Consider the following 70,569-nt stretch of genomic DNA (forward strand, 5'->3'; position numbering starts at 1 on the left):
GTGCTAAGAATTGAACAGTTCAGGTGTATTTTTCAAGGGTAATACTCAGCTTTGGCACAGGATTCAGTTATTGCGCAACATTTCTTTTTGCTTCACAGTGACTTGGTTTTTGTACAAAGTGGCATGTACCATGTTTAAGTGACTTCTGCAGTCTTTTTTTTGTACAGGCAGTCCCCGGGTTAGGAACGTCTGACTTACATACAACCCGTACTTACAAACCAACCTCCTGTAAAGCCTACTATATTAAAAATGAGTTATATACAATGAGGGGGCGTGTGGTGGCACAGTGGGTTGGACCAGGTCCTGCTCTCCAGTGGGTCTGGGGTTCGAGTCCTGCTTGGGGTGCCTTGCGACGGACTGGTGTCCCGTCCTGGGTGTGTCACCTCCCTTTCCAGCCTTACGTCCTGTGTTGCTGGGTTGGGCTCCGCAACCCCGTATGGGACAAGCGGGTCAGAAAGTATGTGTGTGTCTGTGTATGCCTATACAATGATTCATAACAACAAATGGGCACTGTTTTGTGAGGCGCATCAGAACATTGCATGTCTACAGCAGTTCGTCAGCTCGTGGGTGTGTGAGCCCGAGGTAGGACAAGGACTTTGTTCTTTTCGGTTGGACTGTCACACCCATGCCCACGACCTCACCCCGAACATCCTCACCTGCTCAAAATCAGAGCAGCGGGGTATAAAGAAGCCACACCTGCACACCCCGGTTGTGGAATCTCATTTGAGAAACTCGTCTCTCCAGCGCTCTCGAGTGAACCCACAGCAACCTACCCGTCCTTCCCAGTCCTTTGTTCTCCTCAATCCCTCCTTCTCGCTCCTGACGTCCACAGCTCCAGACACTTTCACCGCCTCCTTGACTACGACAACAGATTTTCTCCAAGACCTACGTTTGCGTATTGATCAACCTATGCCTGTCCCCGACCATGAATCGCACCTGCTCCCTCGTGTACCGACAATGAAGATCCTGCGATTGGGTCCACACACCGACCTCAGTCTCCTGCCCACTCAGTATGACACGGACCACATTGCTGTTAACAGTGTCCCGTGTGTTACTGTATTTGGCTTAAATTTTTTTGTGTTTACCCTCCTGGCACCAAAGCATAAATGTGATGCAAGTGATGGTGATGCATCAAAGAAAGGGAAAACAATCATGACATAATAAAGCGATCTGAAAAAGGTCATACGCCAACCAACACTGAAAAAGCAAACAAGGTTTCTTTAATATTTTTATACCTACACACACAAACATTCTCACTTTCTGCTCCTCTTCCTCCTCTCTCTCTCTATTATAAAAACTATAACATTTATTATCTCTTTCTGTCTCCATTATAAATACTGTACATTGTTACATGTATTATTATTATTATCATTACACTGTATTAATATTATTGTTATTACTGTATTGTTATATTAAAGAGGAGGACTCAGTGGCGCGGTGGGTTGGACTGGGTCCTGCTCTCCGATGGGTCTGGGGTTCGAGTCCCACTGGAGGTGCTTTGCAACAGACTGGTGTCCTGTCCTGGGTGTGTCCCGTCTCCCTCCAGCCTTATGCCCTGTGTTGCTGGGTTAGGCTCTGGCTCCAGCTCCCCCCCTTTGGGACAAGTGGTTCAGACAGTGTGTGTGTTACATTAAAGATATTGTAGTGTATCCAGAAGTGTTTCTTTAATGTTTTTTATGCATAGAAAGGTACACGATATACTATATACTAAGAAAAACATTTGACTGAACGTGACGTTAGACACGAACCATACTTAACTTCCCAGAAATGGTGGCGAATGCTCAATTGAACATGTTATCCTATAACAGATTTCAAACTATATAATTTTATATTTTCTTGGTGTCCATACAGTAAGTTATGTTTGTCGTCTTTTCACGCTGCACTTTTCCAGGTACTGTGGTATTATTTGTTTTGAGAGGCCCACGGCGTATAACGTGTGGCGACATCAGTTTTCCCAGTACCCCTTCTAAACTGTCATTCACGTTTAACGGGTTTTCTACTTCCTGTATTTATTTCTTGTCTGGAATTGTAAGAAATGCCTGGGGCTTAGTCAACTGGTTCACCTATAACAGTTTTAGTAGGTGTACAGCCTTCTGTGATGTGCTTTATTTTCAGGTTTGGTTACCTACTGATCTTTTTTTCCAGGAACACCTCACTTACAGTATAGTCTATTTACTAAACCTTCTGAAAATTTTACATACAATGCTATCATATTGACAGAAATGTTCATGGAGAACTTTTTTTTTTTCGTTTTGTGTAACACTGGATTTCAGTCAGAATAAAAAACATTTTATTTGGCACTTGTGATCTTAAACTGTTTCCACTGCCTCCGAAGGACCTCTTCTTTGCTATATTTTGGCACTTTAATAGAAATGTATGCATTGTATGTGCAGTTACGGGTGATAGCAGTAACATGTAAAAAATGCAGATTTTCTCTGATAAGTTTCACATGAAGGTTTCAACGTATTTGAGGACTGTTCATCTGTATTCAACTTTCATGCTAGATATGGTGATATTTTTAAGTCAGGCAGGTTTTGCAGGTTTAAACCTTTGTCCTTAAAACCTTGTTTCAGTAAAGTAAACACTGGGCGAAATGTAGGTGTTCTTTGCAGTTGCCCACAGCTGAATAAGATTTCAACTGGGAAGTGTTTCTGTAGTATTTGTTTAGAAAATTGAGGTTTTTCATATTCATGACCTTAAGCAAAGCAATAACTTCGTATGGTAGCCTACTTTTTCCTCCACCAACCATTCTCTAATCGCTATCGTAGAGAACTGTCTGAAAAACTAATGACAAAATATCAAACGTCACTCCTAAATTATTACTGCAGTGGTTTAAGTATTATCAGAATAAGTTATTAATTCATAAAAAGTTCAGCGCTTAGCTGATGCATTTATCCAAAGTGACTAACACAATGGAATGTGACTGTTGTTCAAGGTATGTACATTGATCAAGAGTGGTATAGTAGGACTATACAACCAAGAACCTACACATTATAAGGAAACACCCCTAACTACTGTGCTGCTTAACATCACTGGAGTAATTCAGGGTAAATACCTGTGCTAACAACTTGCTTAGTTACAGCTAATTCAGCAGATTCCCTTATTCTAGCCTTCAGGGAATGTTTGTATCTCAGTGGTTGCAAACATGCCTGAATCTTACATTTCTTCATTTAGCTGATGCTTTTCTGCGAAGCAATTTACGTTGTTGAGGTTACAATTATTTACCCATTTATACAGCTGGGTAATTCCATTTAAGTACCTTGTTCAAAGGTCCTACAGCCAGAGGTGGGGATTGATCCAAAGGCAGTAGTGCTAACCTCTACGTGACAGGCTGTCCCTCAACAACACCCTTGTCCCACATCATCAGACTCTTATTCCATGTGCACTGAGTCCTGAAGTCCTACTCATGAAATCTGTGGTTTCTGCTCAGCCTGTATGTGATAACTCAGGGGACGGTTCTTGCTCTGGCAGGAGTGTATGGACCTTAAGCTGATGTGAAGGTCAGTGAGTGAGGAGATCCATGATCTCGCTCCCACGGTGATAGATCCTCATCCTGCGGGCAATTCAAGTGAGACATTGAAACCGCACCAATCTGAACTGTTTGTACTGTGATTTTTTTAGAACCACCTGAGGACAAGGCGCAGGAACTCGGGACTCCCTCAGCGCAACCTCGAGTGGCTTTTTTTTTTTTTTCCTTTTTCTTTGTTAAGCGAAGTTGTAGTTTCCCTGTGCAGTGCAGAGACACGGAAACCTGCCAGGGCCACCTGCGTATCTCAGGTGGTAGGTAGGTAAGTATGTAGGTTGGTCTCCTCGACCCACCCACTCCACTCCACTCCACTCTACAATACGGAAGTCCTCGAACCGGGGACCGCCGGCTCCCAGCGCCCGCGCGCCCTCTCACGTTAACATTCTGTCGCATTTTGAATTAAGGTTATTAGTTTAAATTCCGTTTTTTGACGGTGCGCGGAGGAAAAGCAGCAGCGAAGCCCTCCGTTCCGTAAGTACCCAGCGCTGTGTGTGTGTGTGTGTTCGTTCGTTCGTTGCGCGTCCGGATCCATCCGCTGTGTGTGGGGGAAATGAGTGAGACTGTCGTGGGCTAAAATGGCACAACATGTGCGATTCCTCCTCAGCGTTTCAGTAAATTAGTAATATCGCCTTTAGCACGAGGTTTCCGTGATATTTGGTGCCAGTGTTGGGTATCGTCAGTCGGGCTGGTAACGGATCCGTGTCGGAGCACGCGCCGCCCGTCATGTTACACCACTCAGGATGTGCGCGTTTACCCTTTCTTTGTCCTTGTTTCTAAATAACCCTCCAAAATTGTCTCCGATCTTTATGAACGCCTAGGGATTTAAAAGGCTGTCGGGAGAAATAAGTATAGTTTTATCGTGCGTAGTAGGGTGTACTATTGCGCCGAACAACAGTGGCTTTTAGGCAGTCCGTGTGACAGTGACGTAAAAAAGTAATGGAATAACGCAGTAAAAAAATGTGCTCATAATTTTGTGGTAATGATTCAAAAATGAGCTGAAATGTCAAATGACAGGAACTACAGTCAACGACACCAGCTTTCGCTTTAAAATTTCATATACGGAACGTTCTCGAACCGAGCGATTAAAATAATCCCAGATCTGTAATCAACAAGCTCGGGTTTTTTTTTTTTTTTCTTCTTTTTTTTTTTTTTTTTTTAAAAACACGCTTTCTTATAGAGTTGAGGATGTACAAGCTCGGTTTATTCAGCTTCCATCTGAATGAGAAGTAAATATCACATCAACGAGGCAGCCAAAATATATGCTGTAAAGTTTATTTTAACTAGTACTGGCCGTGTACAGCTGCTAGTGCAGTGGTTAACGCTCCTTTGGATCCAAAGGTCGCAGGTTCGAATCCCCCCTATAGTACCCTTGAGCAAAGTACTTCCCCTAAATTGCTCCATTAAAATTACCCAGCTCTGTAAATGTAACCTTGTATAATGTAATTATGTATAACCTTTCATAATGATATTTTAATTATAAATGATTTATAATTATTACCTTGTATAATGTAATTAAAATAATGTAAAGCTTCTAATAACTGTAACCTTAACATATTAAGTCGCTTTGGAGAAAAGCATCAGCTAAATGAATAAATGTAAATGTGCCACTCTAACATCTCTGATTATGCTCATTAAAGAAAATTAGATTGATTGTATTACTTGACATAGGTGTAACAAGGCAGGGATCCCCCCCACAGGCATCTGAAATGTTGCCGCCACTATTTCTAGAGGAGGTGGCGTGATGGCGTAGCCCCTTTGCGGTGCCCAGACAGTTCAGGGGTAGTTTTTCCTCAATGAACCGTAGCATTTCCAGCCCCGCAAAGTTACCTTGTGCCAATAGACATGTGGATTGTCAGGTTGGGCGGCAACAAGAATGTTGCTCAATGGGTCCACATTACCCACCTTGTGCTCTTGTTTCAGGTGTTGTGTTAACACGTACCGCATTTCCCACCTGTTGCTAGCAGATCGCTCTCTTCTGTTGTCACCGCTTGATTAGGGTGATCTTTAGACAAACAGAATGTGTTGTTTAGTTCTGTAGTCTCGCTGGAGGCTGTTGCTCCCTTCCACAAGTGAGAGCCATTGTTGTTCATGCATGACTTGGTCTTTCTATCTATAATTGATCACAGGGGACTTTGCTGAACTACTGCTGCCAAAGAGATGTTTTGCTGCTCAGTGAACCAGAGATAATCTGTATGTTATATCAGTTTGTCCTCTTCCTCTTCCCGATAGTTTTCTCTTCTTTTCCTCTTCTTAACTACTTTGCATAATACTCACAGTGGTCCAAGCACACAGTATAACAGTTAAGGAAATGCACTTTTAACTCAAAGGTTTACTTACTCAGTCTGCTTCTCACTATTCCTGTAGATGATGTGAGCTAGGTATTTATCCTGAATTACTCCAATAAAGATAACCTCTGTATAAATGTGTCAAGTTCTATAAGGAGTGTTTTTTTTAGTGTGTGAGCTAAGCAGGGGGCGCGGTGGCGCAGCGGGTTTGACCGGGTCCTGCTCTCTGGTGGTTCTGGGGTTTGAGTCCTGCTTGGGGTGCCTTGCGACGGACTGGCGTCCCGTCCTCGGTGTGTCTCCTCCCCCTCCAGCCTTACGCCCTCTGTTGCTGGGTTAGGCTCTGGCTCTCCGCAACCCCGCTCAGGACAAGCTGCTTCAGCCAATGTGTGTATGTGTGTCAGCTAAGCAATAAATACATAATAAATGATAAAGTGGCTCTTGGGAGAGCAACCTGTTTTCTCAGTCATAATGCATCGCTCTGAAAGTCTCAATGTTCCCTGTTCACTTTGAGTCACACAGGAAGTCACAATAGACCACAGACACCACTGTAAATAGTAGCTGAAGGAAACCCTCAGCAAAATTTGCATTTTTAGCACCTAGTTGCCCCTATTTATGTATGTAGTGTTATGAGCCCACACACCTTATTCACCAAGGTGACTTACACTGCTAGATACACTACTTACAATGGGTCACTCATCCATACATCAGTGGAACACACTCTCTCTGTCGCTCACACGCTATGGGTGAACCTGAACAGCATGTCTTTGGAGTGTGGGAGGAAACCAGAGCTCTTGGAGGAAACCCACGGAGACACGGGGAGAACATGCAAACTCCAAACAGACTGAGCAGGGATCAAATCCATGTCCTCTTGCACCACCCAGGCGCTGTGAGACAGTAACGCTAGCGGCTGTGCCGCCAATTTCAACAATTATATTTAGAACAGGAGCATCTGGCCATTGGTAGCTTTTCAGAGAGGCTTACAGAGCAATGTGGTTTTATGGGCTGTTAAGGCTTGCAAGCTAAGAGTAATGCATCCTTACAGCTGAACTTCTGTTGTGAAAAAATAGTACATAAAAATTACCCAGCTGTATAAATGGGCAAATAGTTGTGAGTAGTTTAACATTGTAAGTCACTTTGGATAAAAAGTGTCAGCTGTTCAATAAATGTAAATGTTAATATAAATGATCGAAAACCAGGTTCAGAGAATCTGCCAGAGACACTATAATTTCAAGGTTTATGTGTTTTTGTGTTTGTTATGGCTCAACTAAACTCTGGTACTTGTTGGTTTTCTGTTTGCCAGACAAGGCTGCGAGTCGCACGGCCTGCATCTACACCGAGTGAGGTGAAACATCAGTCTTTGTCCCTTTCAGTCTGCTGCGTCCCTCTACGAGGTGTATGACTGCGAGAAGGCCTGCTCTCCCATCAGTTTGGAGCGTAAGAACAGGAAGCCCTTATTCCTTCTTAAAATTTGCGTCTTTCCTTGATGCGAGGATGCGGCGTGGCAAGACCTTCATCGCCGTGGCTCTCACCAGCAGCTCCGTCCTTGTGTTTCTGTTTTCCTCTTTGAGTAAAGTGAGCGTACCCACCAGCAAAGCACCGACAGGGGAGACGTTTGACATTCCCACACCCAGAAACCGTGTCAATGTGAGCGCCACCGTGATCCAAGTGCCGCAGTCTGTTTCCACAAAACATCCAGTCAAGCCGGACATCGCTATAATCTCAGAGAACTTCCGTAAGTCTGTTCCACAGAGCAGCGCTTACTGGAACAGGATGCAGAACTTTAACCTCAGGCAACTTGATTCAGGAAATTTCAAAGGAAATTCAGAAAAAGACGAGCAGTTACTCTGGTCCCAGTGCCATGCGCAGACCGTGGAGATGCTGAACACGAATATCCAGGATTTCAACTCATATCCACCCCTGTATCAGGACTTCCTGCAAGGAATGGAGTGCCGCACACCCCCCATCCTAATAGATCAGCCCCAAAAATGCGGTGGAAACGAGCAGACGTTCCTGTTGTTTGGCATAAAGTCTGTGCCTAACAACTTTCAGGAGCGGCAGACGGTGAGAGAGACGTGGGGCCAGGAGAAGCTGTACGAGGGAGGGCTCCAAGTGCGCCTTGTGTTTCTTCTAGGTGCCTGGTCCTTGAACGAACCGCACTTGGACATACTCCTGAAACATGAGGCGGATCAGTTTGGCGACGTTCTGCAGTGGGACTTCCGGGACTCTTTTTTCAACCTAACCTTGAAGGAGAATGTCTTCTTCAATTGGGTCTTAAAGCACTGCTCTCAAGCAAGGTTCATATTCAAGGGGGATGATGATGTGTTTGTCAACACGATGCTCATGGTGCACTTCCTTCAGTCCCTAGAGCCAGAAAAGGCCTCCACGCTTTATACAGGTCATGTTGTCACACAAGCGAGTCCCTTCCGTGATGCCAAGAATAAATATTACGTCCCCATGTCCTTCTTTGAGGGGGCATACCCTGTCTACACTGGTGGTGGAGGCTTCCTGTTTTCGGGCTCCCTGGTGCGGGACCTCTACCGGGTGTCGCAGTACATCCCCTTCTTTCCCATTGATGACGTCTACACCGGAATGTGCTTCCAGGCGCTGGGGATTCAGCCTGAGTCCCATAAAGACTTCCGGACATTTGATATCCGCGAGGAGGACCGGGACAATGCCTGCGTGCATAAGGACCTGGTCCTGGTGCACAAGCGCACCCCACAACAGATAATGCTGCTGTGGAAACGGATAAACAGTCCCCTGCTTACCTGCTGAGCGCTTCCCGGTGGCACGACAGCAATGTAAGAAGTCACCAATGAAAGATGTGGAAAGATCTCTTTTCTGTAATAGGTTGCTGCATCTAGCATCTCGCATCTCCTCGCTGTACATATACAAATTCCTGTAATGTCGAAGGCTATATTTACGGGCCTTATTTCCCATCTCTCTGTAGGATGTGCCTTCAGGTTTTTTAAATAATTCTGTAAAATACTCATTATAGCTGAGTACACACTCCTTTCCAAGGGTCCTTAACTAAACTGTTGAGGAAATTCATATGGAAAGGTCATGCACAGTCATATCTGGTCCTTGATCAGATTAAATTAATTTGGAGCATAAATTGCTGCGTAGCCTGTTTCCAGGCTGGTTTCACTCAAGTTTTGTATGTTTCTCTTCTGAAAAGAATACAGTGCAGTTATTTAAAATAAATCTTTTTTTTGTATTGAACCTGGACTGTAAAGGAAAAATGAGAATATTAACAATATAACAATAGGTTAATCAGTGCACATCGGTATAAGTTATTTTAATACATTATATGATAAACCTGATGTGTTACAATAATGCATAAAGATAAGATTTTGGCTTCTTCACTGACCTTTTGTAGATTGTGTTGATCTGTAGTAATACTGTATTTATGAGCAGCCCTATTTGTTACTTGTCATTTCCACATCAGTCTTCTGGAAGAGGCAGTTGGCTATATCTACATGTTTAGTGTAAAGTATGGTTGTAAAAAAACAAGTAGCATAAGTAAGAGCTTTTAGTAATGAACACATCTGTAGGGAGTAACAAGTTTTGTGTTGCTTTCATAGGTGATTTTTAAAAATGTTATGGACTTTTTATTAAACACTACCTTTGTTACTCTTATTTTGAAGAAACAGATGAGAAAACTCAGTTTTTACTCAGTATTATTAACTTCCCTTCGATAGATGAAAGCATGATAGTGGTTTTGTCAAGACGACCTACACTAGTGGTGGGTGACATTCCTTTAAATTTATTTTTAGTGCAAAATAAATGTATTAATTACATAAAGATTTGGGCTTCTGTAGGTGAAGTAAACATACCACAAAATAGTCCTACTATTTGGATCATGTTTTGCTGCAATGGACCAATTCACTTAGTCACTTAAGTTGCTAAAGTCACGTTAAAATGCCAAAGATCCTACAGGTGAATTTGGCTGTTTTTAGAGATTTTTTTTTCTTTTCAATATTTTCTGACTGTAACACATAACAGAAGTGTTACATTTACTGAAAGTAGTATCTGATATTTAGTACAATAAATCATGGCACCATTCTACTGTAGTTTATTTGGTTGGTGCTACTACTGACTATTTGGCACTTCAGTTATTTCTCCCCAGCCGTGTCAAGCTATGTGTTTTTTCATTATAGGTGTAATAACATATCTGTGGCAAAAAAATAATAGAAATAATAACATACTATATAATCTGTTTGAGCACATATGAAGAAAAAATGAATATTGTTTCTTATTTTCTTTTTCTATCTGTAAATGATTTATTTTTTTAATGTTAAAACCTTTTGTATTGAGGGTTGTCACATACTGTTTCTGGAGTATAGTTGCATCTCAGTTCTGTGTGAGTGTGCTTCCAAAAATGAAGAGCTCCAGGAAAGAAAATTTTTGCTAGCATTGACTATAAATCTGAATTTGACTTGGAGCTTCCAGGAAAGTCTGGTGCCTTATGGCAATATAACAAGCTACAGAGTTGTATGCCATTGTACCAGGCCCCTGCCTTACCTTGTTACCATGACATCTCTGAATTTTCAGATGACCTTGAGTGACAAATCTCTTAATTTCAGGGAAAACAATTTATGTGCAAGATTTTGCTGTGTTTTAATGCCTTATTTAATGTGCTTTTTTGTTTCATTAAAAAGTTACCAAAAGTTGCAAATGGATCAGCATCCTTAAAACTGTTCTGGAATAGTACACATATTTCACTAAATGAAAATTAATTGAAGATTTTTGGGGAAATCACTGTAACACACACACACACACACACACACACACACATTTTCTGAACCGCTTGTCCCATACGGGGTCGCGGGGAACCGGAGCCTAACCCGACAACACAGGGCGTAAAGCTGGAGAGGGAGGGGACACACCCAGGACGGGACACCAGTCCATCGCAAGGCACCCCAAGCGAGATTTGAACCCCAGACCCACCAGAGAGCAGGACCCGGTCCAACCCACTGCACCAGCACACCCCCAAAATCACTGTAACTTTACAATTAATTTAAATTTGTACAGGCTCTGAAGTAGCACTGAAAAATCCTGCTCTTTTAAGTATGTGTCTTTGGGCTGGATTTTGACAAGTGCGACATTATACTGTAGGTGTCTCTCAGCCTAATCTGAACAGGCTGTAACTGGTAACAACTGGTAACAGCTTCGAGAATGACTGAGAAGGATAAATAGATTCCACTGAGACTTTGTCAAATCTAAGGCTTATGTTCACAGATAGCTTATAAAGTTACACCTACACCAGTTGAGCAGAACCATGAATAAAGTAGGCCTGCTGTAGAAAATACATATAGTGAATATTTTTATACCACATTTTCCAGTCCTATCTCTGGCACATCTCTCATGTTCTAAACCTGGTCCCTATTACAACTGTCTTGTGGGTCATTATGAGAATGTTAAAATAGATATATACAGTATATAAATATATATATTTTATGCAAGCAACCCAAGGTAAAGCATTTTAAATTTAGTAGAAGTTTGCATTTGTTTATGTATTCATTTGTCACATTTCTCAAGAAGGAACATATAATGTATGGTGACAAGGATTTACGTGAGCCTACATGTTCATTTCACTATCAGATCCACTGACCAGGATGGGCATGACTCACATGCAAGCACACATGTTCTGTGTACGGTACACATGAATCCCAACAGGGACAACATGCGTTGACATGGGTGTTTTACCATTCCCATTGTGTTCAAGGTAGAAATGTAACAAGAGACAAGGCATCAGAGAGCAGACACTCCTCACTGTGCTTGAATTCAAGTCATTCTTTTTTAATGCTCATGCTGTCACAAAGACCTACTAAGTACACACACACACACACACACACACACACACACACACACACACACACACACACACACACACTGACTGAAACCACTAGTCCCACAGCAAGCCAGAGCCAAACCCAGCAACACAGGGCACAAGGCTGGAGGGGGAGGCGACACACACAGGACGGGATGCCAGTCCATCGCAAGGCACCCCAAGCAGGACTCAAACCTCAGACCCACCAGACAGCAGGCACAGGCCAAACCCACTGCACCACCACGCCCCACTACTAGGTATGTGTGCATAAAAGGGTGGTGATCTGCCTATCAGAGATGGATTACAAACTCGTATAACAGAACTTCATGCATTAAGGTGTGTTTCATTCCTTTCAACCTTACAAATGCACAGCTCTCCTTCATTTAGACATAATGTACACCTGTGCTCCCTTACAGGCAGATGCTGTGGTTACTTGTACAGATCGAGGGGGTTTGTCTTCTATTATTGGAGGTGCTTTCACAGTGCTTCCTGCTGCTTGTTCAGGCTACCTGCTATTTTGTGGTGGAAATATGAGAAACCAGCTCTGGCTGGTACCTTTCAGCTCTCTCCCAGGCCTCCATGACACGCTAGCGTGACTGATTCTGCCAGTCATGCTCCTCTGCGTTAGACCAGCAGCTGCAGGTCACCACGTAGCGGTGTAACTGTAAGATTGCGTGGTCCTGTTTGCTCAGTAGGTCAAGCTGTTGTCGCTGGTGCTATGGTGGCAAACCCTGCAGGAAATGACTCAAAAGTCAACTCTAGGTAGCTCAGACTTCAGCATCTTGGGGATTTATTATCCTTATCAGCTAAAAGAGTGAAATAACAAGGTGAATGTTTCATAACACTGCTTGCCAGTGTCTGCTATATGTGCAGCGAACAGAAAGACAGTACAGACTGCATATTCAACAGCAATGAAAGCTAACAAAATCGAGGCCATGACCTGTAGGGTATAGCCTAGAAGGGAAAAGGCTGGTTCTCGGTAGCGGCTCTTTGCTGAGCCTCCTCGATGGCATTGTAGACTACGAAACTCTTTGCCGTCGACTTGCATTGACATCATGCCATCGCCTGGGGTATGTATAGCTGCCAGCAGAAGGTGGCACAGCAGCCTAAAGCTCACATTACAATCACTTTTACAGTAAAAAGATGGCAAGAGGCAAGTAGAACACAGTTTTAGAGCCATCTTTTACCAACTCCACTGCCACAGTAGTGTTCATTGATCAGGGTATATCCTGCATAGTTGTTGTTGCTGTACAAGAAGGTGGTGCAGATCTCCAGAGTGGCTGAGAAGTTGAGCCCAGTGTGGGTGTCCCCTTTGCCAGCTGCTCCCTCACTAAAGTAGCGGATCATCACACAACAGGAATTCTCTCTTTTCAATGCATAAGCCGCGCCAGTCACTAATGGGAAATGCTCACAATGGGCCTTGTCTAATAAGGCCATCTAAAAGGGGGGTAAATGTGCATATGCATCCTAGATCCATGCTATTGTCCAGTAACACCAAATTAGCTGAGGACCAAAAGCTTATAACTACCTATGTGACAAGGCTTTGTGCAATCTTGCCAAGATTTAAGTGAACAAAGGGTGGAGAAAAATTGAGTACAGGGATACACTCATACACACAGCCTGTGGAATGTGTGTGGCAAGAAGGGAGGAGATTGTCACAAAGCAATGGTCCTTGTGGTCACAGTGGAAAGGCATTTCACAGAAGATGTAATTTTGGGACAGCAGGTAGCACAGTGGTTGTATCTACTGCCTTTTGACTTGGAGGTGGCTGGTTCAAATCCCACCTCCTACTGTAGTACCCTTGAGCAAGGTACTTACCCCCCCTTAACTCCAATAAAAATGACTCAGTTGCACAGCACGTCGTCTCAACCGCTTGTCCCATTCGGGGTCGGCTATGAGTAAATAAAATTTGGTAGTTTAACACTGTCAACGGCACAAATATTGAAAGGTTTGACTATGCATTTTTTGCACTTTTGGTATTCATGTAACATTTTCCAAAAATATTTCTCCTTCAAAAATATGATGGCATTGCAGACATACCTGGTACGGTCAATGAGTTGTAATACTGGCCACTGTGTTTAGCTACTAAGCCCATTTTACTGCAACCACAGCAGTGCCAAACAGCAGCCAGTTTTTCAACAGCCATATTGGCTGTACCATATATACATAACATACATAAAGCCTGGATTCATAAAGGTAAAATAGGACGAAATTTGGTCTTGGAACACAGGAATGTCCATATCTATAAAGAAATGTAGCACAGCTTTGACAGTATCTACTCATTTTGACAAATCGTCAGGGAGAGAATGAAAAGGGAGGAGAGGCTTATGGTCACACGGTGACTCACCTGGATACAGGTGACTTACCAGCCTCTGAGGCTCATACAGAATACAATCCATTGAGAGCCATGTTCTGAGAGAAGTTCACCCTCACCACTTTTGGGAACTAAACAGTTCAGAGGGACAGAACATTTGGAAACAGGTTGAGCAAAAACTATTTGCATGAGTAACTGGGGACAAACGGCACATTAAAGGGATGTATGTACACAGCATCTGTTCTGACTGAAGAAAACAGAGTCACATAAGGATTGAAAGGCTGACATAGGAAGGGTCTCACTGATGCTTTTTGACTGAAAATTTGAAGATCTTGCACTGAACCCAGCACCAGATAGCCTAGTAGAGAAAACACTTGACTGCATGTGGTCGTGACACCAGAGCAGCACACTTCCTCTTCTGGTAACCAAACCATAACACACTTCAAATGCCTCTATTGCTCACCATGCTCATCGCGTGTCATGAAATCGACAGCTCGGCTCATGTCTGTTCGCTTATGTGCAGCTTTAAGTTGGAATGAGGGCAGAGAAAAAACTCGCATGATGGTGCACCCCGGCATGAACACAGTACACTTGATTTATAACTTTTTTATTCGACCAATTTCAGTGGGCCCTTGAACTTGTGTGGGGATATATATAAACTTTAAATGTAACTTCTCAAAAGGCACAATTTTATTTCTTTTGGCAAGCTGCAAAACGCGTTCTTAAAGTGGTTCTGAAAGGAAGGGAATACGAAGGTGCGACGCTAACCCTTCAAAGCGACAAACTGTCATTATATCAAATTTTTTATTTTTTTTATTATGAAACAAATCACACACAATACCAGAACATTAATTCAGAACAGTCAACCTAGCCAGGGGGAATATTTTTTTTTTTTTTTAAAAAAAGGAAATTATAAAACACTCCAATAACCAAATATTACATCAAGACCTTAAAAATATCACAATATTAAGAAACAGTCTTAATAATAGTCTTCTTATTATCACATTCCTTGATAGTGTCAATGTACTGCTTAACTTCTTTCAGAAAAACAGAAAATATAGCCCTTTTATTAGCAAATTTTGACCTGTGTATATGATATTTAGCCAAAATATCATTATATCAAATGTACAGCAATTTTTTAGCCTCGTCGCACAAATTATACGCGACGGCGTTGAGCAAACGTCACACCATACGTCATAATTCCGCGACAACAGCAACATGCACAATGCGAGAAACGCGATGGAGGTTGAAAGCTCGTCAACGTGCGCACTGAGGGAATTCGGCTGCGAGCAAAGTCTGTTGTCCAGGCCGGATGGCTCGTCGTCCTTTATTCAAGGCATGTGATGTGTTATCTTTTAGTTTTATGTTTTATGAGAGCTACTGATTAACCTGCCAGCTTGAGTTTGTCTAACCCATCATCATGCCTGGCATGACCAGGCAGTAGGGAATTCTTAATAACTCTGTGTCCATTAAGGGTAAGTAAGTGCCAGTCTGGGTACAGCGGCAGGAACTGAAACAGGCATCTTATGATTAGAACGCGAGAGCCATAACTTAAGTTATGGCATAACCATCGATTCTGCCACCTACCGAGCTCTTCTATAATTACTGCTGATGTTTCACTTAGTCACTTAGTTTCTGCTCATATGATCATCTATTCTAAGTCAGCAGATTCACTTCTGGAAATTCTAACTTTGAAGTTTACACCAAATGTTTTCTATCTCAGTGGTTGCAAACGTGTCTGACTATGTGCTTTTTATGCACTGAGTCCTGAAGTCCTGCTTATGAAATCGGTGGTGTGTGTGTGTGTGTGTGTGTGTGTGTGTGTGTGTGTGTGTGTGTGTGTGTGTGGTAATTCAGGGGACACCAGTGTTCTGGCAGGAGTGTATGGACCTGCTGATGTGAAGGTCAGTAAGGAGATCCATGATCGCGCTACGTTGGAGGTCCTCATCCAGCCCAAAGTGGGCATGTCGGGTAAGACGCTGAGCCTGCACCATTCGGATACTTCATAGTGTCAGTTGTAACTGATTTAACTGGCATAAATAGCAATCACATCACTGATTCACAGCCTCAGCTTCCAGTCTGGAAAGTATTTTTGGGGACCAGGGGCACCTAATAATTTTTGTTCATTTTATTGGCTCTGAGTGGCTGACAGCATCAGATTGACTGTGGATATTTCCTAATTATTACTGATGCAAGGTATTTTAAAGTCCTGGGCGGGGGGGGGGCTCGCATGCGAGCGTCTGGTGGCCAGGTCTATGCCCACGGGGCCTGTCCGGGCTCAGCCCGAAGCCAAAACGTGGAGTCGCTCTTCGGTGGGCTCACCACCTGCCGGAGAGACCATAAGGGGCCGGTGCGTTGTGATTTGGGCGGTGGTCGGGGCCGAGTGCCCGGTCGACCCAAACCTCGGGCGCCAGCTCTGGCTTTTGGGACTTGGAATGTCACCTCACTGGCGGGGAAGGAGCCTGAGCTAGTGCAGGAGGTTGAGAGATACCGTCTAGATATAGTCAGGCTCACTTCCACTCACAGCTTGGGTTCTGGAACCACTCTTCTCGACCAAGGGTGGACTCTCCACTATTCTGGCGTTGCCCAGGGTGAGAGGTGGCGGGCTGGTGTGGGCTTATTAATAGCCCCCCAGTTCAGCCGCCATGTGTTGGAGTCTACCCCGGTGAACGAGAAGGTCGTCTCCCTGCGCCTTCGGGTCAGGGAACGGTCTCTCACTGTCGTTTGTGCTTATGCGCCTAGCGGCAGTGTAGAGTACCCGGCCTCTTTGGAGTCCCTGGAGGGCGTGCTGGAAAGCGCTCTCACTGGGGACTCTGTCGTTCTACTGGGGGACTTTAACGCTCATGTGGGCAGCGACAGTGACACCAGGAGGGGCGTGATTGGGAGGAACGGCCTCCCTGATCTGAACCTGAGCGGTGAGTTGTTATTGGATTTCTGTGCTAGTTGCGGTTTGTCCATAACAAACACCACGTTCAAGCATAAGGGTGTCCATCAGTGCACGTGGCACCAGGACGCCGTAGGTCGGAGGTCGATGATCAACTTTGTAGTCATTTCTTCTGATCTTCGGCCATATGTCTTGGACACTCGGGTGAAGAGAGGGGCTGAGTTGTTAACTGATCACCACCTGGTGGTGAGTTGGATTCGATGGCGGGGGAAAAAGCTGGATAGACCTGGCAGGCCCAAACGCATAGTGAGGGTTTGTTGGGAACGTTTGGCGGAGGCCCCTGTCAGAGAGGTCTTCAACTCCCACCTCCGACAGAGCTTCAACCAGGTCCCGAGGGAGAGTGGGGACATTGAGTCCGAATGGACTATGTTCCACACCTCCATTGTCGGGGCGGTGGTTCGGAGCTGCGGCCGTAAAGTTTCTGGCACCTGTCGCGGCGGCAATCCCCGAACACAGTGGTGGACACCGGAGGTAAGGGATGCTGTCAAGCTGAAGAAGGAGTTCTATCGGGCCTGGCTGGCTCACGGGACTCCTGAGGCAGCTGACGGGTACTGGCGGGCTAAGCGGAACGTGGCTCTGGCAGTCGCCGCGGCAAAAACTTGGGCCTGGGAGGAGTTCGGCGAGGCCATGGAGGAAGACTTCCGGTCGCCCTCAAAGAGATTCTGGTAAACTGTCCGGTGGCTTGGAAGGGGGAAGCAGTGTTCCGCCAACACTGTTTACGGTGGAAGTGGTGCGCTGCTGACCTCAACTGAGGATGTCGTCGGGCGGTCGAAGGAGTACTTTGAAGATCTCCTCAATCCCTCCGACACGCCTTCCGTAGAGGAAGCTGAGGCTGGGGACTCGGAGGGGGACTCGTCCATTACCCTGGCTGAAGTTGCTGCGGTAGTCAGAAAACTCCTCGGTGGCAAGGCCCCGGGGGTGGATGAGATCCGCCCCGAGTTTCTCAAGTCTCTGGATGTTGTGGGGCTGTCTTGGCTGACACGCCTCTGCAGCATTGCGTGGAGCTCGGGAACGGTGCCTCTGGACTGGCAGACCGGGGTGGTGGTCCCTCTTTTCAAGAAGGGGGACCGGAGATTGTGTTCCAACTAGAGGGGGATCACACTCCTTAGTCTCCTTGGGAAAGTCTATGCCGGTGTACTGGAGAGGAGAATCCGACCGATAGTCGAACCTCGGATTCAGGAGGAGCAATGCGGTTTTCGCCCTGGCCGTGGAACACTGGACCAGCTCTATACCCTCACTAGGGTGTTGGAGGGTTCATGGGAGTTTGCCCAACCAGTCCATATATGTTTTGTGGGCCTGGAGAAGGCATTCGACCGTGTCCCTCGTGGCATCCTGTGGGAGGTACTTTGGGATTATGGGGTCCAGGGCTTGCTGCTACAGGCTGCTCGTTCCCCGTATGACCGGAGCAGGAGCTTGGTTCGCATTGCCGGCAGTAAGTCAGACCTGTTCCTGGTTCATATTGGGCTCCGCCAGGGCTGCCCTTTGTCACCGATTCTGTTCATTAGCTTCATGGACAGAATTTCTAGGCGCAGCCAGAGAACAGAGGGTGTCTGTTTTGGTGGCTGCAGGGTCTCGTCTCTGCTTTTTGCGGACGATGTGGTCCTGTTGACTTCATCGACTCAAGACTTGCGGCGTGCACTGGAGAGGTTTGCAGCCGAATGCGAAGCGGCAGGGATGAGAATCAGCACCTCCAAATCCGTGGCCACGGTTCTCAGTCGGAAAAAGGTGGATTGCCCCCTCCGGGTTAGGGGGGAGCTCCTCCCTCAAGTGGAGGAGTTTAAGTATCTCGGGGTCTTGTTCACGAGTGAGGGAAAAATGGAGCGGCAGGTTGACGGACGGATCGGTGCGGCGTCCGCAGTAATGCGGTCATTGTACCGGTCTGTTGTGGTGAAGAGGGAGCTGAGTCGTAAGGCGAAGCTCTCAATTTACCGGTCGATCTACGTTCCTACCCTCACCTATGGTCATGAACTCTGGATCATGACCGAAAGAATGAGATCGCGGATACAAGCGGCAGAAATGAGTTTCCTCCGCAGAGTGGCTGGGCGCACCCTTAGGGATAGGGTGAGGAGCGCAGTCACCCGGGAGGAGCTCGGAGTAGAGCCGTTGCTCCTCCGCATTGAGAGGATCCAGTTGAGGTGGCTCGGGCATCTGTTCCGGACACCTCCCTGGGGAGGTGTTCCGGGCATGTCCCACTGGGAGGAGGCCTCGGGGCAGACCCAGGACACGTTGGAGAGACTACGTCTCCCAACTGGCCTGGGAACGCCTTGGGGTTCCCCCAGAGGAACTGGAGGAGGTGTGCGGGGAGAGGGAAGTCTGGGGGGCTCTGCTCGGACTACTGCCCCCGCGACCCGGTCCCGGATAAGCGGAGGAAGATGGATGGATGGTATTTTAAAGTTGGGTGGACTATACAGGTAAACGCTGGTATGCCATTTCCTGCACTCCTATTTAGAAAATGTTCCATGGTTTTGTCATCTAACGTTTATAGTAATGTGAAAGGTACCTTAATATCAAGGTATTCCTGTCTTTATATGAGGGGTGGACCTGTATTGTGCGTCGATGCATTTATCGTGCAGTTCCGCCACTTGCCACAAGGTGGCGTCAATGTATTTACTACTCATTCCCTTCTTCTGAAGAGCTTTATGTTGGCACAGTAAATTTCTACATTTCTTCCCTCTATGAAGCTACGTACATAACTAAAGATTTAGCATTTTTATACCCATTTACACAATTTGAAGCTGTTCATACCTTATGCGTTGGCATGTTCTGTTTTTTTTTTTTTTTCTTTTTTTTTTTTTTTTTCCGACCTTTCAACTTTGAGCTGCAAGACCCATTTTTGGCTACTTGGCTACTACTTCACTTGCTGATGCGGCTCCTCTCGTCCTGTAACTTTTTACATGCGTGCGCTTTGTTCTCCTCTCGTTTCCTAGGTGTGCGGGAACGAGCACAGGAGCAGTGTGTGAGGGAGACCTGCGAGGCAGCTCTTCTGTCCTCGCTGCACCCTCGCTCGTCCTTGTCCCTTGTCCTCCAAATCATTCATGATGACGGCTCGGTATCCTTCCTGGCACTTTGTGGCCACTGCACGTGGAACTCAGAACCTCTGTCTCTGCACATTCAGCCTGTTGCGCCTCTCGGTGTTCCTTATCGCGGGCCTCCAGCTGCTGTCCTGCTGCCTAAACGCTGCCTGCATGGCCCTGATGGATGCAGGGCTACCCATGGGCTGCCTCTTCTGTGGTGTGACCTGCGCCATTGACCGTGATGGGAGAATTGTGACTGACCCTACAATGCAGCAGGAGAAGGTGCGCAACTCACTGCGATCACATAGGCCTGTGTTGTCCAAGTGACACTGTTAAAATAACATCTTTTCAAGTGCGTGCAACCGTACGTTCCCTCGTGGCGTTTGAATCAGACCATCGGAGTTCCATGACAGTTTTCCCCAGCATGGTCTTTATGTTTTCTCTGATGTGGCAGTGCATAGTGAGTTCATTGCTGAAAAAAACATTAATAGTAAGTTCCTTTGGACAAAGATGTATATAACAATAATAACTGAAACATTTACTTCATTTACATTTATTTCTGATTTTTAATTTTGACCGAAGAACACTCTTTTTGTGGTTGGTGCCTTTTAATGGTATTACTTTTTTCATTTTTTTTTTTTTTTTGACTTAGTCTATGAAATTAAACATTTGTGAGTCTTTGTTCCACATGATTCTGTAGACCAAGGCACATGTTGCTTTATGTTTTTGGTTTCCCAGGAAAGTCGGGCTTTGATGACCTTTGCCATTGACAGCACAGAGCGCAAGGTGTTGATGTCAACAACAAAAGGGTCTTTTTCAGTTAATGAGGTTGGTAAGCTTTTAACATCCAGAATGGTTCAAATAACTTGTGCCCTACGCTAAAGCGCTCAGCTGGTAGTTTATACAACCGAAAATGATCTGAAGCAGTCTATGCATGAGACAGAGCAGTTCTCGCTGTGGAGCATGCAGAGCTGCTGTTTTAGTGCTTTGTTGATAACATGCCATTAAATACGCCGCTATATAAAGCTTTTTTTTGGTGTCCCTGCTGTTCCCTCTCATTACGCAGCTGCAGCAGTGTATAGCAGTCAGCCAGCGGGCATCAGAGAAAATCTTCCAGTTCTACAGAGACTCTGTCAGAAGACGGTATTCCAAGACACTCTGATGTGGAACCTTTCAGTGCCTTTCTTGATGTGTTTTACTATGATTTGCCTGCTTTTTTTTGATTAATAAAACAAGATGTTATATGTCCATTTATTGGCAGTGGAGAAGTTTGTTTTTCCGATGCATTCTAGTCGTTCTAGACGATTCTGGCAGACAAAGGTGCACTGGATCAATGGCTTTGGGCTGGATCTCACTGTAACCCAGTTAATGGTGAGCTAAAACCAGCAGGAACAATCACTCTCTTAAGGGCTAAGGTTTTTTTTGTGGTGCTTATATGAAGTACAATGAAAAGTGTTTAAATGAGCTTTTATTGTATTAGTTTAGCAATTTCATATTTATACACATTTTTAGATAATGCCTGTTCCTGGGACTTGAGATCCCCATTCCAGGCAGCTTATATTGATGTTTGATGTATGTGTCTGGCAGAGCTAATTTACAAACCAATGGATGCTCAGTTGGCTCAGGGCAACATGGGTGCTGCGTGATAGGGGTCAGCAAGAGTCATGTGGTGCCGTTGCCCCAGCAGGAGGTGCGATGCACACCAGTAAGATGGAGGCCAAGGTGTCTGTCGCAAGGGCTCGTCCCGCTGGTCCTTCAAGCGTGCCGAAGTCCGGTAACGTCGGCTTTGCACGAACCTGCGAAAACAGCAAACTAGAGCCCTTCGAAAATACATGTGGCTAGAAAGATGGGCATTGTGGAAGAACATAAGTGAGATCTGAAACTGCAGTGGGTAATATTCCACATCCACAGTTAACACATTTGGCACACAAAACAACTGGCTTGTTGAATTTCTTCTGGCACACGTGTAAAATGGAGCATACAAATAATATGCGATCAAAACATAAGAAATTCAAACGCTGAGCGCAGAATCAGGTCTTACGAGAACCGGAATAAGCACTTTAGCGCATGGATTCTCAATTAACCAGATATGGTTTGAACGGCTAATCCCTATTTAATATTGCTTTAAAATGTTTTCTACCAGATCGGCCTGTGGTCAGGCAATCCGAAGCGGAGCGGAGCCAAAAACAAAAAAAAAAAAAGATGATGATGTTGTCGAGTTTAAATTCTAAGAAACTTTTTTTTTCGAGGGAAAATTCCTTCCATAACTGCTAAAGGAGATACTATCGGTTAAAAACGACATCCTCACCAGAGTTCTTATGCCTCGCTGTTTAGATTTAAGACAGAACATCTGAACAGCAGAGATCCGACAGAGAAGGACCTGAAAGACGAGCTTCAGCCGGACCTGTTATGCACCCGGTTTGGCGAAGGTCCATCAGCATTCTTTACATGCGCAGGTAGCAGAGCGGCTACAAATGATTCATATCAAAATTCCTGCTGCTTCCACAGTTCCGACCCATTTTTTTAATTCCATGTTTACTGAAAACGTAACTTGACTTTGTACCCGGGAGGATGGAGTTTCGCGGACGTATCGGAAGCGCCGCCGCTCTTTTTACAGGTCACATCGGCTCCTGTGGCTATTTTGCCGGCCACGGCAGACGGAGAGGAGCACATCCGCACCATCGGAACCGAACCGCGTGCTCAGATCTTGTGGAAGAGGCCCCCTGTTCCCTCTGGGAAGGGGATGGAGCGAGACTGATCTCCTGGGGTCTGTCTCGCTCTCAGGGGTCTTGCTGTTGACCTTCACGCCTTTGTCTTCGCCAACATCTGCTGTTCCGCAGCGGTCCGAACCGCGCGCGGCGCACGGCGGCGGAGCCCCATTTCCGCTGTGCTCCGGAGTCTCCGAGCGGCAGTTCGGTCTCCGTAGCCAGTGCCGTTGAAAGCGGGAGCCTTCGTCATCGTCAGCACTGGCACGTTAGCGAGACGGAAATGAAGACGATGGCTCAGGTTGCCATGCAGCAGTTCAGTTTCGGGTCCTTCGCGTTCAGGCTTATAAACATTTCTCTAAAGAAAAGTCATGTGGTGGAGTGGGGGGGGGGGCGGTGAAATGGGGACATCGATGGTACGGAAAACAGTTCCAGCTGCTGCTTGTATGTCTGTGAGGGAATGAGTGGATGTGTGGGCGGGGGGATCGGACTGGACCGGTGGGACCTTAAGGAGGTTTTCCGGACAGGTAAGAGATGAGGGCGACGACGGCGCATATGTATGTGATGACGCCGAAGACGATGGACAGAACGGAGAGCCACAGCGCTTGGCGTGAAGCTGCACTGGCCGCCTGGAAGTTCCCCTGGGCGAACGCCTTGTTGGTCTGTGGAGGACAGCGAGGGAAGAGCGTCAGTGTTTGGGGGGGGAATATCTGAGTGTAAACAGGAGGCACCAATTACATGAAGACATTAAAACAGGTAAATTGCCCTATAGTTCCCTGCAGCTGCACTACATTTTTTTCATTTTACACACACTACATCCTCATGTTTGTCTGAGTGAGGTTCAGTTGGGGTGGCACAGCGAGTAGCGCTGCTCTCTCACAGCACCTGGGGGGTGCGAGAGGATGTGGGTTCAACCCTTGCTCAGGTTGTGTGGAGTTTGCATGTTTTGTCTGGGTGCTCTGGTTTCCTCCCACAGTCCAAAGACATGCTGTTCAGGTTCCCGCATAGTGTGTGAGTGACAGAGAGAGTGTGTGTGTGTTCCCCTGATGTATGGATGAGTGACCCAGTGTAAGTAGTGTATCTAGCAGTGTCACCACGGTGAATAAGGTGTGTGGGCTCATAACACTACATAGAGTTCATTGGAAGTTTCTTTGAAGAAAAGGATCTGCTAAATAAATAAATGTAATTGAAAAAGTGTTTGAGCTCTGGTTACACTTCTTTATTAAATCTAACTAGTGACATTATTCACTCTGCCTCATCTCCTCCGGCTGCTCATCCCCCTCTTCCTTCAAACCTCCTCTGATACATCTACAGTTTCTTCTCTTTATTTCCATACATGTCCTACTGGATAACTCCTTTTCTTGACAGTAAATATTGCTGTACATGGTGCATCAACCGCGGCTGCATCGTATTACTCAAATTAGACTTTTTACCTCCACTCTACACATTTTTATGTTCTCAGTATCCAGGGTCATATTTCTTTCTCTGTTCATTTGTTGGGTGGAGCAATGAAACACAAGTTGCCTACAGACACACTGGCAGTGATTTTTTTTTTCATGGTCTTGTTGAGTTAAGCAGCATGTGTCAGTGATAGGTGTGAAAGTCTTTACAAAATCACTGAGATACAATGTTTAAAGGAGGAGATAGAGAAAGTGCATGGACTGTTCATTGGAGGTTGGGCTTGTGTTTATTTTCAAGGATGGAAAATCAACGCTCCGACTCTGATTGGTCTTTACTGACCATAGAGTCCTTTTGTCATCATGGCCCTCGAGTTTTTTGCATCATGCCATGAATCGAGCCGTCCTGCTCTTCTGGTCCCATAATCCACCGAACCTCCCAGTAATCCTCAGTGAAAAGTCAAGTGTAAATCCAGCCTCACTGATATTCTAACATTCATCAACAGCTGTTGCGTGAGCGAAAACCAATAACTTGATCCATTCAATAAATCTTGGGGGGGTCTGGACAGGGATCTTCGTAGTCAGACAGGTCCTCTATGACATACGTGATCCCACATGTCAACAACTGCTCTACTGGTTCGAGAATCGGAACTCATTTATTCATATGGTCACCCGACTCAATACCATCAGAAACTCAATGCTGGACAAGTGAAAGACAAGCAAGAAAGATGTGGTTGTTTTTCTTGGGCCTATTAACTGGCTCAGGGAAAAGTGTGAAGTTGGAGAGTCATTGCAGGACATTTTCCTTTTCTCTCCTCTGGTCGCAGTTACCATGCTGCTTTCACGCTGTTTCCGAAGGGTCGACTGCTGCACTCTTTGCTTTGCACGCTATGCTTCGTGCTTTACCTTCTGCGAGAGGTAGAAGGCTGCGATCCCCAATGGCCAGAAGCAGCACAGCATGGAGAAGAAGGCCAGGCCCAGGTGGTCCTGCGGGACGGTCAGAGCGAAGCTGCTCTCGCTATCCGTGTCGCTGAATTCCTCGCTGGACGAGTCCTTCAGAAAACATAAAAGGAACCGGGAGAAGTTTCTGGCTATTTCTTCTCATCCAGTAGCATCTGATGATGGTGATGGCAGCAAAAGTGAGTTTTTTGTTAACATTTTAAGTCACCTGGAGTGTAAGCTTTAAAAAAAAAAAAAAAAATTAAAATCAACAATAATAATAATAATAACAATAATAATAATAATAATAATATGCAAACAGCAATATTGAAATTAGAAAATGGACTGTATCAGCATGTATTTTTTATATATTTATACTTCCTAACTGTAGTGCCCAAAAACAATTCATTCCCTTTGGAAAAAATGAAAAAATACAAGGGCTAGGACTGGTATATGATGATTAAATCTGTATTGTTTTTTTAAGCAAATGATTTTTTTAGTACAGGGATACATTTGAGCTGTGAATTGTTTGTCAAAAGGGCTTGAATAGATGTCTACAAGTGCAGAAACAGTTTTTCGCCCTGTTGACATGCCATTTTAACCAATGAATAAATTGCATCGCTACCTACAACAATGTGACTGAATGAGGTTACTCCAGATGTGCGCTGGATACGCCACCCGAGGGAGAATTAGGACTCGTGTTTTTCGGGGGAGACATGATTTCAATCTGTCTCAGTCCTTCTTCTTCCATCTGATTATTTATGTTCTCACCAGAAAAAAAGAGATCTTTTGTATTTTCCAGCAGATTTGACTTACGAATAATTCATCTTATGTAACATTTTGTGACCCGCAAATCTTCAACCCCCCCCCCGCCAGCCCCCACCTCCTAACAATCCCACCTATATCCATCAGCCCTGTAAAAATGGTGGAAAAACAAGAAAAGGGCAGAAAAAAACAATTCTGTGGTGTTTAATACTGCTTTTTCTGTAGGAGACCGTAGGATTTTTTGAGGACGGGCACTAAAAAAAGGACATAAATTTTTGACCAGGGCATCAGGAGCGCTTCCACGGAGAGGGAAAGCGGCAGGCGCACGAACCCTTGCGCGCTCCCCGCTGCCAAGCCGGCTTGTAAGGGGACTAAGGCCATGAGCCTTGGCGTTACACTATCTGTTACCACACTGATTGATCATCCTTCTTAAAATCAATGGCTGGCCACAATCAGATGCGTTGCGGTGACCAGGAGCGACAAAAGACCCGTAGCCGGTCTCAGGGAGAAAAGCAATTTGTTGAGCAGCAGGAAGTCAGTCAGGAACACAAACAGCATCATGTAGAGTGTCCTCCAGCACCGTGTCAACATTATCCATCATACGGGTCCCCGGCAACAAGGACACCGAGTACATGTTTACACCTCCGTGTTCATGTTTGATACGTGAGAAGTAGGTGCGGAAGAACTCTGGGAAACACCACACGTTTGAGTGCAGCTGTCGTGCCGTGCTGTGCCGTGCTGTGCCGGGCTGTGCCGAGTTGTGCCGGGTTGTGCCGGACTGTGCTCAGCTGTGCCGGGCTGTGCCATGGTGTGCCGTGCTGTGCCGAGGTGTGCCGGGCTGTGCTGGGCTATGCTGAGCTGTGCTGAGCTGTGTCGGGTTGTGCTGAGCTGTGCCGGACTGTGCTCAACTGGGCCGAGCTGTGCCGGGCTGTGCCGAGCTGTGCCGAGCTGTGCCGTGCTGTGCCGAGGTGTGCTGTGCTGTGCCGAGCTGTGCTGAGCCGTGCCGAGCTGTGCTGAGCCGTGCCGAACTGTCTATCATACTCCCCGCTTGACGCTCAGTTCTGACAAAGTACAGCTGAGCGGTTTTATCTACAAGCGTGTTTGTGTGCCGTGAGCAAAAAATAGTTTGACAATGTCAGCCCCTCCACAAGAGGCTGAGGAAAGGACAAGATGCTGCGTGTCACCTTGCCGGGAGCCGTATCGCTCCAGCCAACAGAAAACAGCGGAAACATGACTGCTGTCATAACTTTACCCAAATGTCATAACTTCCATGCTAAGAACAAAGACCTTTCTGTTACTGCAATAGATGATAATAACAAGTATAACTTTGCTTATGTCAATAGCTAATGGCTTTAAATTTACATTACATGCACATTTATTCATTCAGCAGACGCTTTTCTCCAAAGCGACAAACATCTCATAGAAAACACAATTTGTATATTACATTAGCAGGAAGAGAGACTTAGATGCAGATGCGTGATTCTTAAGTGCAGTTAGTTTGTTTTTTTCCTCCATATGAACCGATGTTCATCCCACGAGTAGCTGCATCAAACTTTATCCGAATATCGACGGTTCCTGATCCCCTTCCTACTAATAATAAAAAAAAGAAAACATTTACATTATATTACATCAGTAGCTGCGTGAAGGTTTATCCATTATTCAACAATTACCTGAAGTGACTTTCATGTTTAATAAGATTATTTTATGCAGCTAGACATATTGCTGGAGCACTTTAGAATAAAACGTTTTTAGCGACGAAACATCGGGACAATCCTGACGTTTGAATTCGTAACATTGGGCTGCAGTCACCAGGCTGCCTGTGGTTGAAAAGATTGTTTTCTATTGCCGTAACACGCGGCAGGACGGTACATGGCTGGAAGGCGATGCGACTGTCCGCATCCATTATGGGCGCTGTCTAACGAAGGGAAAGTGTCCAGATCAGACTGTGAAACAGGATCCGGCTGCGGACCCAGTTGCCGAGCCACAGTCCTTGGAAACGGACGTCATGCTTCAGGCTGGATGTGGAGCCGTGGAGTTTTTCTACTACCTCTGCTTTTCGTGCTCCTTTGGTCCTTTCAACTAAATCACACGCGTTCCTCCCAGACCCTCGCTTTGTCTTTCTCTCTGTCAATAACTCCCAATGCCATCCCTCATCCCATAGCACCATCCCCTCCCTGGAAAGAAGCGCCGATCCAGTCCATTCCTTCTCCTCCCTCTTTAACTCTTCCTACATCCCATCCTGATCTCCTCTGAACTCCTGCCGAACAACAGTTTTGTCCGTTTCATTTCATTCGTTGCATTAATCTCTCTTTTTTTCAACTCGAGGCAGCTTTTAACTGTCAGTCTACTTCGGAGCTTTGCACAGTGATCATCCTTAGAATTTGGAAAAGGGACTATTTTTGGAGAGTCATTTTAATAACCTTTGAAAAAAACCCTGCGTATGAACCCACTGAGGCTGACACATACGGTTGATTCTTCTCACTTCTCTTTGTGGACTCAACAATGTATTTTATGCGTTTTTCAGATGGTTCTGCTCAAGAAGTAATGAGTTCATACGACTCATTACCGAGGGAATTTATCCCTAAATAGGGACTTGAAGCGGCAGTTTCCTGACCACAGCCCGGTTTCAATAGGGTACCCAGTGTAAGACGCGTGAGAAACATGCTTTAATTTTTCCGCTTTGGATCCAGTGATGTAAGTGCTAACCCTGCCACTTGTGTTTCTACATGTGAATGGCCTTGTTAGTGAGCATGCAGCCCTGTTAGGTGGCGAGTCCCTCACCTCGTAGTCCGGCAGCAGGTCGTCTTCGTCTTCTATGCTGTAGGACACACTGTGGACATCCCTCACCTCCTCGAGAAGCTTTCTTTCCAGCTGAAAACCAGGCCCAAGATCCATGAATGTCGTCTCTAGGTAGTCCCTGCAGTGCAGGCCCAGGGGGTCCGTGCTGCCCCACAGCGGACCGGTGGCGTAAAAGGCCTCGGGAGCGCCGGGCAGGGAGCACGGGTCGAGGAACTGCTGTTGGCGGAGCTCAGGCGGGGCGCAGTAACCGCTCCAGGCCAACGGGGGCACCGATCTCTCCTCCTCAACCCTTGAAAGAATGGCCTTGAATGATGCGTTGCTGGTAGCTGCACCACTACTCCTGGGATGTTTGGGGCTGCTGCCCAGCAGGGGGTATTCCAACTCTTCTAGACTCTCCATCACCCTTGTCCAGATTAAGCATCAACCGGTGATCTCCTGTCTGCTTTTCTCAGCTCTCGCCCGTTGCACTTTTAGTAAACTTCTGCACTCTTACTTCAGGAGCACAGTAATAATCCAGAGATAATCCACTTTTTCGTACTTTCTGCCGCAGGGTGAGTTTTTCCACCAGGCCCTCAAGCACAAAGCTGTCAGCTTAAGAATAATGTCCTTCCTCGAGCAGGATGGATTCCTCGCTCTGTTCAGTCGGAGACGTTTGCCGATTTAAGCTCTCGCAGCTTTCGCAGTATTCCTGCTCTCCTGCACGCCTTAAAATAATTCCACGGAGGCTCAAGGGCTTACGACCGGGTTCGATTCCACATGTGAAGTCATTAAAATATGCCAGTTCACAAATCTTGTAATACGCTCCACTTTAGGTCCAAAATTAAAAAGTCAATTTCAATTACACACTTCCTTGAGTGGCACAAGGACGAATGTAAGAAACATACTGGAGGAGGCCATCGGGCTGGACGTAAGATTCAAAGTGCATCTTTTTTATTTAAATATTGCACCGAACTCATAAAGCAAAGCAAGTTTCATGCGCTGTTCACAGAGAAAATACACGCTTTGAGCAAAATAGCAAGCTGGGGGGCTTTTTACTTCTGCCAGACAGAGAAAACCTCGAAACAATGGATAATATAAAAAAATCTTTATTTGGTTCTTTCTTTGTTTCTTTCTCCGATTGATAAAAAAATATCGTTAATTTGCAGTTCGTTTGCAGGCAGTGTAAGATGCGGCAAGGGAGGACGGACAGATCGCGGTTCTACTGGAGTGCCGCTGCAAGAACTTGGAACCACATCGGCGTGTTTTCGGGAAAAGCTTGTTGCAGCTTTCCGTTAAAAAAATCCCCACCGAGGGCTCATCCTCCATCTGAAAACCAAGAACGCGGAGAGGGTGCGAGAGTTTTGCGCCGCGTGGTGTTTGCTTTGCTGCGCTATGTCATTTCAGCGGTTTGTTGACTGAGGAAAGGCCGTAATGAGCAAATCAGAGCCCCTTCCCATCGATTTATGGCTCCGCGTTCATCTCCAGCAGTGGAAACATGTATTTTTCATGCACGGAGCTCTACGCTGCTGGGGTGCCCCTTGGGCTGGGAGGGAGCACTTTGTCAGGCAGGCCTTTTTTTAGGCCGCGCACCTTCTCCTTCGCATTGGAGGCTAGTCGGCAGTCGGACTTCCTTATCTGGAGTGCCTAAGTCTCTGTCGTGTCCCACTTGGCCCCCACCGAAATTTCGGGGTGCTCGGTGATGTCGCCCAAGTAGAGATGCGGAGGTAACTGAGAACTGTCGTCGGCCAGAGAGATGGCAGGAAGACGGATGCCTGGTTATGGAAGACCTGCCAGAGGGGGTATATAATGAGGGGTGCAGAGTGTCAGTTTCATAGCATAAAAAGAGCAACTCTTCAGAAGAAACAAAAGGAAAGTTACTCTAGACAACCTCATGCAGAACTGTGCGTAATCCCTCTTCAGCCCGTCTTTGCAAATAAGGACCTTGTCCGCAGGTCCGCATCTCCGTGAGGCGAATCTGAGGGGCGTCTAAGACCCGCGAAACCAGTTAAACAGGGCGTTGAGGCTGGAGTGTCGTGATCTGCTTCCGTACCAGACGCTCATCTACGATAGGGATTGAATTTCGGCTTCGACCCAACCGCTAATCTCACTTTCCCAGACCGACGCCTGAGAATGCACAGCGTGGCCCGGTGTTTCTTCCAGTTGCGTTCCCAATTAATTAGGTTCCATCGACCAGCTCGCTACGTCCCAGGCTGGTTTTAACATCTCTTTAGAGCTATCTTCTCCGAGTGTTCGGGTTGGACCCGGGCAGAGATCAAAGCAGAACCGCTTCTTCTCACTGCATCCTTTTTTTCGTATGTAAAACAAATCATTATGACCCTGACTGAGATCAATCAGCAGTGTAATAACTAAGTACTGTACAAACGAACAGAAACCCTACTATAGAGACAAATAATGTGCAGCACATGAAAGCACAAGAGTCGGAGCATGGATGTCATGATGACACTAAGAAGACCAAGCTTTTGGCTTCTACGGAAAAAAAGGATTAGCTTTCCTACTGCGTTTTCGAGAAATATCGCAATTTTTTTCACGGAAAACACGGGGAAACACACCTCCTTTGCTCAGCTGCCAGACCTGAAAAGAAAAAGTCGTTCCTATACAACTTTGCTGTGTTCTTCACGCGAAACGTCTTTGTAAACGGGATGCCAGTCTATTGCAAGGCACCCCAAGTCGGACTCGAACCCCAGACCCACCTGAGAGTAGGACCTAACCAAACCTGCTGTGCCACCACACCCCCCGCTGAAATACCAATGAGCGAAATTCTGCGCTTAACAACGTTGCGTCTTTAATCATTCCCCCCGAAATGCGCTCGGTTCTGCGCGGCTGTAAATGGGTTCTGCGCACAGCCGCAGCACTCTTGCTGTCGCTGCTCTGCCGCGCACCTCCGGCCCAGCCTCCTCCGCTGCGGTAGAGACGCGTTCGCTCAAAGTTGGCCTTTAAATCGTCCTTAATCGTCCCGAAGACCCACAGGTCTGACCGACAAATGAGATTGTTGCCACCTCCTCCGACCTGCACACGCATGCACACAAACACATGGACACACACACACATATAGACAGCACTTTAAATCAGTGTCCTCTATACCGCTGTAACACCTGGCTCCCTTCCTCCTGCACGTTTTAAAGGAAAGGTTCACTTAGTGCTATTACACGGTACATGTGAGCATTGCACACACACACACACACACACACACACACACACACACACACACACACAACCTGAACCCTCTTTTACAATACAACAGGTACAAGGCATACTGCAAAACTATCGTCGGCCACCACCGCTTACCCCCATGACCCCCCTTCCCCACCCCCCATGACGCACAGCTCCTCTCCAGATGAGACGCACTCAGCTTTATTAGAGACCCCCCCCCCCAGCATGGCTTGTTCTGGCAGCAGACCATAAAAAGCCCTCTGTCAGCTGTATTGTAAGAATGCCTCCCTCCTTTCTGATTTCTGCAGTGCCCATAAAACATGCAGTCACGCGGAGAGCGGGCTGCAAGGACGGCGTGGCAAATCATCAGCAGCACTTTCACGGAGAGCTCCTCCTCACATCCCACCCCAAGTGGCGCGGCCCACGTGCGACTCCTGTCCTCCCCTCTGTCACTTCGCAGGTCTCTCTCCCTCCCCGCTCGCCGCAGGGCTTGCCTGACCCAAAGCTTGTGCTCCACAAGCGTCCTCGGAGTAGCGTGGTTGGCGGGGGGTTGGTCTCATGCCTGACTCTGCCATCCATAATCTCCAGCAAAATGAAAAAGGTGCAGAAACCATCCAGGACAGATTGGCCACGAGGCCTTTCACAAATAATGTTAGCCCTCAGGCAAGAGAAGGTCTGACCTGCTGTAAACTAAGTCCATAGTAGGAACCACGTGAAGACCTACGTTGGCCGACCAGCATAGATGACCGTCTATGCAAGTGCCCCTCCTAGTCCAATGGGTTTGGGACCGGGGACTGGAGACTCATCCGGTAGTTTGAGGGTTTCTTCCCTGCGTCTGTTCATCATGCAATTAGAAAGCCCTGAAAGCCAACTTGAAGGAGGTGTGGTCACACCAGTCACCCACTGGGATGGGCATCAGCTCCGTCAGACAGATCAGTTCAAGACATACGTGCAAATTCTAGAATGCTATCCTTACCGAGCACAATCTGGAGCGCTCGCTCCTCGGAAAATGGTGGAAACCGGTTCTTACCAGGGGGTACACTTGTGAGTATGTGCTCAACTGTGAAGGTGATGTTAACATTCACATTGGCATGTTTTTTTTTTCCTGAATTTTAGAAGAATATGAAGATGGATGAGCAATCAGGACTGGGGACAAATGAATCACTGAAATGTCTTTTTTCATTCTTCTTCATACTCAAGAGTACAGCAGCAGCTCTTCTTCCAGCACTGCAACCTGTAACTTGTTCCATCACCTGTCTCCATCACGTCTACAAATATACAGATGCAAAGGTTTCGTCCCCGGTACGATATAACGGATGTTGCAGGAGCTTCTGATTAAATTAGTGAATAACAGGATTGCGTCTTGAACTCCCTTCTGATCTACTCAGCCAACCAGCTCGGTGTGCCCGACTGAACGGCGCGTGTGTTCGGAAACGGACTCATAAATCAGAGCTCCTCCCTGCATGCTGTCAGGAGGCCGCCTCCTCCGTGGGGGAGTCCTTCGTTCCCATGCTTTGTTAATGGGAGATTTCCCCTTCCCTGGGGCCCGGTGCATCCGAGCGCGATGAGGATGACGATCATGTAATACGAGCGCGCGTGTGTGTGTGTGTTGGGGGGGTTGCTTCTCGTTCACTCTGAGCTTGTGCGTGTGTGTGTGCATGTGTGCGTTTCCACTCCAAGCACTCGTATGCAGCCCCTACGTGCGTGCTAGTACGTGCGTGTATCTTCGTGTTGTTTTGCTTTCTGCTCAGACCCTCCAGGTTGGAATGTGTGTGATGTGCATTCAAGCGCTATGTATCTGTGTGCGCCGCCACAGTCTGTGAGACTCCGAGACTGCGGCGGGGTCCCTTTCCACAGGTCTCCCCAGCGTTCATTTAGCGATGCGCTCCCAACCTCCCCCCCCATCCCCCCATCCTCTGCTCCCCCATGTATTTCTGGAAAGGTTCGCTCTCTGAGTACATGCTCACCCAGCCTGCAAATTTCCCTTTCAGTTCAGCGGGCTGCGTGATTTTTAATGATTCCCTTTCTGTTTTATTGGAGCAAAGAGGGAAACACAATGCCGTTGTATGATACCATCCACCGAAACAGCTCTCTTTTGTTTGTGCCGTGCGGAGGAGCTGGCTGTTTAAACAATAGAGCGTTTTCCAGACCGAGATAACACATTGCTGCCGAAGGACTTTCCGAGGCTCTCTTCATTCTTCACGTACGGTCGTCTCTTGCGCTTGAACGCACTTATCTACGAGATTTCTACAGCGTCCTCTCGTAAGACCGATATTCCCTCCACGGGGTGGGCAGCCAGCTTAAAAAAGCAACCAACATCATAAATATTTGGCAGGAAATTTTGTGTCTTAAACATTCACCATTGTTGTGCATGTATGATATGGATATCTGATGGGAAGAAACCCATCAAACACTTCTGAGGTCCTTGGGAAAAGCTATTATTTTTCTTTCCCAGCATTTATGTACTAGACAGTATACAAATTAATCACAAGCTTAGAATAGAAAATATTCTAACGCTAAATGTTAGTCCCGCTTGGTATCAGCATTCAGAGAAACATCCACCTGCCAAACAAAGGAGGCGTTCTTTGAGTTGCAGCATGTTTTGCTTTCTCTGAAAGCAGCACGAAGTCCATATTCAAAGCAGAGCCATGTGGAATTCTTCCGCGAGCATCTTCCCCAATGACTAAGGTGAGTGTAAAAGACCCTCGCCCGTGGTCAAAATGTGTGGTGAGGGACGGTTCGGAATGTGCGAGGCAAGAGCGCTCATGCCTCATCGCTCACGTTCGGAAGCTCTGGAGGATGCCTCGGCACCAGGTCCCCCAGCTGCATCCTTGGTCAGCCGGGCAGAAAAAGGTTCTCCCCATTATTACATAAAGAGAATAAAGACCAGGTAGACGTTGCTCCCAGATGCCGTTGCATCTTAAGGGAACGTTAGAAGCGTCGTTGTTCAGCCGTGCGTGAACATGTGATTCCGCACAGTTTGTAGGATGGTGTGCATGTGGTTTTGTCACATCCCTTTGTATGAGATCCTTTGTGTGACACCATAAGGTACTGTGACAAAAACAAGCAACACATTGCCACCAAATGGACTTTCTTCGCAGCAATAGCAAGCCATCCATTCCAAACCACCACCAAACAGCAAACCTTCGTCTTTGGCTCCACGCTAACGGCGGCATCGTGTGAATTACTATTATGCAATTTTAAATGTTTCCTCGATTATGAGGAAAATCATCTGTTATCATCATCCTCATCATGCTGCACAGTTATTAACAGGCAGACTGGTAACTCTCTTCCGCATCCACGCTAATTCCTTTGCAAGCCAAATGGTCACAATAAAAAAATAAGATGAAAAGATGTACGTGTCAACGGATTTTACACGGAGCCGCTAACGAATCTTAATGAAACGAATCAAGGAAGAGTTTAATATTTAAAGTACCAAACAGCACATTTTCTCCACGGAATATTTAACTGCTTTGATGGGGACAGAGGTGAAGGTGGAATCCGGTCCTCATGCAGCGAAAGCGCAAACAATCCCACGTTTGTGAAATTTCAGTTTGTTCGCTGCCGAGTGTATTCTTCCAGTCAGTAGCAGAAACTGAAGGTTAAATGATGGAAAAAAGTAAAGTGGTTAGTACCTACCTGAGCTCAGTGGCCTCTACTCTTGAGTCAGTCCAGCCAAGGAATGCTGGATAGGAGGCAGGGGAGGAAGGGGGTTAAATCCATTGCCCTGCTTCGGTCGGTCCGCCGATACCATCGTAACGTTGACTGAGATGCTCGCCACCACTCCAGCGGACCCCTTCCCGTCATCAGCCGGGATCACCTGAGTGCCTTTAGGCGCCCGTGTCCAACACAGTCACAGTCTCCTGCATCGGCACTCTTTGGGAGGCTGTTTTTTTTTTTTTTGCAGCGTGTGTGTGAATGAGTTGTGCAGGTATTGCTTTTCAGCGAGAAGCCTTTTTTCTTTTTCCCTGTCTCAGTTTTTTTCTTCCTTTCGTATCTCTTTACGGAGGAAGTCGCCGTTCTCTAATCCAGTTAAGGCAGGGTATTTATACCGCCGGTGCTGTTTTAAGTCTCTCCTGTGCAGCTCAGCTTTTCAGTGACTTTCGAAGTACAGAGCAGCAAAGCTCTTGCATCCCCCCTACCTCCCACTCCCTCTCTCTCTCTCTCTCTCTCTCTCTCTCTCTCTCATCCAGGCTACCCCCCTCCCCCCGGTGCCCTGCCTCCCTCTCTCTTTCCCTTTTCTCAGTTATACCACCCTGTCACGACTCGCATCCAGGGTCCTAAGCCCTGCCAATGTGAACGTGGACTGAAGGTTCCCCTCGTGACCATTGCCGCCCCCGTTCCCCCCCCCCCCTGCTCAGACTCTAAATGTACCACTGCTCCCACTCCAGCCCCTGTGCAATTTACCGCACATCTTGAAGCACCACCACCAAGCACTACCCACGGGCACTTTGCGACCCTCTTCGCTGCCAGTCTGCAGGCAGGTATTCTCTCCACCCAGGCACGGGGGTATCTGCGGCCCACGTACTGGTGGATACAGGACATACAGCGGCCGCAGATACTGCACTCGCATAGGCCCCTTTGTGTGGAACGACCCTCGTGACCCAGTTACTTTCTGGCCGTGGTTCTGGGGAATTAAGATTCGCGTTCAAAAATAGACAAAGGAAAGACACAGGGCTCTGTCCTGGTGGTATATGATGTGCGTCACGAGTGTGTTCCCCTGCACTTCTGTTGAACGCCCCTTGCAGGGACGCTATATGATTCAACGCCCACGTTAGGTGTGCATTAACATCTGCAGTTATATTTGTTCGAACAGAAGATGCTTTTCCCAGATTTTGGGGTGCGATGAACGTAATACGGGGGTGATTGCATATGGGACAGACACATATGCAGAGATATTTACATAGAGGTAGATGAGAATACAAAAAAAAGCACTTCTGCATTCCGCTGTGTCTGAAACATAGTTGATGATCGGCATGTACGCATCAGAGAGTGTTAGGTTGCATCCGGCAAACTAGGTTTCTCCAAAGTGCATTCTCATCATTTTGCACTTTTATTTCTATATTTTTATCCCTCCTTTTTCCTTCTTGTTGCCAGTCCTCTTCTTTATGCCTATTGCTCTTCATTCCTCCTCCTGCATTATAAGTGTCTCGCTCTCGCTCCACTTGTCCTCTGCCCATGTGACAGAAATGTGGTTCAGTCCATCACCAGCACTTGGATCGATACCCTCCTCTATGGGGAGTGGCAGGTCCCGGAGGGGGACGTGGGGCAGGGGCGGAGAGAAGAGGGATGGAGAGAGTGGGTTAAAGGATGGCAGCCTAGGAACTGCACCGCTGCTGTTTAAAAGCAATATGTGGGAATGGAGCTGGAACAAAGGGAGATGCGTGGAAAATAGCCACTGCCGTCTGAGCGGGTCCAGAAGGCCCGAATCATTATGACTTCAGCCATCAATGCCGTCAATTGTACAAAGTGGAATAAGCAGTGAATTACCAATCTGTAACCAAGGAAACTCACAGTGTGCGGTGAAAAATGCATTCACTGCACCAAATGTGAATTCATTTCAGGGCGGCACACATTCGAGATGTTATTTACTGCAGCGTCACATAAAGTAAATGAAAAAACAATATGCTGCCTTTAACCACTTCACGACCGACAGCGTTCTGAAAGTAAGAGTAAAGTATTGCATTTAAGAAGTGCTGGTTTTGACAGAGAAGGGTGGATGTAACGTGATTTAGAAGAGATGCAGTTGCAATCGGAGTCGCAAAGAGGACAGCGTAGTTCAACGTGATCTTTCGAATTAAATGGAGTTGACCGTGGGGTTGGGGGGGGCACCTGGACGTCGCCCGTGGAGCTCAGATTGATCCGTGACTGGGAAAGATGAGGAAAGTCAAATGTATTGGCCTGTAAGGGCAGCGTAATACCTCGATCTCCGCATACAGACGTCTTTCCAACACCTTTTCAAAGCAGATTAAGGAGCAATAGGATAATCGAGGATTGAGGACGCACTTTGCGTGCACAAAACTGATGAGAGGGCAACGTGCACATTTTAATTGCAGACCTCCAACCGACGCTCTTTATCGGCATATTTGCGCATCAAAATGAGATGGAGGGACGGAGGCGCAAATCAAAGTTGTAATTTAGAGAATCGGTTTCAGAGGTTCTTCTGCAAGTTCTGGGCATCGAAACTTTATACATGAGCCTGGTCCCGGTTGTAGGTTTCAGAAAGAATTTGGTGGGAAATACACACACACACACACACACACACACACACACACACACACACCTGTTAGCGTGCAAACTTGCTGAGGCTTCACACAAACACTCCTTGTCACCGCATAGCCACAGGGTTCTCCGTACACACACGCTGACACTGACATCGACTCTCCTGCAGGCGAGCCTGTTGTGTTCTGTCCGCTGACCAAGGCAGAAGATTGGACAGTGTGTGCGTATGCGGTCTGGGACAGAGACCATATCCCCGGCAGAGGATATAAATGTACATCCTCGGTCCAGCACGCACATGTGCCAGCACCGATCTTTATCCTCATCTTCCTCCTCCTGCCAAGCTCACGGAAATCCTTGAATCTTCTCGAGGAGCCCAGCAGGGCTTTGCGAAACCGGGGTCATCCACTCGAGTCAGAAGACTAGCAGGTAGAAAATAAGGAGAATTGCTTCGGTAAAACGTCCACCTGTGCAAATCTGCAATGAAACTAAACGATGTGAGCACGTTAACCGTACTTTTCTTTAAACTGATTATATATGTCATGGGTGCAGCTGTGTTTGTCATGCTGTCATTGTATGAATGCATAAACGACAACACATTTTTTAAAATCAAAGGGTTTTATACTGTTTTGCAGGAGCTCCAGTCTATGGAGATTTTTTTTGCTGGCCTTTGTGTCAACAAAGTAAATGGTCCACTTATTCAATCAATCAATCAATCAATCAAATTAATGGTACTTTTAGGTCACTCCTGTTTGCTTTCAAAATAACAGTTCATTGTTGTAGGGGGTGTGGTGGTGCAGCGGGCTTGGCCAGGTCCTACTCTCTGGTGGATCTGGGGTTTGAGTCCCACTTGGGGTGTCTTGTGATGGACTGGCGTCCCATCCTGGGTGTGTTTCCTTATGCCCTGGGTTGCCAGGTTAGACTCCAGCTTGCTGCAACCCTGCTTGGGTCAAGCGGTTTCAGCCATTGTGTGTGTGTGTGTGTGTGTGTGTGTGTGTGTGAGTGAGTGAGTGAGTGTGAGTGTGAGTGTGAGTGTGAGAGATAGACTAGCGTCCCACCCAAGGAGTACTGTGACATGCCTAGTACTCAACACAGGCTCTGGACTGCCGAGACCCTGCATTAGGACAGACAATTATTAATAGTGAGCGAGTGAGTGCATTTATTGCGTTTTTATATTTTTTATTAGATAATTGAGATACACTGAGGAGGTGAATGTATTAATATTGTAATTAAGCAAAGTGGTTGAACGCAAAGCAGTACAGACACCTGCTCTCCATGGACTGAGTGTGACAACCCTATTCTAACCATTGGTATACACAGCTGGATTTTCCTACTGAAAGCAATCTTTCAGGTGCCCGTTTTGCTTCCTGCTGAGAAATGTGTGCTGTAATCAGTGTAATTCACATTTCAAAAAGCAAGCAAAACCCTCTAGGATTCTGCTACTCATTCGGTGGCCTAATAAATAATTAACTCATAGTAAAATTCGGTCTTAGTCAAATCTCGTATAGAAATTATGCACCCTACAATTATTCCAATTTTCAGACTATGACACAGAGTACTAAACTGTGGAAATCTAAACCATTGTGAAGTGCACTAGAAAGGAGAAAGAAAATCAAAAGCCCAAATTCAGCATGGCGGTGCAGTGGGTACCAACTGCTGCCTCGCAGCACCTGGGCTGTTCAGAAATAAGTCTGGATCTATCTCAGTCTGTGTGGCGTTTGCATGTTCTCCCTGTGTCTGTGTGGATTTCATTTGGGTGCTCTGGTTTCCTCCCATGTTCAAAAGACATGGTGTAAAGGTAAACTGCTGATGCTAAATTGCCTGTAGTGCATATGGGTGTGTGAGTGTGTGTGTGTGTGTGTGTGTGTGTGTGTGTGGCTATCCTGCAAAAGAATGGCATCCTGTCCAGACCGTACCCTCTCAGCCTTAAGCTCAGTGATTCTGTGATCCGCCCATATTGTACTGAGCTGCAACCCTCAATTACATCCGGCGAGAAGAAGAAAGTGTTTAGATATGTGAATATCATTGTGCAATAATGTACTGCTGACATCAGTGGAAATCTAATGTTTCTTTGTCTTTCAGTCATAGACATCAATGATCCTGTAATTAAACAGAAACTGACAAATTCTGAGCAGTACCGTAAAAATTGCCTTTCACGGAATAAGACACAACAAACTAATGGGTAACATTGATTTTTCTCTTGGAACTTTATTTAGTTTATCCTGGGACATTTAGATTCAGGACCACACTTGTACTCTCTGTGGAATTTCATTAACCCTTGGCTATGAAGATATTTGATGTATGATGATGTATGATGACTCAGATTGCTTTACTTTTTGTTCCCATTACATTGCAGGTTGATATCAAAATCAGTTTACGCAGCCTACACGTAATCCATTTACACAGAGGTATATTTACCAAAGCATGTTGTCTAAAATTCAGCTACGTCACCCAATCTGTCATCTGCAATTGGATGCACAGTATTTAGCCTAACTTGTACCAGCTCCGTCTGCATTTCTCTATAGGTTGCCAGTATACAAACCCCCACACCCTGCTCTTCTGTTAAAATTGATTTTCTTTTGTATTCTCTGTTTTCACGTTGGGCAACACACATTTTTCTTCATTATTATTTTTGTCCCGTGCCGAGCCTTGTATTGCGGCGTATCTCTCTCCTCTCTCCTCGTTCGGCTCTAGCTTCAAATCATCATAGACTCAAAATGACAGTCTGCCATAGAAACTGGAAAGACCCGAAATGCACATATAATGCAATAATGATAAAGCTTGGCGCGCAATCTATAACTGCAGCATAAAGACAGCTTTGAGAAGGCGATACCTACAACAGCATCGCAACTGCAAGTTAACTGACTAATGAAGAGTTCATATGCATGTGTCAACAGAATGCATGACTGGCATACTGCGTAATATGGCGCATTACAGAATAGGCAATATTACAACACAAATGTTTTAGGATAAAATTATACATATTTAATTTTGTTTATCTTTAAAAGTGAATAACTGTGATTGAAGCACAGCAAAACATTTGCCTACTAAAACGTATTTTTCCCTCTGTAATAATTAAAAACTAAGAATACACTGCTGGCATGAGGGTAATATACAATGTCTGCACAATCCTGTTGCTTTTTTACTCTGTTGTACTAATTGTTTGCTCTGCATTGTTGTCCCACGTTTGCTGGTTGCAAATATGTGAATTCAGATTATATTCCACCCTACAATACAGACTCATGCCTCATTGCGTCGGTTCTTTCTTAGGAAGCTGCCGTGATTCCATGGCAATGAAGTATATGGTGTCCCCCAAGTTAACTAATGACAGCACATTTACACTGATGTTTGTGATACATCATACGATTCCAGTAAAATCTGCAATTTCTATTCAGAGGCAGAATCTGCCTCTTCAAAAGCTGTCATGTTTCTAAGATATAAATCAGAACAGACTGCTGTTATAGAACAATTTCAGGAATCCCATGCCTTATGAATTTGCTTGTTTTGTTTAGCAGGCTTTGAAATACATTTGCTTCAAAGGGATTCATATTCTTGGATAAAAAAATATTTTTATGTGTTAGATATTTAACGAAATGGCATGGAAACAGACCTGGGATTTCACAAAGAAGTTTTGGTCAAATGTGGTCTTTAGAGATTTCTTGTTTTACTTATCTAGTACACACACACACAGTCTGAACCGCTTATCCCATTCAGGGTCGCGGGGAGCCAGAGCCTAACCTGGCAACATAGGGCGTAAGGCTGGAGGAGGAGGGGACACACCCAAGACAGGATGCCAGTCAGTCGCAAGGCACCCCAAGCGGGACTCAAACCCCAGACCCATCAGAGAGCAGGACCGGGTTCAACCCACTGCGCCACCATGCCCCCTATCTAGTACATATCATCACATAAACTGTTGCCACCATAGTAGTGGCAGAGTGGAAAGTAGAAATGGCTCATGGCAGGTTTGGATGTTTTGGTGTTTTGGGTCATCAGCACATCTTTAAAGTGGGAAAAACAGAGGTTTCTGGTGATCTCAGAACTGAGGAAGGATGACTTCATTTTCAGTGGTGCCAAGTTTTTGAGACCGGTTTCCATCCAGTGCACTGCAAAGTGCACTACACACAAACAACCGCATACTCGTGCCAGAACACATAAATATTAATGTCAGGGAAGAGTGTTACAATACTTGTTCACGTCTATGTATAGCTGTGAGATTTAAAGCACAGAGACTGCATAAAATTTTTCTGGAATGTTCCCTAGAGTTTCAACTATATTATGCCTTTTTCCAAAGCTGTTGTGCAAAAAAAAAAAACTATGAGGGAGAGGTCTGATCTGGTAGAGCTTGGCAGTATAAGATAGGGGACCAAGCATCTGTTTCAGCTGAAACTCTGCCTGTGTGCAATATCTGGACACTCATTTGAATTGAGCTTTTTAGAATTGCTGCTTTTTCACCATCTTCATTAAAGCTCAGACTGATCTGACCTATAAAATGAAAAAATAAAATTCTTCTTAACTGCATGTTTCCTAAGCTTAGCATATTTAATAAATAATAAAGCTTTTTTAAGATTGATTTTTTTCTGAGAACATTCACTATTCACTATTTAATAATACTTGATAACCGTGCTCATAAGCAGCTCCTGACCCAAGTGGCCACCTCAAGATGAGGTTGAGCAATTCCTGAGTACTACCACTAAAACACTGGGATACCATTGAAAACCAAGGCTTCCGTTCAGATCCCTTTCCAAAAAAAAAAAAACCACTTTTCTGTGCATTGTTATAATTTTCCAGAGAAATTAAGTGAAACTATTGAACACAATATATAAATCCACATGGTCTTCTCCACCTTCAGCAGGTTTCCTCCAGAAAACATGGTAAATGACTAGTATTTGATGTTCATCCCATCATTTTGCTGGCACACATCACTGAAGTAGCTACCTATAGAAGTGAGAATCAGACTGCAAATACATAGATGTTCATGGCAGATGGTATAGTGCAAATTTACGTAGCTGTCAGGAGACCAGGAGAGAAATGCTTTTGGTCCAAAATCAAAAGCACAACGGTTGTTTTGTTCTGGCTCCAATGTGGTGGAACGACCTCCCCCTCTCACTCAGAACTGCTGAATCTCTCTCTACATTTAAGAAGGGTTTTAAAACTTGCTTCTTCCAGGCTCACTTCTCCCAAGATCTCTTAAGTGCATGTTAATGTCTAGTTATTTATGCCCAATAACCTTTTGATTAACTGTTGAATATAGGATAAACTTTTATGTAGCTACTTGTGTGATGTACATGGGTTCATATGGTGGAATGTAACAAATTAACTGGGTCTGGCAGCGGGTTTGGCTGGTGCCCATTGTGTGGCTGGTCCGAGGTTCAATTCCTGCTTGGGGTGCCTTGCAATGGACTGGCATACCGTCCTGGGTGTTTCCCTCTCCCCTTCAGCCTTGTGCCCTGTGTTTCCAGGATAAGCTCCTGCTTGCTGCAAACCCGCTCGGCACAACTGGTTGTTGACGTTGGTTGGTTAGAATCACGCGTCTGCATCTGAGTCTCTCTTTCTGTTGATGTAATGCAATTGTATTTTTCTGCAAGATGTAACCGCATTGGAGAAAAGTGTCTGCTACACAAATACATGTAAATGGATGTGAAAGAGATGGGTTTTGAGTTTGAATACAGGGAAGGAGTCAGAGTTCTGAGGGAGAGACAACATCGGGGCCAAAAGAAGAACCTATGGATTTCAGACTCCTTGTAAGTGGGACAAGCAAGCGGCCAGGAGCATAGAACTCTTGTTGGGGTGTAGGGATTGATCAAGTTCTGTAGGTATAAGGGTGATGACTCTTCGGGAGTTTTGTAGCTATAACCAAAGTCTTGGACTTGAAACAGGCAACTACAGGAAACCAATAAACAGAGTAAAAGAGTGGAGACTAATAGAAATGCTTTGGAACGTCAAACACGATGTTCTGTGGCATTCTGTGTCAGCTAAAGAGACTTTATGGCATAAACTGGGCGGCCAGAAAGAGAGAATGACAATAGTCCAAGTGAAATGTAACCATAGCCTGAACCACTAGGTAGAGCTTGTACCGGAAAATAGATCATAGAGGTCTGGCAAGGGAGAACGAAAGGTAATAGATAAGACATAAAAAGTAAGTGCATTTTTAACTTTCTTTATGCAAGTAATGTTATATTTCTTTCTTACAGCAACAGGTATTATTTCTGTGTTATTCACCATGACCCTAAATGGACAAGCAATTATTGGTAATGGATAGATGGATTTATGTATTATTACAACTTTGCTTATCTCGTGCTTTTCTCTAAAGCAACTTACACTGCAAAGGGCTCTTGCAGTGGAAATGGACATTTGAGTCTGGGCTCTTTGATATCTAAGATACTTGCAGAATCTCACTGAGACAACTGTCCCCCTGCGCTTCCTGTCTCCGGCTTTCGACCTTTCCCATCGTCCCCCGACCACGTCCACAGGTCTTCACTCTCACTCTGACCGCCGATTGACCGACTTTTTGCCCGTTCCCGACAACGAGAACTCGCCTGACCCTTTGGTTCCTGACGAACGATCCTGCACTCGGGTCCAGCCGCCCCGCATCCTCAGTTCCGTGCGACATTCGCAAAGCATGTTACCCCTACTCATTTGCTATTGGCAACTGCCTGTTCAAGTCTGGGTTGCAGTGGTCCACAGATTATCCCAGAATCAGACAACGCTATGTTAAAGAGGGTGGGATGCCAGTGCCTTGCAGGGTAATCATGAGGACCCTGCCACAAATACATGCATGCGCTAAAGGCAACTGAGAGTCACCAGTTAACCTGAAACACATGTGTTTGGACTGTGGGAGGAAAGGAGAGAGTGGAGTGGAAATCCACATAAACTGCAAACAGACTGAATCGAATTTGAAGCTACACCCCAACAGCCCAAGCAATAATAAGAGCCAAGAATGACACCTTGAAGCGTCCTTACAGTGTCCCACTCCTGAATGCTTCTGAGCTGTGAATCACAATGGGATTAGGCCGTCTTTGGCTCTCTCTTTGCAGAACCTTAACGATGCAGCTGCTGAAATCGGTAATGTCCGCTCAACCGCTACCATCAGATAAATGCAAAATTACTTGCTTAAATCATAAGTGTGTGCTTCAGCATCTTATTCTTTCCACTTAATGAAGTGAAACTGAGCTCAGTGCTCATTTATATTTCCCCAAGCACTCTCTTTCTGGCCTGCACTGTTGTGCTGTTGCCTTTGCTCACAAAGGTAGGATGCCAGTTAACCCTATAATGTGCTTTCTCTTTGGATTATACCCTAGGTCTCACAGCATGTTGATGAGGAAAGAGAGGGGACCTATTTGATTGCATTCCCACCGTGGAGGAGCACTAGCTCAGCAAGTAGACAATGAAGTGAGAAAGGAGAAAGGAATCAAGGACAGAAGGGGCTGTGAAACAAGTTGAAGAGGCAGTCGTGGCAGAGAAGGAGTTACCAAATCCACAAGCAGGAGAGGTGAATCAGCAAGGCTATTGCAGCATCTTATGGAGGCAGCAAGAGTTGAACGCTGAAAACAATAATGTGAAAGAGGGAGGGTGGGTAGTAGTGGTGCAGTGTGTTGTGGTGACAAGGACTCATGAAACATTGCATCAACAATCCGTTACTCATGAAAGCCCCTGGTCTGCAGTCCGTTAAAGAGAACTGAAGGCACAGAACGTGATTTGTTCATGCAATCTCTGCATCGGTTGTTTCCTTTCCATCATGCCACAGATGGGCCCCTCGAAATGGAGATCACAGAGCAATGGGCTCATGTGCAGAATCCGAGGTGTACCACGTCCCCAATGGCCTCTTAATTAGAGGGGTCCTGTTCCTGGCAGTCCGTTCCTCACATCATTCAGAGGATGCCTCACCATCCTTCACATGGTGCAACTCAAATCCTTATTCCTATATACACAGGGAGCTACAGGCCCTTCTGAAACCATGAGGAAAATTTTGGGATTGTTTTGGCGTAGTGAATATTTCTTTTTCTAAGTCATCAGTGTTATAGAATAGTTATAAATGAAACAGGCATATAGTATGTACATTTGAAAAGGGGTTTCCCCCCATATCTTTCTGTTTACATATTTAGCAGATGCTTTTTTTCCTCAAAGTCAGGGGACACAGTGGTGCAATGGGTTTGGCCCCTGCTTGCTGTGCAGTGGGTATGAGGTTTATGCACCACTTGGGGCACCTTGCAGCAGACTGGTGTCCCAATGTCCCATGCTTTGGCCTTGCACAATGTCTTAGGCTCTAGTTTGCTGCAAACCTGCTCAGGACAAGCAGTTGTAGATGTTGGTTTTCCCCAAAGCAACTTCCAATAAACTCTATCTAGTGTTATCAGCCCACACACCTTATTCACTGTGGTGACTTACACTGCTAGATACACTGCTTACAATGGGTCACTCATCCATACATCAATGGAATACACTCTCTCCATCACTCACACACTATGGGGAACCTGAACAGCATGTCTTTGGACTGTGGGAGGAAACCAGAGCATCTAGAGAAAACCCACACAGACACAGGGAAAACATGCAAACTCAACACAGACTGAGCAGGGATCAAACCCATGTCCTCTCACACCACCCAGGCACTGTGAGACAGCAGCATTACTTGCTGTGTCACCCCGTGTTTTTGCCTTGATATGTATTATGTTATTGACTGTATCAATATGTCTTTAATGGATACAGCTATGATCCAAAAAAATTTCCAGAAATCTAATGATGAAGTTCAGTGGTATCAAACGACATCGTAAAGTGATAAAGGAAACCATTCTGAAACCTGATCACCGCTGGCCGAACGGAAGCCCAGCTGTTGTATCTTCACCTCAAACGGTCCAGTAAAATATACAGCTGTATGAATTGCTAGAACTGTGACTTGCTTTGTCAGCAAAAACAGTAAGGCAATAAAACAAGGGAAAGACAGCTCATCTTCTTGGAAATGAAACAACAACAGAAGAACCTATAGACTACATTGTTATGCTAATAATTAGGCACATGAATTCATCACATTTCCTTCCTGGGAATTAGATTTCCCTAAGGGCTACACATATCTGTAATGAAATAAACAGGGAAAGCAGCCCTTTAAGGGGATTACGGCCCCGAGGCACGAGCCCTCCGCGCTGAGCTGCGAGAGAGCCGTTCCAAGTTCCAATGCACTTTTTTTTCCCTCCGCAATTACATTGATTAATGCCCAAGAGTGGAGGGAAAGGGAGGGTGTGGTAATGGAGGCAGCTTAAGAATAATTGCTCTCTGACACATTAGCCCCCGTCTCTGCGAAGGACTCAGGGAGGACAGTAAAGCACCATCAGGGGAGCAAGCATGTAAAAGGGGAGGCCAGGCATGTCTTGAGCAAGGAGATCTGGAGAGATGAGGGGAGTCGAGGGAGAAAGTGATTCAGAGAGCCATTCGTTGTGGCTATTAATCTCCCCCCCGACCCCCCACCCTCCGAATCTATTTCCCAGCGTTTCTCTCAAACTGTGTTTCGTGGAGGGAAAACCAGGCCTGGCTGCTCAGGCACTGTGCCTTTGCAGTGTGTGTGTGTGTGTGTGTATCCATGATAGAGGGAGTCCCTGACGTCACCGCCGCAGCACTAACTTTTGACTAGTGTCAAGAGGCAGGAATTGCAAGGAGGAGAACTGCTGCACATTTTGCTATGGAGACTAGTGGCAAATAAAAAATACAAAAAAAACAAAGAAATATTACTACTTCCCTAAGCCTTCACGAGAGAACGAGACTTGGAGAGGAGATGGATGAGAAGATGGTGTGATGGAGATACACAGATGGATGAAATGATGGTCTAATGTGGCGCGCTCTCGGCTTCGCTCGAACTAGCAGATGTTTTGTAGTAAAAGCCCCTTATGTATGATGTATTGAAGCAATGAGTCAGAGAAGAAAGTGAGGCCAAGGAAGGCAGTTTAACTGACTTGGGAGAAGGAGTCCTTCAATTATTCATCCCTGTGGAGAAGGGGATAGTAGGAACAGACCTGGAACGAAGAGGAAGCAGGAGGTGGTGTATGGTACTCCTTGTGTTTGCTTTGGTTTGAGCAGAGTGTGTGTGTAGGCGATGTATGCAGGCATCATTTCCTAGGGAGGCTGAAAAAGACCAGGGATGGGTATGACATTCACCACAGTACATTTACATTTACATTTATTCATTTAACAGACACTTTTTTCCGAAATGATTTACATCTCAGAGAACAATATAAAAAGTGCGTTACATCAGCAGAAGGAGAGATTCGGATGCAGGCACGTATTTCTAGACCACAGTCAATTTGTCACATTCCAGCATATGAAGCAGTGTCCATCTCACAAGTAGCTGCATAAAGGTTTATCCATTATTCAAGAAATTATTAAAAAATTAAAAACATCATGAAAACATAGTAAAAAACATGAACACTTACACTTTCATCATGCACTTACAAGATCAGGGGAGAAGTGAGCCTGAAAGAGGTGAGTTTTGAGACCTATGTTAAATTTAGAGGGATTCGGCAGTTCTGAGTGAGAGCGGGAGGTCATTCCACCTCATCGGAGTCAGAACCGAAAACGTCAGTGATTTGATTTCGGACCTTTTGTGCTTGGGGTGAGGTGAAGGAGTGTAGCAGTCTGACTGGAGTATAGCAGATGATCAAGTCCTGTAGATGTCGTGGAGCAGATCCCTTGATGGTTTTCTGGCCTGGAACCTGAGTCTTGAATTTGACCCGGGCAGTTATTGGGGGTGGGTGCTTCGGTTGAGATTGGGAGTGCTGTCAGTCATAGCCACACTCCAGGGTGGACTGAGAAGTGTTGGATGTACGTGTGCTGGGCTTGGACAGGGGGATCAACAGCATGTCTGAATGATGGGGATGTGTCTCCCTCTCTTCCATCAGGTCCACTCTCAGTCCCATATAGTCACAGTTGGCTTCATACCACGAAGCACCTTTCAAACATGTGAATAAATAAATAGTGTAAAAAATAAGGGGCAAGGTAACCAAAGGAAACCAGAGCACGAACCAAACCCACATGAACACGATGAGAACAGGCAGACTCGACACTGACGGAGCAGGGATGAAATCCACATCCTTTCACAACACCTAAGCGCTGTGAGACAGCAGTGCTACTTGCTGCACCGCCATGCCACCCATGCCCCGCGATCCTCCTGGGGTTTGTGCGTTGCTCAGCACCTTTAATGTGACATGTGAGAGAAATCTTGTCTTTTGCTGACACATGGCTGAAGATACAATGGTCACAAATGAATGTAAAGAGCAGGAGGCCTCACTCAAGGGAGCTTACGAGCATCAGTCGCATCAGCGGGGCCCCATGCCTTGCTGCAGCCTGGGGGCTCCTGCTGTTTTGTTGTCCGTTAATAATTAAACGATGCTCTTTCTCGAGAATCACATTTGGAAAGGTTTCCCATCCGGCCAACTGACACAACAGATCTGCTCAGCTGTAACTGCTGAGGGCATGTTCTTTAATACTTAAAGGCCAGCATTCAAAATGTATGACCCCTGGGCTGAGGGGTCTAAGCTGGGATGTGAGAATCCACTTATTCAGGCTGAAGCATTTTCCTGCAGCCTCCGTCTCTTTGTATGAGATTGTGTGCCATGCAGCTTTGCACACTACTTAGCTTACACGTCTTCGAACGATGACTTTTCCTTACCTTCTTCTTGCTGTCCATTGCATAGGTTCTACTTGTGCTTTGGCCACGTAGAAGCAGTTGCCACAGCTTAGGGATTATTGTTGCATAGATGTACCAGGAAGGCAACTGTAGAATCTTCCTAGGCCCAGGCAGTTGTATAATAATATAAAGTAAATACTTTTAGCCTGAATGTCATCGGTCAAGTCCCTTTCTACCACTGCTTGCTGTAGTACCCTTGGTATTTTGTGCTTAAAATGAAGTGCACAGTTGTCGAAAAGCATCAGTTGCGTGAAGAAATTGTCTCTTCTTCCATTATATTTTTGCATCTCGATTTGTCTGCTAAATGAATAAATGTAGATGCTGCTGATTTTTGTCAAGTTGGTCTTGACTCATATAGACTGCTTCCAGAACGATGGGTCCTCCACTTGCGTACTTCAGGTTGAATGGAACTGTAACTGAGTCTATCCACGTGGTTGCTGGTCATCCTCTTCTGCTGTATCATCCAGGTTTTACAAGCGTTACCATCTTCTCAAGAGAACACAATTTTCACATGATGTGTCTGAAGAATAAAAAGCTCAGTCTTTTCATTTGCGCTTCCAGTCAGAGTTCCGGACTGATGTGAGCCAAGATCCACCTGCTTGTTTTCCTGTCTTTGCTGGCACCCTTAAAAATCTCTTTCAGCAACAAAGTTCAAAGGAGCCTATTTGTTTCCTTTCCTTCTTCTTTAACGTCCGGCTTTCACATCCATATGACGCTATTTAAAATGTCATTGCTTGGACAATTCTAATCTTCATCCTTGTAGATGCATCTGCACATTTAAAGATCTTTTAAAAGTTCTGGTCTTTGACACTTTTCTCACAAAGAGTCACTCAAATTTGGACAATTTTAAATGGAACAATTTAAGGTCAGTGATTTGTTTATTGTGCAACAGAAGAGGGTGAGATTCAAACCTGTGTCCTCTGAGCTCAAGGCGGCAGCCCTAAACACTAACTGCCTGCTTCCCTCTTTGGCCTTTCTCTTGACCCCTAGATCCCTCTTTCTTAATTACTGATCAGTTGCATCTCTGTCTGTATCGAGTGTCATCCAGTTTATGGTGACCACACAATTTGTTTGATTTTTAATGGAACGCACAGTACCGGTTTACCGCGGTGCGTCTTTGCATTGCAGTCAAGAACACAGGGAGATCATGTGAGGACCGTCCACTTTGCAGTTGTGCCACTCGTCTAGAATTGTGGTTGGCAACTTGTTGAGATTTTCCAAAGTCAAGATGTGCTCTCCCTCTCACCCATCAGACACAAATGCTCAGAGGTATAAGTCACACTGGAACCACAGTAAAAGCAGCAAGGTCAGGTCTCTCTACCGCCTGAGCCATCAATACTTCCTGTCTCCCAGGTCTGGTGACCTTTTGTTCTTATTACACAATTCACTCATTGCTTGTTCTCAGCTCTCAGTAAATCGGCAAACGTGGATGAAATACAATGCTTGACGTTTCCTTTATTTATACAGCTCTGACAGTGGAAGGCATGATTGAACCGTCTTGTAACTTCAAGGAATAAGCTTTCGGGACTTGTACATACTGTAACGACTCGTGTTACTGTGTGTTTTGATGGGAATATTTGTTTATTGTAAATAGTTGCATTCTGGGTAAAATGTGATTTAGGTGTTCAACCACTAGGGCGACTTACGGGGAAAATAATGGGGTAACTGGTTGGTGAGCAGCTACTACAGGTTGGTTTGAGGTACAGGTTCTTGAGGAAATAGAATCCCCAGACCAAGAGCATTATTTCCTTGTGATCCTATAAAATATTTGTTATAAATACTGTCTGTGCATTCTTCTTTGCCCTATCTAAACCTGGAGCACTGTGCCTCAATACATATGTTTTGTGTTTATTTAGTGCTTTTCTCCAAAGTAACTCCCACACACCTTATCAGTGGAACACACTCTCTCTCTGTCACTTGCACACTATGGGGAAACCTGAACAGCATGTCTTTGGACTGTCGGAGGAAACAAGAGCACTCAGAGGAAACCTATGCAGACAACATGTAAACTTCACACAGACTGAGCAGGGATCGAACCCATGTCCTCTCGCACCACCCAGGCACTGTGACACAGTAGCACTACTCACTATGTCAACATGCTGAACAACATACCATTAATGTCTTTAAGAAACTTATGGAGGATGAGGGGACAGATTTTGATGCAGAGGTCTGAGAGGAAGCATTGGAACAGCAAAGGACACTGGGGTATACTGCTGAGTCTGTGAGCCTGACAGACCTGCTTTCTCTGCATCACATCCACATTCAATATCTGTCTCAGTAATAACTGGGCTTCGATGAGCCGTCAAATGAGCCGCCGGCTCGGAACGGCCACTCAGCACTATCGCCGTCTGCTGCCGTTGCCAACCAGCGTGACCGCATTCCTCACATCAGCTCTACGCTGAGCGCAAGAGACAGATTGCGCGTCTGCAATTTTCTCGCACGTGCATATGCCTTGCTTGGTGTGTGCTTGTGTGTGTGTGTGTGTTTACCCATAAAGTCAGAACTCACACACCCCAGGAGTGTATCTGATGTGCACCTGTAACTGTTATAGGGTTAAGTGTGTGGATCTGTGGCAGGTCAACAGTGTTGACTCCTCTTACATGGCAGTACATCATAGGACTAGAAAGCTAAATGGAGTTATGTAATGCACCATAAGGTCCTGAATAGTTGAAGCTTCTTACATTGGTTTAAATCAAATCCTGTAAGGGCTGTTATTTCTAAACCTTTATTATTCTGCTGCACCACTGCCAGTCTTCAGCAATGTGGTCATATAGCCTTTAATTAAATCAGACAGATAAACTGAATACTGAAGAGAGATTAACCTCTTGTCCTTATTTGCATACACTGATGGTTATCTCAGTAAAAACAATTAATAATCTCCCACTAATAAAAATGTTGTAGCTATGCATTCTGTTACACACAGTTATGAAATGGGAAATGCTGAAATCAAAAGGAATGAAAGACACAAATACAGACAAATATAAGGTGGTGGGTGATGATGCTAGATTACCGTGTTTGTCCTCTCATTTTTTGACTCAATGTCGCTCTCTCCTGGTGTACTGGGGCACAGCCTGCTGAATATACGCGTCAGATCATTAACGTTTGTTTCACTGACATCTTTGTCCAGGGTGTTTAATGACAGACAATCAACTTCACTCAATCCATTTACTGTGCAGCCCGGTGTACATACATGAATTCAGGGTATGTACACTGTTCAGCGGTATAGCAGCAGGAGAGGGATTCGAAACGGGAACCCTTGAACTGCAATGTACCAGCCCTAAACAGTACGGTACCTGCGGCACTAGGTGTGTCCATTTACCAGCCTTCTCTCCCAGTCCCCACCCAAGAGGGCAGAAGTGTTCACGGGTTCTGAAGTTCGGGCAGCCACAATCAAGGCGAGTAACGAAAGAGTCACGGGTTATATTTAACAAACAAGTTATTGTACCCAACTGGCTGTCCCCATCCTGTCTTTCTCCAATCCAGACATGCCCTGGAATGTTATGCATAGAACTGAAAAACTTGTTTGCTGGGCTTGTACTTGCTTCCCGAGGTTAAGCATATTCTCAGACAAACCAGTTTACACTTGGGAATAAGAGCAGTTACTCAGGACACTGTTGTACCTCTTAATTTTAAGATCACATCACCTCTTGGATCATCTGGATTTTAACATGCCCTGTTAATGCAAAAAAATTATCTTAGGCAAATTTACTTTCTGCACTTGTTAGTCTTCTTTATCAATCTATTATTCTGTAGAATTTAAAAGTTTACTTATTTGTTGACAATCAGTACAAATTCCGCAAATATTTGACACATGGATTTCCAGTAAGGGGGGGATTACCTCACCATTTTCTTTTAGTGGTGCTGCGTTGTCAGTCAAGGCAGATTTTGCAGAATGACTTCCAGAAAAAGACGAGGATGCGTAATAAACGTAATAGCTCCAGTAGACATGAACCTCTATGGATAGGTTAGCTTTGTAAGTAGGTCTCATTAAAACAGGTCTTACAAAACTCATACATTTCAGAGGAAAAAGGAGCACATTTTGGTTCGCTTCTTTATTGAAATAAGTGTTTGCTATTAACATTATTTGTTAGTCAACTAACATGTTGTATCAAAGCCCAGACTAAATTAATACACACATACATGCACACACCCACTTGCCCTTGTTGAGCTTGGTCTAAAATGACCCACCGAGACAACGAAAGACTAAACGGACTCAGCACAGAACTTAACTCGCATCACGTATGATGACAAAACAAACTTAACATCATGACAGCAGGAGCCCATACATACTCATATCATAAAGAGTAGGGTATAAATATGGAAACATACTGCGCAAATAAGTGACCAGTGATTTCCGATTGTACATTTAAGAATGAAACTTACAAAGAGGAGACTGTAAACAAAAACAGCCCAAAGAGTGTTGATTGCACCAACAGCTTCAACGAACAACCAAGTGAGATACTTTGGAAACTAAACAAAAAATAAACTTTTTGCATAATGTCTTAATATTTTACAATATGCACAGGAAGGCATATACTGAATACATTACGGAACATAGACCTAACTTGCAAGGAGGACTCAAAACTTCTGTGACAAGCAAATCTTTATCCTCCAAGCATTCCAGAGAGACAAATGCAGCAAACATCACACTTCATGTTTAACTTTATGCTCCTTTGCTAGGTTTTCTTTCATTGAGAAAGTGCTTCTCCACATTGCAGATAAAATGTCTATGTAACATCACTGAAAGGACACTCAAAGCACTCCACACAGCTGCTTGACAGTTACCTAACATATTTCAACTGGGTAACGACTAGAAGTGGATCTTGAATATTCTGCGTTCTTATAAAAAAGGCACCCATTCATAAAAGGGCATAAATGACCGCTCAATGAAAGAGCGACTCGGCATGGATATATACAGATGAATTGCATAGTCATTAAATGTTCAAAGGCCTCTTTAATTTGCTCCCACAAATATGTGTTGTTGGCTTTGCAGAACCCAAGCAGCAAAACGTCTTAAGTGAAGTCAGGAACTCTAAAAAGAAAGGGCTACGTAAACTCTATCCAAAAGATGCACGGTGCTTCTTCATCTTCAGTCCATGAACTCCGGAGAAGTACAAGTCCAAACACATGAAGAAACAAAATGCTTGAAAAGCCCAAGCCATACTGCCAATTAAGTTTATAGTGTGCAGTACGAAAACCAGGTCTGTCTTGGAGAGGGAGGGAGGGAGAGAACACAACACTGATGCACTGCTGCATTTGAACACTTACAGACATGTTTCCATGATAGGAATATGAAGAACATCTGGTGCCCAGCCTACATGTTACTGTTGGCTTTCTGGCGCATGGTGCGGCCGTGCAAATGGAACGAATCCAGAACCGGTCTCCAAGCATCCTCGAGACATCCAAATGAGAGGCATCCATTTAGCAGAGGGATTTGGGGCGAACTTTTGGGAAAAGCTAAAGTGGAAATGGGAAGAGAAATATCAATATATTATTGTCATATTATTGCCCAGCCCTGGAAACATGAGAACTATTATCACTTCACTAAACATTCGTCCTGGTAACGACAAAGGAAACAAAGCACCCTCGTCAATAGTTTACATTATGAAATTCTGCAGGTTTCCATGGTGATATAACGTTAGTGCTTGAGTACCAAACCCATCACACGTAAAGGAAGCTAAGCCACCAATGAATTTCATGTTTACGGCAAAGCATCCAAGTAGATTCTCACTTGAAATGTGATTCACATCTCATTCTGGGTGTGTTCTCACTTATGACACCAGAAACAGTCCGCACTGCTGAAGCATGTGAACAAGCTGCTTTTATCTAGTCCCAGAAAAAGCTGGCAAACACTACAATACTGTCATAAAAACCATGCCCGCATTCCCTACTTCAGTAGAAAAGAACTTATCGATGTTCACAATAAAGCATTGCTACACAGTATTTAGAGTAAAAATATACATTCATTCTTTTAGGTGGGTTTTCATCAAAGTGACTGAATGTCAGATTTGTGCACTAAACTCCTTATAACTCTTTACCCATTTACATAGCTGATCATTTTTATTGGAGCACTTCTGGGTAAGTGCTCAAGAATATCATGGCGAGGTAGCAACTCTAACCAATACACTGACCCACAAATGGTCTCCCATCCAAAAGCTGACCAAGGTCATATTAGTCATCCTAACAGCTTTGCAGATCTGACAACATTCGATCTCCTTGGGCCATACAGAGACAAATATATGCTGTATATTAGAGAGCACAAATAATAAATGGACTTTTTGGCTTTTACCCCAAAGTAATTGTTGGGGACGAATCCCTCCCTGCCGCAGAGCGACGCCCACCACCAGTCGGAGCCCTCTGGCTTCTGCAGGATGGTCACCATGTCCCCTTCCCGGAAGCTCAGCTCATCAGGGGCCTGTGCTGGGTAGCTCCACAGGGCATACAGCACGCCGCTGTTCTCCACACCCATGGCTTCCTCCACGCCTGGGAAGGTGGAACACAGAGGGAAACCCAGTCACTGAGCTGTCTACTTTACAGTCTAAACATTTCACTACATTTCTCACCACGGTGATACCTTTTAATGTTTATGAGTTTTTCCAAACATGTTCAAACTGATCCACAGATCTATTCATTATATAAATATGCGAAATAATAAGAAAAGGAATTATTGTAAGTTAAACAGGGAAATAACTCCCAGTACTTCCCAGGGAAATAACAAAATTTAAGCGAATAAACCAGAAGTTTTAGAACCTATTAATGTCATAAGTGATTAAAAATGGTAGAGTTATTACTGGAATTATTTCAAACAATTCTACTTACTGGACTACAACTCCCCCAGCAGTAGAAAATCTAACATTAAGACACTTCTGCAAATGTCAGATCAGCAAGGAATGAAGACACCAAGTTGAATGAAACTGTCGTGCTCTGTGGCATGCCCATCACTCATGGATATGCTTTAAGGGAGCCTCACCCCTGAGGAAGCTCTCACACTCTTCAAAGCCCACTGTGTAGGGATCACACTTCTGGGAGGCCGTGGCCCAATCGCTCTCTGTCACCGCCATCACGGCCGCACCGTTCCTCACCAGGTACTCGCACAGAGGCTTGTCATTGCAGGAGGCCGCGCAGTGCAGGGGGGTCCTACGCCAGGACGAAAGGGGACAGAGAGAGATTTGGGAGTGGCTGCTATGAGTTGGACACATAAAGGGTATCGATGGTACTTCTACACACACAGCTGCACACAGAGTTTCTGCGTATGTGTGTTAGATTCAAATCTCTCAAACTAGTACCCCCATAGCAGCTGTAACCATCACCAAGAAAGCACTATGATTGTCTCTTAACTTGTGGACAATTATTCCACTGTTGTATGGGAAGTATCAATCTAACATGAAGTTCTGGATTAGTAAATTCTTGGAATTGGAAACAATAAAATGGAAAGAAAAGTGGCAGGCTGTCAGTTTCCAACGAGACGGCGGTAAACAATCAAACTGCTTTCATCTGGTCACCAGCAAAATCAATTAGACCAGCTTCTCACCAGCAACAGATACCAAAGCCATCAACTGACTAAAACTCTTCATATTTTTCTCCTAGTGAACAAAGCTGTGATTAATAGTGTTAATTACAGCATTATGACATACTGTCATCAGGGCACTGATTAATGATACCTTGTATTTATACTACTATCATTGTTTTGTTGGCATCTGTCATAAGACAGAAGAGGTAGAAACAGAAACAGATACTGAAATACCACTATATATATTACAATTAAGGTTAAGCAACAAAATATTTATTAATAATAATCATGTTGACATTCAAACAATTTTAAACAGACACATACACTTAGTTATACACACCCTGCTACTGTTGTGTGTATTTTTCAGATATCTTCCTACTAGCAGGGGGGCCAGAGAGACATTTTTCCCCAAATCACCTAACGTGCCTTTTTTGCTACTTTCATCCCCTTGGGAATTATCCTACATAGCCTTTTGTGACTGCTTGATTGTGCAGATTTGACTGACATGCGGCTCAACATGAAGTGGAAGACTCAAAGACCATGAAGGAGGAGCAGGGGTTGTGAACAGAGAGGGAGGGACTGGAGAACGTACCAGCCGTGGCTGTCCGGGGCGCTCACGTTGGCTCCGATTCGCACCAGGAAGTCGACAACGGAGTAGTGCCCACCGCAGATTGCATTATGCAGTGCAGTGATACCCTCGTCATTTGGCTGGCTGGGGTCACTCATCTGAACAGTGCACATGTAAAGGGTGGGCGACTACCCAGCATTCCCAGTACACCCAACTCATCACATGTTCCCTCTGGGGGGTATAGGCACATACCTCCTGCACAGCTTTCTGCACTATTTCTAGCTCCCCCACCAACGCACCATCCAGCAGTAAAACCAGCGGACTCAGACGGGCTCGGCGCCCAGAGATCTTGCGCTCGCAACCCGGCAGCCTCAGGATGGAGTTCTTACTCTGTGGTACAAAGGGGGAAACCAGTATAGAATGGAAATCCATAATGAGCAAATCCCATTCGTATCCAGGCACACACTGATGACAATATTTACAGTGCAATCATGTGGCAAGCACTCTTATTCAGGGTGAAGTACAGGGCCAGCATTGCAGAACATCCAGAGTATCTGCCATGGATGTACGAGAAACAACTTAATTCATATAGCTGGGCAACATTTGCTCAAGCAAATTAAGGTAAATACTGTGTTCATGGGTACTACAGCAGGAGGTGGGATTCAAAATTGGGTCCTTCGAGTGCAAAGCTGGCAGCTTTAACCACTGTGCTGCAGCTGTCCGCTATCATGGTATCTAGCAGCGCATATCAGTAAAAACTGGAGGGCTGGCAGTGCAAAAAACTCTTAATTTTGGGAGCTGGCATGCAGATCTAACTGTGGACACCTCAAGAAGCCAGTTAGGCTTTGTGCCTCACCTTCTTGTCAGGAGTAGGTCGCACTGGTATGACTGGTGCTGGGGTTAGACTTTGGCTTTCCTCTCCCTCCGAGGAGGAGCTGCTGTCACTCCCTGGCTCCCCTTTCTGACTGTCTGACTTCCGGTGGAAGAGCTTGTTGATCACCTGCCTGTACTGGCTGGGCTTGAGGGCAGCCTTTGCCGTTGGCAGCCCCTGATCGATAGAACCCCTTCGCTTCAGTGCCCTGGGAATTTCATCCAATATACGAAAGAGCTCTTGGCGGTCTGGGATCACTTCGCTCTCAGGGGCCACAACAGGCTGGAGGCGGGTGGGGCTGAGAGGCCGAAGGACAGGTACAGACTCTCCCCCATCCCCCTCTTCACTCGTCTCTGGCACTGGACCTTCATGAACATCCTGGGTCTTCACTAGATCTGGTTTTGCCAGCTCAGCATCAATATCACCAGGACTGAGCACTGTGGGGGAGGGGGGGGGGGGCGGAGAATAGACATAGAGACAAATGGGTGTTACAGAAATTAATTAAAAGGGGACAAAATTGATGAGTATAGTTAAGGAACTTCCACCTTACCTTCTCCAGTGATTCCTGGCTGTACTTGTTTAGGAGGGGTCTGCTGAATAATATATTCCCAAGGTGTCATCATAGGTGAGGCTGACTGGTACTGCCCACCCACCTCCTCTGGTGGCGGTCCACGTGGGTAGCGTGTGCGGGCCAGTGAGTAATGTGGGTTTTGGAGGCGCATGATGACCGACAGGGGGATGGGCCGACTGCGGCGAGCCTGGGGATTCACAGGAGGGATGGAAATCCGAGAGATAATGGGTTGGGGATTGGAATAAGGGGATGAGCCGCGGTTCCCAGTGTGCGGAGAAGAGGTTGCTGACAGTTGTATTCCAGAAGGCATTCCATGGTGCTGGCGGCCATGAACGTCCTGTGAGCAAAGTGAGAAAGGAAGATAATGAGAGATGGGGATTGGCGGGACACAGAATATTCATGAAGAACACTGAGAAAACATGATGACCCGTGATGAAATCTAACAAAGAAGCACACAAACACCAACCTTTTTGGTCACAGGATGTGAAGCATCCAAGTTGGACTCCCTCCAGCTACTGTTTGGCACTGAGGGTCTTAGCCACTCGGATTCTGTAAAGAGAGCACTGGAGGTGAACGCAGGGAGCATTGGCTGTCCCCCACCACTGCAGCAGCTCCGCTATTGTGTGCGCTAGACCACGGATGTACTCTGGACCTCAGTGATCGGTACTGGCGATATAAAGTTACGGTGGCGCCTGCAAGACTCACTGTTGTAGGTGTGGTGCGGCTTTCGCTCATAAGAAACATCCAGGTCTGTCTCGTTCCAGTGGCCAGGGCTCTTCTGCCGTGGCACGTCATCTGAGCAAGGAAGAGCAAGAGGAGCTGCTTATAGACAGAAAGACTGCTGCTGCCACTTAAGAGGCACCTTGCTGCCAAACTACCGGTGTAGTCTCACATGCACACTGAACAGAAAGAGTAATAATTACAGCTAACAGCTACTGTACTATAGAGGGTAATAGGCTGTAGGATGTTTGCTGTCATGTTCAGCTACATGTGAGTAAAAATGCTGCATCTGCCATTTAAACTCACCTGGTGCTCTGAGAGGCGTAAAGTTGCGAGGCAAGGTGTTTGATGCTGACTGTCCAAAGCGAGGGGAAGGGCTTCTCTCCATCCGCGGGGATTTCGGGCCCATTTGGCTGCTCTCGTATGGAGACATGGGCGTGGCTGAGGGTGGTAGGGTTATTTGGGGGGTCTGATCGTAAGTGAAGGTGCCGGATCCAGGGGAGGGGTTCCAGTCCACATAGGCTGTGGTGCTGCGGGGCAGCTGGCCTTTTCCACCGTCATATGCAGGAGAGTGGGAGGAGGTTATGTGCCTCTGTGCTCGTGGAGAACGGTTGGGGGGCGTCACTTGACCATAACTGAATCTGGAATCTAAGGTGGAGACTGAGAATCCGCTCTTGCTAGATGGTGTTGGAGTTGTTTGCTGTGGGATGAAGGCAGACAACTGCTGATCATACTGGTTGCTGATGTCCCCCGAGCGGGCCGACGTGTATTGGGTCTGTGAACTGCTGCTACCTCCCTTCCACCCTGAGGACGAGGAGTAGCTAGCATCTGGAACCTTCTGAGACACCTCAGGAACACACGTTTTGTTCTTCTGCGGGAGAACATGACAAAACACCCCTGTAACCACCGTTTCACCACATTTCCTCTACGGCAGCTCACGTTACATGGCCATTGAAAAAAGAAAAAGCAAGAAGTCAACAGTACAACCCATGGAGCAACGGTTTCAGGTTACAAGTCTGAAGCTATGCTGAAGATATGCATTATGTGACATGCTTCTTACAATAGTTTTCAGTTTCCTATAGTGGGTTGAAACCACAATACTTTAATAAAAGACACAACTAATGGACGAGATGAACGAGTCTGAAGGACGGCCAGGTGCGAATGAAACCCAAACCACATAACGGCGCCATCACATACCTCAGCATTTGACTCAATGGTGGGAGAACACTTCTGGAAGAGGCTGTTGAACTCTCGGGAGAGCTCATCCGCCGTCACCATGGAGGCGTTGAGATCTTCATTAATAGTCTGGACTGCAGTGGACGAGCGCACACACAAACACACATTTATGTCAAAAGAAAATCGATTTCAGAATTTGGATGTGGGACAAGTGAAAATGAACATCAGAGAGTCAAGTACTCAAGCTAATATATTGTTACCATCCATTTTTCACACTCACAGAGCATCCTGCTAGTATAACCAGCTTGTGAATTCATAGCTGTTGACTTGTCAGGCAATCCTCAGGATCCTCTTCTATGGTGCTGGATCTTTGATGTGGACACTATACGGGAGGAGATTAATAAGGATATTAACCCACGCAGATATGAGTTCTTCAGCTCCTTACGATGGAGCTGCAGCCGATGGCTGTATTATTGCATACCTTTTTGTGGACACTGACTTTGGGCTAGAAAACGGAATTCAACTAGGTATCAGGATGCAAAATTCTGTGTGCAACAGAAGCAACTGTGACAGCAGTTCAACAAAGCTTGGGGTGGGGAAAAAATATGTTGACATACATGGACAACCTGACCTAAGCTTTGCATACACAGATTTCAGTGGAAATATTTCTGCTGAAATTTATTACAGCAAGTCCTGAAATTATGAATGTTGAGAGACAAACAAGCATGGCCACATACTGTATATAATTTCCAGAACCAAGGGATGATTTTGAGGTCAATCATGTTACCAGAGATGTTCACCAGCATTAATACCCAAGCCATCACAGTAGCTGATGCTGCAGTTTTCGGTATCTGTACCACTACTGTGTGTTTCTTTTACTATTTTTTTTTTTTGGCTTACTAAAGGATCTAAAAAGTTCTGAGCACTGATGATAAGATGCAAACTATTACTGTAGAAAGGGAAGCAGAAATACAGAACAAAATATAAATCTGAACAAAGTGAGAACATGGCTGTACTTCTGACACGAACAGTCTGGCAGAGCTTGAGTTACTACTATACTACAGTATTTTACACAATTTTGGACTTATAAACAGGTCTCTGGTCCTCATCATGTTTTTAATCTGAGAACATACTGCATAGCTGAGCTTTAATTCATTCCCCTGTGCAATTTAAGTTGTTTCACACTGTTTTCTTTTGTTCACAAGCTATTAGTGTTATACATGTGCAATTATTCATTTGGCGGATGCTTTTCTCCAAAGCATCTCTTACAAAACCGCGACAGCACATGCTGAATCTCTGCAGAACTTTGCAGAGTTTTGAGAGCGAGAGATTGCTTTGCACAAGCTCAGCGAAAAAAGGAATAGTCTCTATGGGTCCACGTTCTCCACAGCACTACAGTACTACTTTCTAAACACTCCTCTGCCTCGCCCTTGTTGCTCTTGAGAAAGGAAACCATGTAACCATGTAGTGGTTTCAGCTGCTGCTCTTGCTCGTGTCCAGACAGGTTGAGGCACCTCTCCCGCACCTCACGAACCGACCTTTGGATAAACCATACGTAGCTTGTAAGACAGGTTACAAACAGTGCTCTTTCGCCTGAAAAAGGAGAAACTCTCTGGGTGAGTGTACTTGTTAATTCTGTGCTTCTCCTTGTCGACTGGACCTCAACTCGCCAGTTGACACCGCTGACACGCAAATATTTGCGGCCGCGGTTACTGACCCTTACAGGTGCCTTCGATAAGGAAGGCAGGAAGCCGTGAGCAATCGGCTTTGAGTCATTCGCTCGAGTGCTTCGGCGTGGTGCTTAAGACAATAACGTCACCCTTCGGTCTAGCCGGGAGAGTACATCTGGGAGAGGGGAAATGGAGTCGGCAGCAGACGTCTCCCCGTGAGCCGATGATGTCATCGTGCGAGACACCAAAACAATGACCAAACTGCAGGTGATGAAGTAGTGAGCTCAGCAGGTGTTACAGCAGGAATGCAGCACTTTAGGACCCCCCTTCTTCGGTCTTTAAAACAGACTCTTGGGATGTTCCGAGACCTTGGCCCGACACACAACCCACCCCCTCCCCGACACAATATCTGTTCGCATTCCCTAGTGCTGAGTAACCCCCACATTCCGGGACTCTGTGTGTCTCCCAGAAGAAACAGCTTTCCCTCCTAAACCCAGTACAGCCATTCAAGAAATTCATATACTTGGAAATTTTTTTTTTGGCGATGACTTCAACCATTCAGTGGATCTGCCCTAAAGTATTATTATACATGTCATTCAAATATGCACATTCACATCCTACGCTTATACTAAACCTTGCCAACCCTTAAATCGGTGTGAATAAGAGCGTTTCATGAAAGAAAGTAACACACACACACACACACACACACACACACACACACACACACACACACACACACACACACTGGCTGAAACCACTTGTCCCAAGTGGGGTTGCGGTGAGCTGGACCCTAACCCGGTAACACAGGGCATAAGGCCAGAGGGGGAGAGGACACACCCAGGATGGCACGCCAGGCCGTCGCAAGGCACCCCAAGCAGGACTCGAACCCCAGACCCACCAGAAAGCAGGACCTGTCCAAACCCGCTGCACCACTGTGCCCCGCTTATTTCAGAAAGGGCTGTAGCATAATGATTAGAGCTGTTGCCTTTGGACTCAAAGGGCACAGATTTAAACTTCAGCTCCGGCTAAAATACCGTCGAGCAAGGTACTTACCCTAAATTGCTCCAGTAAAATTACCCAGCTGTATAAATGGTTAAATAACTGCAGGTAGATTAACACTAAGAAGAAAAGGGTTTGCTAAATGAATAAATATATATAAATGAATATATAAATACATATGAACAAATCTTCAGGTCCTGACAAAGAAAAAAAACTGACAATATATTATGATGATTTTAGTTGTACTCTGAGCACTGAGTCAAAGAATTCTGTTTTCAGTACTTTAAATGTCCACTGTTTCTCGTTTGCTGTAACAGTAGCAAACTACCGCTGTCACCTTTTACACATTTCACACACATACTGACTAAAACTGCTCATCTCAGGAGGGGTCGCGGCGGGCCGGAGCCTAATCCGGCAACACAGGGCGCAAGCCTGGAGGGGGAGGGGACACACCCAGGATGGGACGCCAGTCCGTCGCAAGGTACCCCAAGCAGGACTCGAACCCTAGACCCACCAGAGAGCAGGACCCGGCCAAGCCCACTGGGCCATCGCGCCCCCTCTGAAAGAAACAATGGTCCGCAGATCACCATATCAGGGTAAGTTACGGCTGGCCGGCTGGCTGCCTGAACGAAGGGGAAAGCGTACCCAGGGACGAAGGTGTCCGTGTAACTCGCTGGGCGCGTTACTTCACTGAAATGAATCCAGCTGTAATCTCTGTGATCTCCGCTCCCCCGAATGGAACCGAGGTCAGTCACACGAGGTCCGTCATTCAGAGCGGTGCCCCAGCATGGATACGGGAACGGCATCCAGTGTCGCTCTTCCAGCCGTTTCTTGTTACTACTGCGGCTCAGCCGATGGTTGCAGTTTGGGAAATCGGGTTAGTATTCAAGGCCGATGTGCCCGGAACGCCTCGAGCTGTTTAAGGACTGTCTGCACGCCGAAATGTACGACTCCGCATTCTAGTTCTGGAGAAGGTGCTGTAGGACAAATGTACTCTCATAAAACCTGTCACACGTAAAAGGAAAAGAATGCCAGCAGGTGTTTTAGCAATTGTAAGGTGAGGCGTGTAATTAAGTTTCTTGGGCACAGAACGTAATGTTCGGTGCAAGCTGCAAAAAATACAATCATACTATGGTATTAACCCAGATGTGCTTTTTTAAATCCCTCCCACGGTGTCAACTTGTTTGAAGATCACCACTTCACAACTCGTGCTGGACGCGCATCTACTTTCCGACAACGGTAAGATGCGTCTCGGTTGCTCGTGACGCCGCTGCTCTGAAGCAAAGGTTCACTGTAGGTCACGTATTCTGGAATGGTGCGTTGGAGAACCTCTCCCAGTGCTGACAGCAGCGCCAGCAGATAGACGCGCAACCAAATCACAGAGGCCGCCCCGTTCCGAGCTTGCCAACCTCACACCCCTGCTAATCTCTGATAAAAAAAAAAAAAAAAGAGTAAACCCTTCGGTCCAACTCGCTCGCTCTACTGGGAGTTAGCTAGATACACCGAAAATAGCAGTGTGAATCATCTTTTCTTTATCTTTCAGTTCCACTCTGGCTAAAGGACCACATGGCTGGAAATGGGTAGGGGGGAGTTTTGTGCGAAGAGCTCTGAAAACGCGCCACGGCAAGATTATGAAATTCAAGGCCAGACTGGGAAAAGTCACGTGCTGTTTGCTCGAGAGAGTGAAAGGCAAAGGGATTAGTACGGCGATGAGTTTTATGCAGCAGAAAGGGAGGGTGCGTCAATGTTTCAATAGCGCTACCTCTGGCCCTGATTTTCATTCCCGCCACCACCCCTTATTACTGCGGCGCTGCCCTGTCTCGATTTCTTTACAAAAACCTACTTTCTCATTCCAAGTCCCTCCCATCTCTGCCCCTCTCACCCTCGATTCCTGATGTCCCACTTGGTATCAGTGCGAAACACACCTCTCTGAGATGCACGTTACAGGCACAGTTCCCAGCTCCCCGGGGCACTGGGAGATGGGGCTGTTTCGATGGGCATGAGATGAATCTGCATCTCAATGATGATTCTGCGCCTCAGCCGTCCTCATGACTTTTCTGAGATCCTCCTGCCACGGCTTGTCGAACCAACATACCGGAGCCACTGCGCGGAGCAGGACAAGCACAAACACCAGCCTACGAAATGATAAGGAGGCCAAACATATGGCAGGAACACAACACTCCCTCTACGATTTCATTCTGGCACTTAAGTATAGAGGAAGGAATGTTAAAAATTCTCAGTGTCTTTCTGTCACTGTTTTTTTTCCAGGTGACCTTAAAGCCACAAAACTGCGAGAGGCATCCTGGAAAGCAGAGTACGAACCAAGAAGGTGTGTCCACTGTTGGTCTGCGGCCTCTTTAGTGAATTCAAAGGATCGTCGGTTTATGAAATACGGGTCACCGGGTGACGAGGTGCTGCACGATCAACGCTGTCAAACGCTGCGTCGTCTGGTTGGCAAACTGGGTTCCTCGGAAAGTGTGCGCTGAAAGCCTCCGAGTGTGTGCATTCCACAAAGAGCGGAATCTCAGGGGACTGAGGTGAAGATGATGCCCTACATATTTGCATATCTGCAGAAGGTAGATGACTGACTGACAGCATCATTCTTTGTTTTTTTCCCAGTTTGTACGATGTGCAGCATATTTCGGTCAGAAACTGGACAAAAGCAGCATGGAATGTGGTTCTGCCCCTGGGTCTGAGCACAGACTGACACTAACCATATAACACAACCCCACAAACACAAGCTCACGACCCCTCCCCAGCCCTGTTTTTTCTCACACCTTGCACCTGTAAACACAAAGGCCGTCGCCATGTCACATGCTCCACCCCATTCCTCCAGCCGTACTCACTGGGGAAGAAAACTGTCACCAGTATAATCACTTACCATATAGTTTACACACATTCGTAAAGGTCAACCTGCACTGCAGTGATCCAGGTATATTACTACAGCACCAAACCCAAAGGACCACCAACAGACAGTTTGGCTATGAATGTTGGCGCAGGGAGCAAATCTGCAAGAGGAACCACGAGTCAACCCTACGCATTGACGATTGGCCTATCAGGACTGGCTTCACGATCACCCTCTGTAACATTAAACTTCATTTAGCTCTTAACTTTTTGCCAAGGTTAAGTAAAATGTAACATTTACTCTTCTACACAGCAGGGAGTTTGGGGTAAATACCTTCATCGAGGTACGGGTACTTGATCACCAGTAAAATACCCGCAGAAGATAGAACGCATTAACAAACGCAAAAGCCACTGCATCTGATCATGGTAACCTGACATGGTATACATGTCCTGTGAATGGTGTCATGGCATACTGTCACCTCAGTCTGCATGTACCGCCACAACATGATGCCTCACCCCGCTGCGCCCTGATCACACCAAATGGCTAACAGCTCCCTCACCCCCAACCACTCATCTTTCTTGCAGCATGAGATTAAGGAATCTCTCAAGCCTTTATGACATGACAGTGAGACATTCCACAGGGACTGCACAACATGTCTAGAATCTCCATCAAGCACCATGTAAAATCCAACACTTTAAGCCAGTCCGAGCGTAACGCAGAGGTGGTAATAAAGGAAAAGCCAATCCTTTCCCAAGTGAATACACAGAAAACACCTACAACCAAGGGTCCATTACTACTTTTTATTATTTTTTCAGATTTTTTTTTTTTTAACATGATTTTCGATTTCATCTACAGCACAGCAGAATGCCCTCCTCCAGGAATGTTTGTGTTAATAACTATTATGCTGCCAAACTTATTTCTTAAGAGTTCCAATAAAAAAAGGTTGCTTCTGATTCAGTTGAAGAAGATGACAAGTATCACCTGCTGAGAGATCTGGAAGCAGAGAGAAGTGAGCCAAGAGACAAGTTTATGCAGGATAAATGATAAATAAAAGGAAGTGGTCAATCTGGTTTTCAGATGAGTAATCTTCGGGCTCAGTGTGGGAAAGGTGCCAGTTCTACATGACACAATTATTAAAGAAATTAAAAGTACTGTGTCATACCCTGAAATTACAACTTTGGCCAGTGCTTTTTTTGTTATTTTTGAGATGAGTTCATTCCCTTGCAAATTCACTAATCCAGACAATGGAGTAGGGTCCTCTGTTTTGTTCAGCAACATTCCCATGCACATGTACAAAATATTGTAAAAAAAAAAAAAAAATATATATATATATATATATATATATATATATATATATATATTAGAAAGCACCAGACACTATGTAGTAAGAGACAAGACAATTAACTCAGATGGTTTTTCACAATTCAGTGTATGTACATAAGGTGAGTACACCACAATAAAATACCTTGGTAAGACATGCGATCAGTGCCTTGGAATTTATTGCAGACACTGTACAATGCAGATAAGTGAAGGTATACAGGGGTCCACACACACACCTGTTACAAAGTTCTATGAATCAGAACAACGATCAAGCATCATTTGTGCGTGTTTATGTGCAAGTACAGATGATGTGTGTTTTAAGCAGCTTTTCTTAAAAATGTTAATCTAATGAGGAGGGGTATGTGTGCTAGTATATGTGATGCATGCTTATTATATTGGTAATAATAATTTTCTTATATTAGAGCTAAGTAAGCACAAGAGACCTCACAAAACTCACTGCACTAATGTTACTCGATTTCACTATAATTTTAATTACAGGCGACAATAGGAGACTCGGCAACACTGCTATTTGTGTAGCCAGTTATACAAATTAATTAAAATAAGACATGCCTTCGGGATTGTAACCAGATTCACGCTATTAGGGGGATATTTTAATCGTGTTACTTGACCGTGTGACATTATCACTCAAAACACGAATTATTATTAGTTTTTTCCCCACTTAAGCTTTGTTTTGACTTTAAATTTAGACGTAGAACTAAGGTCATATGACGTCATTCCTGCCTCCCATAACAATATTTAAAGTACATATATTGCCGCTTAATGGTACAATGCAGAGGTGTGCACGCGGTCGACAGCGTACACAGTAAGAACTCCGAAGGAAACGGACTGACTAAACTAACTAACTAAGCTGCAAACTTTCTTCCAGTTCGAACCCTAACTCGCTTAGCAGAGCGCTGCTCCTTCGCGCGTCTTCCCTGCGCGCACAGCTGTGCGACACCACCAAGCAGCAGAAGAAAGAGGAGAGCGATCGAGCGGCGCTGGGGCCCACAGACTGTGTCCCAGAACGAGGCTGGAGGAGCCGAGCTGAGCCGAACTAAACTGAGCTGAGCGGAGCCGCGCTCTTTTGTCACGGTCCAGTCCGCGCAAGTGATTCACCTACGGAAAACATCTGATTCCCATTAAACCACAGTGAGTCCGAGCACTGCCGAGAGACAGACAGAGGAAAAAAAGAGCGGCGAAAGAAAGAACTAATCTAGAAAATGTTTTCAGCATATTTTGAGATATTTTTTGTATATTCAACATCTGCCCTGCATGATAATAAAGTATGGCATATTTTGCATTCTTCTGTGAAAATACATAGCAAAAAGAAAAGAAAAAGCTCGGCTCTTTCCCATACTCAGTAGCGCAGGACTGCAGAAAAAAAGTTGAAAAATTATAAAGAGTCGAACTCACCCGGTCGGACCCGCGGCGCCTCTACGTTTTACTGAGCTCGGAGACCGACAGCTGCGTGTCCCTGAACTTCTGCAACTCGCTGTCAGTGTGCGTCTATGAGTGAGTGAGAGAGAGAGAAAGAAAGAGAGCGAGAGAGAGAGAGAGGGAGGGAGAGGGAGAGGGAGAGAGAGAGAGAACTCGTTCAGCACTGGTGCGATCCAACTCAATGGCCCGATTCCTCCTGGTAACCCGGGCCAGGTGGGAGGATCACAGCTGGGACAGGTAAGTCCCCCACTTCCCTCAGTGAGTTATGACATGTGTGCTCATGTCTTTTATTTTCATTTTAAAGTGTAACACACATTTTGAAGGCATGTGCCGTCACATGCTTACAGGATTTTAAAAAGTCTTTTGTCTGGACAGATAATAATTCTTCTGCACGCAGGACATAACTAAATATTCAGAAGCTATACTTTAGAAATATTCGAGGTTAATCGTTTAAAATGCATACATAAAATCTGAAAACAAACAAACAAAAAGAATCGGTTTATTAAGAACAATTCTCCTGAACAAAGAAATCGAACAAGTAACTTATTATTTGTAGGACAATATGAATATTCATTTTTTCGTCATTTCCGCTTTATTTCTCCACCTCCTTTTCGACCCTTCGATTCCACTGAAGTGTTTCCGCCAAGATGGTTGTCGGCGCTTTTCCCATCGCCAAACTCCTCTACTTGGGGGTGCGACAGATGAGTAAGCCGGTGGCAAACCGAATAAAAGCTGGGGCTCGGAGAAGTGAATTCTTCAGGAATTATATCTGCCTACCGCCGGCGCAGTGTAAGTGTATCTGTCATACTAGAAAAGCTGCACTGTTGAGTCCAGAAACGGACTCAGAATGTGGTGGAAGACAACCAATGGAGTCTAAGGTTCTATGTTCTTGGACCAGTCATTTTATAGAATATAACTGTATTGTTCCGATTGGACCATTTATTTCGCAGTGACAGGGCAATGGACCAGTCAAAGGAGCCATTTTTTGCAGGAGGCGGGTGTTTGTAGTGAAAGCTGACGAATTGGATTACAAGGACAATTTTGTGGGCGTTATCCCTGTGTGTCATTGAACATGCTGTAATGTGAAGGTGTTATTTTTCAATACAACCATAGATAACTGACTTTGTGACACTGCATAGCCTTGAATAATTTTATAAGCCAAGGTTTAAGACTTCATAGGACAGCTTTGCAATAGCTGTTGAAAACCTTTTGCAGTTTAATGTACATTAAAGTTTCCTGAGGAAATGCACAGTTTGTTTCTGAGATGAATAAGAGAGAACAAGTCAGCATCATCTAATACCCTCTGCTAGTTACACACACGGACAGA

General features: G+C 45.6%; 5 protein-coding genes across 7 annotated transcripts in view; 3 read left to right on the forward strand and 2 right to left on the reverse strand.

Moving 5' to 3' along the window:
- The first annotated feature begins 3,677 nt into the window (after positions 1-3,677).
- b3gnt2l (UDP-GlcNAc:betaGal beta-1,3-N-acetylglucosaminyltransferase 2, like) lies at positions 3,678-10,425 on the forward strand. Of its 3 annotated transcripts, XM_018763501.2 has the most exons (3): positions 3,681-3,997; positions 5,653-5,716; positions 7,112-10,425. In XM_018763501.2, exon 3 carries the CDS (start codon positions 7,207-7,209, stop codon positions 8,581-8,583), a length of 1,377 nt encoding a protein of 458 aa, XP_018619017.1. In that variant the 5' UTR covers positions 3,681-3,997; positions 5,653-5,716; positions 7,112-7,206; the 3' UTR covers positions 8,584-10,425. The 3 variants fall into 3 exon arrangements, with proteins under 3 accessions (XP_018619009.1, XP_018619017.1, XP_029111761.1); XM_018763493.2 differs by lacking the exon at positions 5,653-5,716 and having other exon boundaries at positions 3,678-3,997; XM_029255928.1 differs by lacking the exon at positions 3,681-3,997 and having other exon boundaries at positions 5,085-5,716.
- Positions 10,426-15,161: 4,736 nt separating this feature from the next.
- On the forward strand, positions 15,162-21,157 carry exosc5 (exosome component 5). Its single transcript, XM_018764292.1, has 6 exons — positions 15,162-15,291; positions 15,813-15,926; positions 19,827-19,948; positions 20,055-20,195; positions 20,652-20,741; positions 20,980-21,157. The coding sequence occupies exons 1-6, from the start codon at positions 15,174-15,176 to the stop codon at positions 21,073-21,075; spliced, it is 681 nt and encodes a 226-aa protein (XP_018619808.1). The 5' UTR covers positions 15,162-15,173; the 3' UTR covers positions 21,076-21,157.
- A 1,797-nt stretch (positions 21,158-22,954) lies between these two features.
- On the reverse strand, positions 22,955-28,974 carry tmem91 (transmembrane protein 91). The gene is made up of 3 exons (XM_018764364.1): positions 28,501-28,974; positions 24,922-25,068; positions 22,955-23,280 (listed from the first exon to the last, which is right to left on the reverse strand). Exons 1-3 carry the CDS (start codon positions 28,915-28,917, stop codon positions 23,125-23,127), a joined length of 720 nt encoding a protein of 239 aa, XP_018619880.1. The 5' UTR covers positions 28,918-28,974; the 3' UTR covers positions 22,955-23,124.
- Positions 28,975-53,600: 24,626 nt separating this feature from the next.
- ppp1r13l (protein phosphatase 1, regulatory subunit 13 like) lies at positions 53,601-69,297 on the reverse strand. Its single transcript, XM_018764883.2, has 13 exons — positions 69,219-69,297; positions 61,252-61,353; positions 60,993-61,105; positions 60,102-60,666; positions 59,781-59,870; positions 59,542-59,624; positions 59,055-59,412; positions 58,490-58,941; positions 57,886-58,023; positions 57,658-57,791; positions 56,526-56,692; positions 55,845-56,038; positions 53,601-55,012 (listed from the first exon to the last, which is right to left on the reverse strand). The coding sequence occupies exons 2-13, from the start codon at positions 61,286-61,288 to the stop codon at positions 54,977-54,979; spliced, it is 2,367 nt and encodes a 788-aa protein (XP_018620399.2). The 5' UTR covers positions 61,289-61,353; positions 69,219-69,297; the 3' UTR covers positions 53,601-54,976.
- Positions 69,298-69,420: 123 nt separating this feature from the next.
- opa3 (outer mitochondrial membrane lipid metabolism regulator OPA3) overlaps positions 69,421-70,569 on the forward strand; it is a 2,977-nt gene continuing 1,828 nt past the window's right edge. Inside the window, exons 1-2 of the mRNA XM_018764890.2 lie at positions 69,421-69,479; positions 69,877-70,031. Of these exons, the coding sequence (XP_018620406.1) occupies positions 69,424-69,479; positions 69,877-70,031 (211 nt within the window). The 5' untranslated portion in view covers positions 69,421-69,423. The remainder of the gene's footprint in view (positions 69,480-69,876; positions 70,032-70,569) is intronic.

This window comes from Scleropages formosus, chromosome 10, assembly GCF_900964775.1.
Source record: "Scleropages formosus chromosome 10, fSclFor1.1, whole genome shotgun sequence".
NCBI classification, from domain to species: Eukaryota; Metazoa; Chordata; class Actinopteri; order Osteoglossiformes; family Osteoglossidae; genus Scleropages; species Scleropages formosus.

Bases quoted from the DNA above. Each gene is read 5' to 3' on its own strand.
- b3gnt2l (XM_018763493.2), top strand. From the start codon at position 7,207: ATGACTGCGAGAAGGCCTGCTCTCCCATCAGTTTGGAGCGTAAGAACA.
- exosc5 (XM_018764292.1), top strand. From the start codon at position 15,174: ATGCACAATGCGAGAAACGCGATGGAGGTTGAAAGCTCGTCAACGTGC. The intron at 15,292-15,812 runs GCATGTGATGTG...GTGGTAATTCAG, and splicing joins CTCGTCGTCCTTTATTCAAG to GGGACACCAGTGTTCTGGCA. The intron at 20,742-20,979 runs GTTGGTAAGCTT...CTCATTACGCAG, and splicing joins GGTCTTTTTCAGTTAATGAG to CTGCAGCAGTGTATAGCAGT.
- tmem91 (XM_018764364.1), bottom strand. From the start codon at position 28,917: ATGGAGAGTCTAGAAGAGTTGGAATACCCCCTGCTGGGCAGCAGCCCC. The intron at 25,069-28,500 runs GTGAGGGACTCG...TGTTTTCTGAAG, and splicing joins ACCTGCTGCCGGACTACGAG to GACTCGTCCAGCGAGGAATT. The intron at 23,281-24,921 runs GTAAAGCACGAA...TGTCCTCCACAG, and splicing joins CCTTCTACCTCTCGCAGAAG to ACCAACAAGGCGTTCGCCCA.
- ppp1r13l (XM_018764883.2), bottom strand. From the start codon at position 61,288: ATGAATTCACAAGCTGGTTATACTAGCAGGATGCTCT. The intron at 59,871-60,101 runs GTGAGTTTAAAT...TTCCTTGCTCAG, and splicing joins TACGCCTCTCAGAGCACCAG to ATGACGTGCCACGGCAGAAG. The intron at 55,013-55,844 runs GTAAAAGCCAAA...TTTCCACTTTAG, and splicing joins TCCCCAACAATTACTTTGGG to CTTTTCCCAAAAGTTCGCCC.